Genomic DNA, 72,089 nt, shown 5'->3' with positions numbered 1-72,089 from the left:
AAAGTAATAATAAACACGTTTCATGTAAGTTCTTCTCTTTTATTAGACTCACTCACATTATCGAATTTAATATAATATGGGTCCTAATTATGTTATATTTCCTTTTGCATCAGAAGTTCTAAAGCAATGGAGGGAAATGTCGCTGGAAATTTTATTGATTAGGATTCGATTGATTTGGCTATCAAATGAAAGTTGGTTAGTCGTGTTTTTTTATTTTTTATTTATAGTTTGAGCCAAAGTGGCTAGCAAAAAGTTGGGAGGGAACTCACCGAACATGGATTTGGATCCTCTCCTGATCAAAGGAGATGGCGCCTCCTGACCCAAATACACGGGACATTAGATTTTGATCCAACGACTACAATTATTATAACTTTTAAAAAGGTTCCTTATTTGTAATCGTTGGATCAAAATTCAACGACCTGTGTGTTTGGATCAAGAGGATCCGTCTCTCTTGCTTATGAGAGGATCCAAACCCGCCGAACATGATTAGTAGATTCTTGTTGCCTAATTGTTTTTATCTAATGGGATCCACAACAAAATCAAACAATAATAACACATGCATAATGCATCGTTAAGTCGGATAAATATAAGAATGAGTACTCAAAATATCAAAAGTTTATCGGTGTCAAAAGTACATGTTTTTCTTAGTATATTTAGACTGTTTTCAATATTTGTGGGATCAAACGAGTATGCGTTTGACACACTAGGTAGTCTATGACATTATTTTTAAGAGTAAATTGTAGTAGTGGTCTCTTACTATAACTTAATTGGAACAATGATCTCTCAACTAAAAAATCCATTACCATTGGTCCCTCAACTCATCACAACGTACAACTATGGTCCATCAACTAAAAATTCATTACCATTAGTCCATCAACTTTAATTCAACTGGAGAAATGGTTTATCAACTTTAACACAATTGGAGCAATGGTCCCTCAACTTTAACTCAATTGTAGCAATAGTCCTTCCAACATAACTCGTTTTGACAAAATTTTGACGAAGTTGACGAAAATGACCATAACTACACATTTTGATGAGTTGAGCGACCAATGGTAATGAATTTTTAATTGAATGATCATTGCTCCAATTTGATTAAAATTGAGAGACCATTACTACAATTTACTCTATTTGTAAATGGCATTCTTTTAATGTGTGTGTGTATATATATATATAAATACATAAAGGTCACACACAAAATAAATTATATAAAGTGGGGTGTTATAATTTTATATAGAGTGCCTTTGTTTCTTTTTTTTCTTTTTTTTTGGAGAACATACATAGAGTCTACTTTGAGTGTAAGCAAATTATAAATTTCTGCCAGGAGTAAATTAAAAGTGAGTGCAAACATCGGGTTTTTGAAAAGTGATACCATGTCATCTCTCTCATTTTAACATCATGTCCAATATGTTATAAGGTCATTTAAGATAAAATACGTTATGATGAAACTTGTGACATCAATAGGAATCGATAATGAATTGGGTAAAACCTACTGATACAACAATACTTGTTGAAAGAGTTCTCAAATTCAATTCTAACCATCCCACAACCTAAAATGTAATATATAAGATTATATTTTAATTCAATACAGTGAAGTCCTCAGTGAATGGCTTTATAATGCTAAAGATTGGTTACAATTGTGAAGTTATATCTGCAACATCCCTTTTTCTCATCGAATTATTGAATTTATAACACTTTCTTTCGAACTCTGTGACAATAAGTTGCATCCTTCTTGTCCAAATTCCATCGTTCTGCACAAAACAAAAACTACGACGGGGCCAACTTGAATAATGTCGTCAATCGAACAGAAACATCGGACAAGATTAAAAAGAGTATGGAAGAGGCTAAATGTGTTTTCCCGTTACGATAATGAAATCATATCTGCAGCATCACTTTTTCTCAGCCTTAGAAATTTGTGTGATCTAAGAATTATTGAATTTGTAACTTTTATTCAACCTCTTGGACAATAAGTTGCATCCTCCTCTTGTCCAAATTCAATCGTTCTGCAAAGACAAGAACAAGTAGGTGGCCAACGTGAATAATGTCTTATGGTGAATGGGACCGCCCCACTAATTGCTAGGGGACTCACTCATGGTGACAAGTAGGGACGTACGTAGCATGTCCTTAGGACTATTGGCTGAACACAACAACTACATATTATATCATATGAAGGCGATAAGCTAGATGGAAAGGTCAGAAAAGTCGCATTGGAAAACATTTCTTCTAACATTAAGTACTTTCTTTTGGTTTTTTATTCATTTAATTACAACTACTACCAGAAAATTAGGAAAAAAAAATAAAGCAACAATCATCCCATCTCATGATGAACACTTATGCGACGGGGGCGCTAATTACGTTGAATTTTTGGCATAAAGTTTACATTGTTTTTTAGTTGATTCCGTTTTCTACAAGCTAATAACATGTTAATTATATATTTTGTGAGCCCTTTAATTCTTTGATCATTGGTAGAAGGGTTCGTCGAGCTTGAAATGTTTTTCAAGATTATGAAGAAAAATTTTACAATATCATTTCGATCTTTAAATTAAGAATCAAAATCTACAACTTTCTTTTATAAAATGAGATATAATCACTTTATCGGTGTCAATAATAGTTTTTATCATAATTTTAAAGCATTTTATGTACTATACTGTAGTCTGTATTAAGACTAAACACCTTCACTCTTTAAAGCGGCATGAACACCTGCTTTGGTGGGAATTTGGTGTATATTAATCGGGTAAATAGTTTCAAGTATCATTACACCACTCATCAACAGGATATAAAATTGTGCTTTATGTATTGTTTTTCTTCTTTATTTGTTTCTCTTATGTTGTGTGCATAAACGATGACAAACCACAACCAATAAGGAAGAGAAATAACTCGTCCTTAAATCAAATAAGAATTCTGCAGGCATTAAAGGACTACATACTAAGATTTAAAATACAAGCATACCGTGGTTGGTTTCTTGCTTTGAATGCAAATATTGGTTTAGTTAATTTGATTAGTGCAATATGCTTCTATCCTATGTATTTAAGTTTGAATCTCTCTCTTCTTAATTTAGAATAACTTAATATAATTATCTTCTTGCTTGTAAGAGAAAAAAAAAAAAAGGTTCTCGCTTTCACTGAACTTTGTTGCATAACACTACCCTACTAAATATTTGGGTACATGCTTATTTATTTATTTATTTACAAAAGAAGATTAGCATAAAGTTCAAACACTATAGGTATTTCAACAAAGTGTTTAATCTTTTGATGATTGGTCAAAAATCTAACCATTCATAAAATAAAAGTTTGGACTAAGTAAGTAAATGACATGTACTGTCTTACTCAAATTAATTACATACCTATTTGCAGACTTAAGCATATTGAGTTGGTTAAAGTAATGTGCTATGTCATGTATACTCAAAATAAAATCTTCTTCTATGTTATTTATATTAAATCAGAATATTACTCAAATAAAAATTTCATATTATGTTGTTAACCCTATCTAGATTCCAAAGTATACCACATTTTGGTATCCCATAGGTGAGACCATATGATAGGTGACGTTTTTTTCATTAAGGAATTCCGTAATAAATAAATCAACTGAAATAACATACATAATTAAGTAAAAGCGTGTGAGAGACTAAAAAAAAATGTATGTTTATCATTTTTCAAAATAGAAAGATTAGCATTAGGCTAAGATATCGATAGCACCTATGGATGTAGTAATTGGGTATAGCTCATCCAAAATCAAAAGAGTGATAATGATAACATCATGAGTAGCGCACCCACCAGCCCATGGAAATGCCTTTGGGCATGAAACTTGGATTACATTCCAAATTGCATTTATATTACCATTGCCTTTTGTTTTGGTAAGTAAATGGTACTTAATATTACACTAAAGCAAAAATGCTCCTTATATGAAGGGACTCTTTTGAAACTAATGATTAAAGTAATAAACCTCTTTATTAATAAAGTTTTTTTATTTTTTATTTTTTTGATAAACTGAAAATAGTATTTCATGGCAAAGGTCAACAAAGTACAAAGAGCAAAATATATAATATATCGAGTATAATGTCTTAACCAACTAGTCTCTACACATATTTGATAAACCTTTTGGACCCAGCGTGGTTCACTACCAATATCATCAATATTGTCTTACCTTAATCATATATTGCTAGGGGGGTTAAGTTTATTACAAAAAAAACCTCGGTGATATTAGAACTAAAACTCTCACATAAAATTCATATTATTTTTTGTATTCTTTAGCAATGCTCAGTGTCTTTTATTTGAATGGGTCCTTAAATCGAAGCACAATCAAAACGAAATCGTAGTTGCTTAAAAAAACCCTATTTGTGGTACGATGGATGTTGGGAAACAACTAAAATAGAGGCAAAGAAATGAAGAGTTAGATAGAGGCCGGCCATCCCACCTTGCCCTAATCACCTTTTTTTTTCACTTTCAAAGGAAATGACTCCACTTCCCCACCTTCTTCCAATGGCATGTGCATGAGTGATGGTGTGGGCAAACCACTTTAGTGTGATTGTCATCCGTATGAGTATGACATTTAGAAAGAGAAAAAAAAGACTGAAAAAGCAAATGGTATTTCACTGTAGAATCTCTATTGATCGAGAATTTGAGATTGGGATCTCTCTTTACCAGACATGCATCATGACCCTTGTACCATGGATTGTCTCACCTCTTTTGGGCACAAATGTACTTTTCCTCTCTCTCTCTCTCTCCCCGCCTGTCTTGCATTCATGTATTTTCCAGTCTCTCTCTTGTCACTCATGTTCTTTGTAACCTAGCTAATTTCCAATCCATGCACAAAAGTGTTTTCGACCCAAGAATTTCACCTGTTTATAATCAGATGAATCTCATTGTATGTTTCATGTATATAGGTTGTTTAAAGAAAAATGTTTTCGGCCTAAACTGCAAACTACTATTAATTTTCATTGTGAACTTTTATTTTGCCTACTAGAAATTTAGCCTATTCGGACATTTAAATTTCACTTCATACTACGAGAAAGAAAATTATCTCACCCTTATATAAATTTATGGCTCTACCCTTGATTATAGTTAATAACACATCGTCTGGACATTGCCATTAGGATAACAAAGTTAGCGTTCTCGTTGTGAACATTTTATTACATTGTCAAAATATGTTATACGGTTGTGATTACATTATAAAAATTTTGTTGAAATTAAAATGCATCGTAAACTAACCTTTTGCAAACCTATTTCGCAAATTTCAGTTTCGAAAGTCGTTCTCGGTTAAACTACCATATGCATTCTTATAATCTTAGAAATGCAATTTTATTTGAAGCTTTCGTTTTTACGTTTTCTAAGGGTTTTGTGAAAGTTACAGTCAGGCCCTTATATAATTCATGAGCGAGTTTCTTATGGGCAGCCTATCTAAGGGTTTTGTGACAGTTCGATTAACTATTTCATGTAGACACAGAACTCAGGATCCTCTCAGTAGTTTAACTATCAATATGATACTAACTAATGTGAATTTAGTTAAATATGGACGACGCATATGAAAACGTAGAACTGAATAACACCGTTCAACACACCGGCGAAGACGTAGGGGTGGATAACAACGATCAACAGACAGACCAAAATGGTGGCGTGGCGGTGAGGAGGATAATAATGGTGTGAGGTGGATAACAACACACAACCACCCCTTCTTGTGATTCCGGTGGTGGATAACAGGTATGTCCCAAAAATTAACATGGAGTTCGACTCCATTGAGAAAGTTGAAGAATTCTACGAAATGTATGGGAAGAAGGCAGGATTTGGCACGAGGAATGCCAGCACAAATTACAACACAGCATGAGAGTTGTCGAGGAAAGTATTTGTATGCTGTAGATGTGTGACATGAACTAATAATAATATAGTTACTATTTTTTTTTTTGGTTGTTATAAACAGTTGTGAAAATTAAATCAAATGGTCAAAACACCTATAGAATTAATTAGCAGCATTGAAGCCACACGATGAACAAATTATATTTCCCGCAAGTGCACGAATCAATATGATAGTATAGCAAGCAAATACGAGTGTCATACCCACAGGAATTTGTAAAGTCACCTAACAAAATCCAATTTTGTAGTGCCCACTAGAATTAAAATAAGGAAAACAACTAAACTATGAAATTCAAATAATTAACTAAAGAGAAGTTGATCAAGTAATCTTAAGTGCAGTAAATTAAAGAGAGTTTAAGTAAATAATTTCTGAAAACAATGGTTGAAACACTAGGTATCCGACTTCACCATATCAATCCAATTCTATGTCATTAGATAACTTAGTAAGAACAATTCAATTCAGGATCTAGGGTTCATTCTCTCTTTATTATGATTATCTGTTAAGCGTCCAGGTGTAACCAAGAATTCATAATCATCAACTTAACCATGGCATCTAGTCTAAGTCAATAATCAAAAATCCATTAAGTGCAAGAAGAACAAAGAAAACCAAAAAGTGTCTTAGCATGGCGTCTGCATCAACAACAATTCATTCATCCAAGAGAGCTATCTCAAGGCTAAGCATATGGCGTCTACTATAACCTTGTCTCATATATCTAAAAATTCATATTAAAGGTAGCTAATCAATAACATGAACATAAAGAATGACTTAAGCATAATGAATGAAACTGGAAACCCTTGAATTGATAAAAGAGTAAAGTCAACTAAGACATAGAATTATCATGAAGGCTACATCGGATCCCTAGTAAATAATTTAGTTACTCATAGCCATCAAATTACAGGAAATCATAATTATGAAAGTCATAAGTACAAAGTCTAAGAAAGATATTGAAAAACCCTTAGAGAACCCCTTGGCGCCAGACTTCCTCCTTAGGTCAATCCTCTGTGCAATCTGATGAAGTGAGAGTCTCCTTCCACGTTGCTGCTCTCTTGCCTTTAAATAAACATCTAAGGAATATATAGGTAGGTTTAGGTTAGGCTTTGATTTGCCGCGATTATTGAATCCCAACCCAAACAGGAATCCCAACGTTATCAGACTTCGGTTTCCTGATCCAAACTGGACTCCACTTCCACGTAGAATTCCTGAACTGACCTTCTCGCACTAACACAGGTATAACTTCTTCTAGAAGCATCCGAATCATGATTTGTAAAATTCTGCCGAAACTAGACGTCCAGAGCTTTCCATGCATATGTGAACAATACCCAATTCGTCCTGATGAAGTTTTGACGTCCCAACGAAAATGGCAGTTCTGCGCAACATCTTCCAGCTCCAGTTAAACTTTTCACACAGAAGGCATTAAATTGTGGATTGAACAATTTAACATTTGATGATTGTTGGAATACTTCTTGACTTCAATTCTTCTCAGTTTTGATCCTTTTTGGTCTTGAAATCACCAAAAAACTCCAAAGTCTTTGCTACGGTCCATTATCTACAAAATATGCACTAAACACATCAAACAACAAATTTCACAAGAAAACATAGCATAAAACTTAGGAAATATGGGCAATATAAATGTGACAAAAACAAAGCATGATACAATCCAAACTAGGAAAACAAGGAAAATATAAGATCAGACAACACTGATAGAAAAGTCACCAACCAGAGAGGATGAAATCATCCGAGCATTTCTCCCATTTGAGAAATGAAGTCATACAAACAAGTCCACCGGATTTGGACCAAAGAAGAGCTCAATCAATGGAAAAAGAAAAAGAAACATGTGGAACATGAGAAATCTTTTCCCAATCTTCACCAATGTCACGCTGGCATCTCCTCTCTAGGCGAGGACAATCTGCAATCTGAACTTCTCTCAAGGCAGTAAGATGATGCATTCCCTCTGGCAGGGATAACAATTTCGGACAACTTTTGAGCACAAGTTTTCTAAGCGATGTGAAACTTGTCAACTACCAAGGTAATGTATCCAAGTTCTCACAATACCAAATACACAAGACTTGAAGGGTGTTAGCAGCTCCTCGAAACCATTCAGGCAATGCCACCATTCCTGGTACAAGTACAATAAACAGTTTTTGGAGCCTCAGTGGAATTACTTGATAGTTTCCATTCGCCAAATCAAGTTGCTTACAATTATTGATTACCAGAGTGCGTAATGCAACAAGATAACTCATCTCCCGCGGCAACGAAGTTAGATTACTACACTCAACAATAAAAAGATACCGAAGTGATTTCAAGCATCCCAATCCGTTCTCCTGAAAACTTGTTTGCTTTGTGGTTAATAAAAGTGATCTGAGGCTGATCAAGTTGTTTGTTTCTCTAGGCAACTCTTCGAGATTCTTGCATTGGCCAAGAAACAGAGTTTGCAAGCTTTGTAGTTTGCAAATTTCATTGGGGAGTTTGTTTATTGCTTCATTACAAGTTAAACCCAGATACCTCAAATGCTTCAACCTGCCAATGGACCTTGGCAACACTTCTAACGCTATTTTGTATAACTTAAGCACCCTCAAATATTTGAATCTCGAAAAGCAGGAGTGAAGCAAGGATGCTTCAATAACTATTTTGTCTCCTGATATGGTCCGCACTTTGTTAAACTTCCGCAAGGTTGTTGAGACATTCTGGCCAAATTCCGAAAATGATAAGTGTCTAACATTTTCAGAAATGGCTTTGGTGCCTGCAGAGTCTACTGTAGAGCTTTCTTCTTGTGCATCAGATTGTACAAGGTCATGGATAAGATCATGCATATCAAACTTACAGGAAATATCAAAGTAACATTTCACATTTTCAAAGAAAGATCTCATCCATAACTCTCGAAAATATAGCTCACCTACATCTTCCAACTCCATACTTCCATGATCATGAGATTCAAGGATTCCATGAGCCATCCAATAATTAATCAACCCCCTGCTATCAAATTGAACATATTTCTTCTGAAGGACTGAACAGTACGCAAGGCATTGTTTCAAATGAGAGGGCAATTGCGTATAACTCAACCTCAAAGCAGGCAAAATGTGCCCACCACCCTCTCGCTCTAGTTCTCATATCTCAGAATCTCTTACCAATTTTCATTGTTGCTCATCAGTTTTTTAGTGTAGTTGACTCGCTAAAGTTCTCACTGCTAATGGAACCCCTCCACATTTCTTGACGATATCTTTTCCAATTTCGAAGAGGTTCGGATGTTGTTCCTCTTGTCCTTCTTCAAATGCACATTTCACAAACAAAGACATGCAATCCTCATTAGAGAGACCTCTTAAATTAATGTGCATTGGAACTGTGCCCATAATTGAAGCAATTGAGATATTTCTTGTCGTCACTAAGATCTTACTTCCTGATTTAACCCCTTCTATCGACAAGTCTCTAAACTCAATCCATTTTATTCGATCATCGTTCCAAACATCATCCAGAACTAGCAAAAATCTCTTATCATTTAAAGCATCTCGTAGTTTTCTTTGTAATTGATCCAGTGACAAGTTATCGCTGACCTCTATACAATAGGAAGAACTAAGAATTTCTTTTGTCATGCGAATGGCATCAAAGTTTACAGAAACATACACCCACATCCTTAATTGGAAATGGCTTACGACCCTTTCATCATTGTACAACAACTTCGCAAGTGCAGTCTTCCCTAAACCTCCAATTCCCACTATAGGGATAACAGAGACATTCCTACTCCCACTTCGATCATCACCTGATTGCATAAGAAGATCTGCAATTGCTTTTTTTCTTAGACTCTCTACCGATAATCTTTGAAGCAGTAACAAAGGGCCGGGGTGGGTCATATTATCCCTTCTATGATCACCTTGATGATGATGATGATGATCAGTGCAAAGATCAAAGAAAGCCTTATTAGCTTTAAGCTCATTTAACCTCTCTCATATCTCCTGAATTTCAAGACCTACTCTAAAGTGAAATGCAATTGGATTAGAACATCAAAAGAAACGGCGTACCTTTCTGCTTGTTCCGTGAGATGTTTCCATGACTTTACGTCTCAAAGCTTCGCAGTCGAACTCATCCAACAAATCCTCAGCATCAAGAAACACATCTTTAAGTTGTCTTACCCAATTGCATATCTTCTTGTTATGTGCTTGTTTCTCTTCAGCATCCAAGAGCACATCTTTGATGGTGAACATGGTGTGCTCAAGCTTTTGTAGGTCCGATTTGACGCCCCATGCCAAGGAAATCTCATTGTAAACAATAGAGCCTAGCTGATTTATCAGTTTAGAAACCAATTCAAAGCCTAGTTCAGCCATTCTCTTGTTGAGGAAGTGAACTGGTTTATTGGTTGCTTGCTGTCCAAAGGTATGGACGAACTGATTGTGAATATGCCTTCACCTGTCCACTGTTTTTTTTTTCCAAAGGAAATACTCAACTGCGTGAAAGTTTCGAATATAATTTTTTCCGCCCATGTCATGAAGCAAACGTGATCCCCAAAGTTAGAGAAGGTCTTATTATATGCACTGTACCATCGGTAATAACAGAATGGCTGGCAGAAAATAACGGTAGCTGACGAATGAAGTGGAGAATGGTGTTGTACAAGATAAACAATGGTGGAAAAATTAGTTCAAAACAATGTCACCTTTTGGAAATGTACGATAATGGTGATGTTTCAATATACAAAATGCTTCTATGGTGATTATTGGCGAGAAAAAGAAAACAACTAGCATTCTAGCACCCGCTAAAACAAAAGTACAATTGAAGGTGAGAAAATAATTAGTTATCAGCTTTGTATTTGGCTGGTGAGAACATGTAGATGAAGAGAGAGCAATGGATGTTTTGTAAAATTAATGGGATTGGAGGCCGGGAACTGGTTTATCTTGGTTCCATATTTCTTGGCTGGATTCTATTTTACTCAGTTAACGGGGTTCGTACTTCGTGTTTGTTCAATTTTTGCTGTAACAATTCATCTTTTTTCCTTTAGCAATTGCCTAATTTTCAATTAGTGATTGGAGGGAGTAATATTATGAAGCAACAGATTAAAGGTAGTATTCCAAGAAAGAGAGAAATGTAACTTGTGTTAAAATTTGAAATGCAGATTAATGGTAGTTCCAAACTCAACCATGCTAAATTTACTTTCGCAGATCTGCATGGGGATGTTCGAGAATCAACTCAAATTATAATTAAAGACACTTCAAATTAAAGTATCAAATAATTAAGAATTTCTTACCAAAGAAAGTATTAAAGAAAAATAATTCCGAGCAAATCTATCCACCAGTACCACATGATCTTGAGAATATAAACAAAATCGTAACAACAACAACAATTAATTAGAGAAAAGCAGGCAATCTAATGATTATCAGTTGGAGTGGTACTACTTTTCTCATCAGCTTTTGTGCTCTGCGACACAGGGTTAATGTGAGGCATCCAGCTGAGTGGCAGTACTTCTGGCATGCCAAAAGGAACTCCTTCACCGATAGCATCGAATGAGAAATCAAAGTCTGTAAGTGGCTCATTGATAGCATCGAATGAGAAATCAAAGTCTGTAAGTGGCTCATTGAACCAATACTGATCCATTGTATCAACTGAAATTATGCTAGATGGATAGCCGTTATTGTTGAGTTGTGACGCATTGTTGTACATTGGCACAGATTGATCTCCAAAACCATATTGAGTGGACTGATTGTAGTACGTTGCGATTCCATTGAATGCATGACCATCTTGATTGTTGACATTCGTGCTATGAACCAACGGAATTGGCTGCATTACTTGTTGATCAGGCAAGTGTAACATTGGAGCTAAATGTCTCACCTGATCTTGATGAGCTCCATAGCCATTAATTGACCCCAATGGTGACATTAATCCGTTGTTCAATGCATAAGCACTGTGATTATTATTGATCATGTTGTATTGTCCCGCTTGATAAGAAGTCGAAGGCCCATCATGGTTCATGTTATTCCTAGGTGGCGATAGCGGTTTATGAAGCAATGGATGGTCTTGACTTTCTTGACCTTGCAATACCAGAGCTGCTGATGAATTTATCTCGTCTTCATCATCGTCAGAAACCCTTCCATTTTTTCTGTTCTTCTTGCTTTTCTTGTGCTCATATATCTTGCATAGAACCCACTTATCCAACTGCAAGCACACAATTAAAAAAAAAACCATGTTAGAAACACACAAGTTCAATAATCTCACAGGTCTCACAGTAAAGGTGATTAGTCGCGAAAAATAAAATATGAGGAATGGTACTTATCTAATAGCTTCGAATCTAATATGTTGATTAAGAAATATGAATAAAAAAATCTCAATTTTCATCAAAGTAACATGTAGATGTTTGTGTGGCGGATCAAAATTTCTTACCCCAACGATGGTACATTTAACTGAAGTCAAGTTCTACTTCGAATATGAAGGATTATACTTTTTTTTTTTTTAATCAAAAACTGTTTTTATATTTTACCAACCCATCAATTTGGTCATTCATGTTTCAAAGTTCAAACGCATTAATTTAGTCATTCATCTATTGACTTAGTCATCAATTTCGTCATTGTTGTTAGATTCAGTTAAAAATGACATGAAATTGGCTCCTGTGGGATTTGTTTCCTCCTACTAATAAATTCACCATTATAATAAACATCCATTTGAACTGAACTGAGATGAAAAAGCATGAAATTGTTTTCTCAATTAAGAGTGGATGAAATTTTTTCTTTTCTTTTAAGTTCACACATTTTTAGGGGAATCTAACGGCAAGGATGAAATTGATAACCAAGCCAATAGATGAAGGACTAAATCGATGAATTTAAAAGGCCAAACTTATGAGTTGATAAAACACAAACGACCATTGGGATAACACCCCAAGGATTATATGAGAGGAAATGAAAATATGGGAGTACATACCTTGGTGTCACGATCACCTGGAGCTGGTCCATCTGATGGCTGGTATTTTCTAATCGTGTATTCTTGCATAATCCAATCAGTCTTTGTTCCCTTCTTTTGTGTTCCTAAAAAAAAGACCAATGTGTTCTTGTACCCAATAGTTTTGCCCCTTTCTCTGATATTTTTATTCCCACCAGTTGCTTTCCAAAACCCATCAGCAGCTGTACGGCTGGGACGACAACCATTTGGGTACTTTTTGTCCCTTGGGGTAAAGAAGTACATTTCAGGGTCTTCCGGTAATTGATACTTTTCTGAATGGCAACAACAAAACAAGAAGTGCATGAATTAGTATAAACTATATACACTGTAATTACCATTAAAACAAAATTGGAGAAATTATGAATTACTAGTAATTCTAAAAACTAAATAATGAAAAAAAAAAAATCTCAAAACCAGATGTATATTTTCGTCTGCATGAAAATTTTGCACACTTAAAAACATATTAAGGTTTAGGGTTTATTAATCTCAACAACATTTATACCCTAATGAATCTCATAAAAACCCTGCTAAATGATTTATATCAATTAATTTTACATTAACCTTAGAATTTGCTTCTCACATGAGACTTGCATGACATGGTATATACTACCATTGTGCCTTGCTGACGATACATTGTCATGCAGTGAGACACATACATGTCGTTGTACCATTGACACGACACGTCATGGTGGTGGTGCACCCGTGCCGTGTGCGTGTGCGTGTGTGTGTGAGAGAGAGAGAGAGAGATAAACCTGCAAGTTTCTTGGGGTTGAAGTCATAGATATGAAGGTCAGTGATTCTGCTGTTGACGGGTTGGGGGTGGTAAATGTTATTCATGAGTTTCCTGGTCAAATAAAAAGAAATCAACTCTTGATCAGTAGGACAAAACCTCCATCCTGGTGGAATCCCCAACACAAGACGCTCATTCCTCATCATCTGCTTCGGGTCCTCCTTATCATGTCGACCATGATGATGTTCATGTTGATGACCGTGATATTGTTGTCCTCCCTCTTGGCCATCTAAGGCTGCTGCTGCAGGAGGAGCACTGTGACTGTAAGTAGGGTTAGTACTAGTACTAGCCATAATTCACAAGTCGCTTTTAGTGTTCGATTGTTGTTATTATTCTTATTATATTAATTTTTTGGAAGAGAGGCCGCTGATCTTATATATAGAATATTTATTGGAGGAGGGACAACTCCTAATCACCTTGGGTCTAGGAAATCCATTTGAGAAATTAATATCATTATAGGGTTCGTATTACCAGGAAAATTTTAAACATATTCATAGTTCTTGTTGAACACTGTTTTTTGAAATTCTGGGCGAACAGGATTTATACATATTATGTGAGAAATCGGACGGCTATTATTAATTAGATTTATACATGTGTTATATAATAAAGTTTAGAAAAATATATATTTATGGTCGGTTCGGTACTACTGAATATATGGTGAGGAGATCCTGACCCCATATCAAATAATCGGTATATATTCGGTATCGGTTACCGAACAATTCGGAGGTTTTATGGTTTCGCGGTTTTCGATATTTTGTTTGGAACTTTTAAAATAAGATTTTTCTATTTTCTTGCTGATCAAGATACCGTCTCTTGATAATCATAATCCTTTTGGACATGAATTCAGATTTTAAATTCTTTTTTTTTTTTGTTTGGAGACGATAAATAATATGAAAATAAAAACGTGCCCAGATTTTCGGACTACTATTACTATCCTGCTCTTATTCGGTTATTACAACCCCTATTCTTACGGCTCCGCGAGCAGGACGGGACGGAAATGTCATTACCACGTATATTTCATTTGGTGCATCACGAGCCCTTTTACTCGCCATCAAACTGCAAACTTCGATTGCAACACAGTAGAAGTGCTTACATTTGATGCATCACGTGTGAGCCCTTTTGCTCGCCTTTTTTGGCTTGTTTTGGGTTTATTTTAACTCATCTTCTTTTGCTGTTTAGTTTTCTAACTTAGTTATATACACTTCGAAAAATCTACGATGCTCCGAACCATGTCACATGACTGCAAAAGAAAAAGAAGAAGAGATTTTGTGATAGAACGTAAGATTTATCTAAATTACAGAGAGAGAGAGAGAGAGAGAGAGAGAGAGAGAGAGAGAGAGAGAGAGAGAGAGAGAGAGAGAGAGAGAGAGAGAGAGAGAGGAGTTGCAGTGCAAGGAGGAAGAAGAAAGGGACTCGGTACTTACAAAATATCAGAACCAGTTTTGCCTGACAGACTAATCCGTCGGGCAAACTAATTTGGTTCGTTGGACAAAGCTTGCATGGAAATGCCATGCAGTTCAAATTTTGGCAAAAAAATTGGTTGGAATGTAGTAGCTTTGCCCGACAAACCTTTTTGCTAGGCAAACTAAGTTAGTTCGTCAGGCAAAGATTGCATAGAAATAACGTGCAGTTCAAATTTGGCGAAAAAATTTGATGGGAATGTAGTACCTTTGCCCGACAAATCTAATACTTTGTGATGCGATATAAAATAGCACACAAATTAAACCCCTTTTTTTGACAATTGTAGTATGGATAAGTAGGGATCGTTTTAGGCCGGGATTAGGAGGGACTGCTAATCTACTCAAATAGACTCAATTACACTAAACTAGACTCAAAAACAGAAAACTAGACTCTAATGACTCAAAACAAACTAGAATGACTCAAAATAACACAAAACAAGCAAATTGACTCAAAACAGAAACTAAGGTTGATTTTGGACGAATTCTGACTTTACTTTGACTCAAAACACTAAAGGAAACAAATTTAAATAGGTCCTAACTAAGTAAACACAAAATATTAAAGGGGGGGGGGATTGGTTTTGATGAATTTAAAACTTAAACAAATAGATTTAAAGACTCTAAACAACTTTGAACGAAATTGGGTGTTTTAATAGGTGATAGGCTAGCTAGAGGGTTCTTCTCCACACATGACACATATGCATACAAATCGATTTCCAATTATTATTCCAAGAAACCATGAATGACAATGCCCCAAGTTAACCGTGAACAACACAAATTAACCATCAGATTTCTCTCATTTCTTTGAATTGGACTCATCGACGCAATCAAATTATTCTTATCAAGTTCCCTATATAAACAACATGATAAAGATACATATCAAAGATCATTAAGTTCTATGGAAATCGTAAGCATTGACATGACATTCGTAACTATAAAAAGCATGATACTTTTGCCAGGAATTTTACTTAACACGATCGTAACTAGCGACATCCACTACTTGCAAAAATAAGTTCATAACGATTAGGTGAAAATCCCTTATATTTTAACATCAAATTCATGCATGCAAACTAAGCATGCACCCTCAATCAACATACAAGAATAAATTATCAATCAAGCAATTAAGCAAATCACATTCATGTTTTATGAAGCAATAATTGGATGAAATCAATTCATATCACATATGTTCATGGCTTTGAATTCTCCTGTAGCCAAAACGAAATTAGTTCCTCATGTTCGCAATCAAACAAAGATAACTTAAATTCAACATTGAAAACAAAAGATTGAATACACCTAGAAACGCTCCAACAATCCAAACTTGAATGGCAGGCACGGCTCCAAGAGTCTCCTCTCCTTTCTCCTTGTAAGGCTATGGCACAAGGTGTTTGTGTATGAAATTTGGTTATTACGGATGAGTGGTGTGAATTGTGGTGAAGGATGGTTGAATGGATGAATGGTTCGATCTCCTTTGTGCAGCAAAAACATATAATTAAAGGGAGAAAAGGCAAGGCATTAATTAATTAATTTTGGGAAAGATTTGCTCTCCAAATCCTCAAGGAAAAAGGGTAAATAATGTCAAAATCCAAGAGCAAAAGGGAAGGAAATATGTGGCAGGACTTAGAGGGAAAGGGAAGGGTTTTGCGGCAAAGGAAAAGGTGTTCTAGAAGGAAAGGTGCGGCTCCCTTTAGGAATTAGGATTAGGCCTTCTAGAAACATACATTTAAGTGTTCTAATATAATTAGGGATCCTCCTTGCAGCTGGAACTTAGGTAGTGAAGGATTAGGATTGACTAAGTCAAAATATGGTAGTTTGGCTCTTGTTTCCTTCTTTCTTTGCTGAGATCCATATCTTGTTTGTCTTAAATTAATTCTTCCATGCCTTTAGCATATTCTTAGCCATTCTTGAACTTCAATTTCGTCCATCCACCTTGCTCCATGCATGTGCTATCCATTCCAAGCCCAAAACTGCTCTAAAATGCTCCAAATTGCCTTTTCTTGCCATTTTAACCAATTGAACCTACAAACACACGAAAATAGCTTAAATCACTATAATAAATAGAAAATAACTAAGTAAATGCAAGGAAATAAGCTAACAAAGTTGCATAAATATGCTCCTATCAAATTCCCCCACACTTAGCTTTTGCTAGTCCTCGAGCAAAACAAAACAAGCAAAACACAATCTAGACCTTCCAACATTCGCCTCAGGGATTTTCAATGCAACATGACGTATTAAAAATCACCACTCTCATAGATTTTAACTATCCTTACTCTTGAGTAAACACTTAATCGCAGTCACCACTCACTAGCTTGCATTTAATCAATTAAAACAACATTTTGAAAGTAGTAACATGCCTTAGAGAATTCCCTCAATTCCTCACCAGATATACTCTCTATTTTCACAAAGATTTTCTGACTACACTCCCTACACTAGGTATATGTGAGAAGATTGATGTAAACATGGAGACTAACACTCACATATGTTATAACAAAGAAAGCATTTTTTTGGAATTATTAATATAACATGTATATGATCTCCCTAGAAGCAAGAACTAGAGATACCATATGCTCATACCAATTTCAAACTCTACATATTGAAACACATAACAATCAAGATAGAAGTCTAAGGGTTGTAACGGGGCTAAGGTATTGGCTAACAAAGAAAGGTTAAGGATAAACAAAGGTTCTTAAAGCAATACGAAACAAAATAATGAAATAAACACTTAGAATTGACTTTTGAATGCAGAAATCAACTTTAAACACCCATAGGAGATTCACACAACACTTAGGGCCAGATTCAAACTTTTGGACTCTTTCTTCAACAACCAACACTTGTGAATTCATTCTCATTTATTTCTCAACTCTTTTCCTTTCTTTTTTTTTTTTTTTTTTTTTTTTTGAGTTTCCAAAGAAAAACCTTCCCCCACACTTGTTTTTTTGCAAAATGTAAATCAAGAGGAATCCCCTCAAAGTCATGCTCCACTATTCTTTAAGAACAAGGGTATGGATAGTCCTATTCCAGGCTAGGTAAGGATAATGTCGTTAACAAAGAAAATAGGCTAAATAAGGCTCAAAAGGGTTAAACCTACAATACATATGCAAAGGCACAAGGCTTTTTGGCTCTGGTTTAACTAAACAACTTCATCTTATTGTATGTTATGCAATCAATTTTATGCTTTGAATGAGACGGGCATGAGTTTTAGTATTTGGAACTATAATGATGAAAACGCATTCTAAGTAGCAATTAAGCAAAGAAATAATGAGATCATGCAACGACTTTAGAAAACAAGAATATCACATATTAATAACTCTCCAAACAAAGTTTAGGATCAAGTCTCTCAGGGTTGTAGCGTTAGTTTGAGTTCCTACCTTCAAGCGTGTTACAAAACTGATTTTTTTCCTTTTGTGATTATATGTGAATTTGTAAATGACAACTACAACTAAGCATAAACCAAAGAGCATTCAAACTTCCATCCATGTTTGTAACTTTCTTTAACAGTCATGCAATTAAAAACCAAATCCTCACCATTATGTTGGAAGGTACCCTAAGACACAAACAAACATAAAAAATGACTTTTTTTTGGGTTTTTTCGAAACTTTTTCGAATTTTTTTTCAAAATTTTCGGATTTTCTGTTATAGGACACATTAAAACACTTCAAAACACAATAAAAACACTTAAAAACAGTGAGTAACAACTTTAGAAGTGATGGGTGATAAAATCTAACGAAATTCATGAAAAACACACTATGTTTACCCCCCCCCAACACTTAAACCAAACATTGCCATCAATGTTTCAAACATAGACTCACACACAAGCTATCAAACCACACAACTAACAAACATGATAATTATGGCAAAGTAAAAACAATAAAGAGTAGGGTTAAGGAACGCAAATCTGGTTGGGAATGCCGGAGATTCCTAGGTCTTCTTTATTTAAATGCATAGGTTGCCTCCCAAGAAGCGCTTGCTTTTACGTCTTCCAACCGGATGATACCTCCTTTTAAGCTCTATTAGTGCCCACGGCATGGAGGGGTACATCCTCCACGACATGCTCCTCAAAATACTTATAGTAAGGCTCTATCAATTGAAGGGGATAATGATCCTTTTTTATTGTGGCGTTGAGCGTTCTAAAGTCAATGTAAACTCTCTCACCACCTTGGATTCGATTGGGTACTTGAACCAAATAACATAACAACCTATTAGTTGAAATGGGAATTGGAATTGGAATAGGTGGCTCACCAATACACTGCAACGAAGGCTCAAAAGTGGCAGCACTGTCAACAACTTCATTAGGGATGCTCTCAGCCAGATTGGGTGTTTTGAGGGTAGTGGCATGTTCCTTGTGCTCCACTCCAATTCCCTCTTTGATGGTGGTTCGAAATACATCCTTCTTGATTGGTGTTGTTGAACGCTCCTGCCCTAAATTTTTAATCACATCTATGGCAAAACAAAAATGAACATCATTAGGATTCTTAACAGATTCAGAAACATTGAATTTAATCATATCACCACCAAACTCCATTGTTAATGCTCCCTTGGCCACATCAATCTTGGTTTGGGCTGTTTTCATGAATAATCTTCCAAGTAGGATCGGCAAAGGAGGAGAATGGGTCGAATCCTCCATTTCAAGCACATAGAAATCAGCCGAAAAGATTAAATAATTAACCTGCACCAAAACATCTTCCAAAACTCCTTTCGGATATGCATTATATCGATCGACTAATTGAATAATAACTCCATCATTTTTCAGCTCTTCTAAATTCATAGATGCATAAATAGAGTAAGGCATGACATTAATGGATGCACCTAGGTCTAACATGGCATGCTCAAACCTTGTATTACCAATAACACAAGGGATAGTGAAACTACTAGGATTTTTGCATTTAGGTGGCAGATTCCTTTGCAACATTGCAGAGACATTTTCACGTACATGTACCAACTCTTTCTCCCAAATTCGTTTCTTTGTTGTATGAAGCTTCTTCAAAAACTTAGCATACTTTGGAATTTGCTTTATTGCCTCAAGAAGCGGGATATTGACTTGCACTTTCCTAAATGTCTCTAGAATGTCTTTTTCATTCTCTTCGTGCCTAGATTGTGTAAACCGGCTAGAAAAGGCACATTTAGTGGATTAGGGTTAGAATGAACCAAATTTGGACCTAACTTACCTAAATTGGATGGTCTAGGATCCCTTGAAAGCTGCGGCAAAGGTTGCTCTACCCTTGCTCTACCCTAACAAACAATTTCGTTGCCTAATGTTTAGTTTTTTTAATTTAATTGTATAAATTTAGTTTTTTTTTAATTTAATAGTTTTTTTATTTTATTTTTTGGTAAAAAATAGTTTTTTAATTTAACTGTAAAAGAATTCATTTTTAATTTAATTGCTCAACGAACAAATTTATCGGGTAATGTTTTTTTTTTTTTAACTGTATTATTTTTATTTTTTTAATTAAATATTTTTGCTCGATTTGCCTAATTTTGCCGATAAAATTTTCGGTTTCCGTTGAACAAAATTTTGTCAGCCAAACTGTAATTTCTTGTAATGTTTGTTAGGTGAGTTGGCAGCTAATAGTTCACCATGATGAGAAAGTGTTTGGGCCCAAAATGTTATTTTTGGGCCAAGCGTAGGTTCGATCCAAAGCTTTTCCAAGTTGGGCCAAGCGTAGGTTCGGCCCAAAGCTTTTCCAAATATACTATGTGGTGGTCCCTGGCCATTCAGTAAAGATGGTTGAGTCCTATTGCAAGAAGGAGTAGTTTGGATAAGCAGATGGGTCGAATAAGTCCCAATACGATGAGGAAGCCTAGTGCAATACGGATTCTCGACCGGCAATGAATACGGCTTCAAAAGAGGGGTAAGTTCAAAGTCCTAATAGGAGTAGGATTGGTCAAGAAAAAGTTGGAACAAAATAAGAAGTCCTAATCCGAATACGGTTTTAACTTGATCTTAAGGAGGATTTATTGCTATAAATAGAGAGCAGAGTGCATCATTCAAGGTCTCTCCAATTCAACACACAACTACCCTGTGCAAACCTCTCAAACACTTTGAGATTTTTTTATTCTCTTTTTCCGCCAACGCATCTTCAGTTTGGATAAACATCACTGTGAAGGCAACCGGTGAACATCTTCAGTTTGGATAAATAGCATTGTTGCCGTAGAATCAGCTGACCGATGAGCATCTTCAGTTTGGATAAACAGTACTGCATTGAGGCCGACTGGTTACCTATCCAAGTCTCGGTCGAGAAGGGTTTCCGAATCCTTATTAGCAGAGGTCATCTTATTAACCTTCTCGGTGAAGTAAGGTGTTACGAGTTATGACATCCGGCGCATTAAACGCCGAGTGATTTTATGATTGGATACTCATAAGTGAGTTTCAGAGTTCGGCATTCTGATAGCCGAACCACACTTACCATCAAGACATACATCTCCTTTGAGTACTTGTGTCCATATAGTTTGGTGTCGATTTGATATGCTTATACTCTTACGAGTATAATCACTGTGACCGAATCCGACGTCGACGATTCGTGAACTTCGCAAAACTAGCAGCCTTGTCTTCAGGCTCGAGACTCCAAATACCGAGATTTGTTCCTTCCCCGGCTGCAATCGTAAGATTAAGAAGTCAGCATCACACTCAACGCAACATTAACAAATTTTACTCCTTGGCCGAGCTCAGCTGATGAGTTGGCACGCACCGTATTCAACCGAAGGACGTAGTTAGCTTATTAGTTACTTGGCCTACGCGTCACGTAGGCTTTGTAATTTATAGAGTCAACAAAAAGCCATTCATCTATTAAGTTTTTCCAGCTCATGATAATTTATCCTAAGTCTATAAGGAATTATAATCATAGAGGATTAAATTGTTTTCCCAATTGGAGTTGTTTTCCTAATAGGAGTAGGATTCATAACTAGATTTCAATTAGGATTAATAATCCTTATTAAAGAAGACCCTTATTATGTCTATATAAAGGGGCTATTGTACTAGTTTTGAATTGAAGGGAGCAAAACAATAAATTGTATACCACTCAAAAGATTAGAGTGAGAGAATATTGTAAAGTGTGTGCGAGACAAAAGAAAAGAGATAGTGTATTTCTTGTTTTTGTTCTTTCGGGTTTTTCGTCAATTCCTAGTTCTAGAGATTTGGCAAGATTACTGGTTGTACTAGTTATTGATATAGTGAAAGATTGTTGTTGTTGTCCCATGGACGTAGGCACATATTGCTGAATCACGTAAATTCTTGGTGTTATTTATCTTGGTTATTTGTTTTCGATTTCCAGAGTTTGTTCTATTTTTCCCATTCTTAACTCAACAAGTGGTATCAAAGCCAAGTTTGGCTGATATCTATTTAGAATGGAGAGTGCAACCCGCTTAAATTAGGTTACGTGGAAATCAAGTGGAGGACATGCTTTATAAAAGGTGTTAAGAGCAAGCCACCAAGTATGTCTAATGTTGATTGGACCAATGAAGATAAGAGATGTTTTCTGGCAAAGAAGTCTATAATTGCCTTTGCCAATGACGATGGTAGTTTTTATCAGAGAGAGGCTGGTCAAGAGAAGTTCGATCAATGGGAGTTTGGTCAAGAAGAGCAATCCTATTTTTTTTTGGTATACATTCCTCATGGTCTGGAGGGGGAGATTGTTAGGTTTTTCCAGCCTATGATAAGTTGTCCTAACTCCTAAGTCTATAAGGAATTATAGTCTTAGAGGATTAAATTGTTTTCCCAATTGGAGTTAATTTCTCAATTGGAGTAGGATTCATAACTAGATTCCAAATAGGATTAATAATCCTTATTGAAAAAGACCTTTATTATATCTATATAAAGGGGCTATTGTACTAGTTTTGAATTGAAGGGAGCAAAACAATGAATTGTGTCACATCCCGGCTCGGGGTCCACCACATATAGGGCCCACTCCACCACCGTAGCATGATATTATCCACTTTGGGCCTCGACCATGTCCTAATGGTTTTGTTTCTGGGAACTCACACGAGAACTTCCTAGTGGGTCACCCATCATGGGAGTGCTCTCGTGCGTTACTCGCTCAACTTCGAAGTTTTCATAGAACTCGAAGCCAGTGAGCTCCCAAAAAGCCTCGTACTAGGTAAGGATGTGAATATACATATAAGGATCACTCCCCTGGGCGATGTGAGATCTTACAATCCACTCCCTTTAGGGGCCCGACGTCCTCATCGACACACCACGGCCAAGGTTAGGGTTTGATACCAAATTGTCATATCGCGGCCCGGGGTCCACTACATCCAGGGCCCGTTCCACCACCGTAGCACGATATTGTCCGCTTTGGGCCCGACCACGCCCTCACAATTTTGTTTCTGGGAACTTACATGAGAACTTACCAGTAGGTCACCTATCATGAGAGTGCTCTTGCGTGCTACTTGCTTAACTTTAAAGTTCCCATGGAACCTGAAGCCAGTAAGCTCCCAAAAGGCCTCGTGCTAGGTAGGGATGGGAATATACATATAAGGATCACTCCCCTGGACGATGTGAGATCTTACAATAAGTTCAAGGATTCTGTTTATCCAAACAAGACTGGATCTTCATCATCCAAATCCAACTACAACAACAACAAGAATCGTAACTCTCATTGGAAAGTTAATGAGAATATCGTCTACTACTGAGGAGTTTGCAAGAAAAGTATTTAATGTAAACGAAGTCAACGCTTGAAGGATTTGGTGTAAAGCTGATGGTCAAAGGTTAAGGAACTTGACTTCGTCGTTGGAGTAATCAAGAAGGTTATCGACAGAATAATCGTCGAGAATTGTTCTAGCACCCAGGAAAGTGATCTTTATATGTATATTCCCATCCCTACCTAACACGAGGCCTTTTGGGAGCTCACTGGTTTCGGAGTTCATCAGAACTCCGAAGTTAAGCGAGTAGCATGCGAGAGCATTCCCATGATGGGTGACCCACTGGGAAGTTCTCGTGTAAGTTCCCAGAAACAAAACCATGAGGGCGTGGTCGGGGCCCAAAGCAGACAATATCGTGCTACGGTGGTGGAGAGGGCCTGGGATGTGATGGACCCCGGGCCGGGATGTGACAAATTGTATACCACTCAAGGGATTAGAGTGAGAGAAAAATTTAATGTGTGTATGAGAGAAGTCAAAATGATGGTTGTGTTGCAACAGAAAATTATTTGATTCTAAAGGAAAAAATTAACCCAATGAAAATTTTTGATCTCTAACCAATTTGTGTGGTTGACTAGGTTACCTGATGTTGGTCCTCTTTGCTAAACCCACCCAATGTAAATTTCGATCTCCAACCAATTTGTGTGGTTGACTGGGTTACTTGATGTTGGTCCTCTTTGCTAAACCCCCAAAAAAATCAAGTGAAGGTAAACAATTAAAAAAGATAGTATAAAGGGGGAAGAGAACGAAAATTGAAAGAGAATGAAAATTGAAACCATGAATTACTAACCTATTGAAATTTTTTATTGCACATAACAAACTAATTGTAATCATAAAGAAAAAGTAAAGAAAGGGGAATCAAAACCCTAAAACTTCACACATTACACCTAAATTGTTCAGTCTAGTACACATTCGATTTTAAAGTTTAGTTCTATTGGCATGAGTCAATATTTAAAGAAAAGGAATTTAAATATTGTGTAAATATTAGAGTTATGCTTTAGGAAGGATATATTTGTGTCCTTTATTGCTTCCTTATTTAACAAGGATTGTATATACTTATATAGAGAATTATGGAATACATGAAAATTAAGCCGTAAAATTTTACTTGGTATCAGAGTCAGAGAGCGGGCCCGTACTATTCAGCCACGTGATGGGTGGGTCCCCTTGGCCCCGCACGATGATGGTAGGTCCCTTGGCCCTGCGTGTAAGGTGAGTCCCCTTAACTCCACTTGGTTGTCGATGTGTGGATGTTTTGAAATGTCACACATCGACCGTATCAATGAGAAAATAAGAGTTTAAATATCTTAACCCCACTCTAACTAACAGCAATGCCTTTTGTGATAAAACCTCATACCTGACGGATTGTGCAACTGATAATTATCAGGTTGAGGATAGTATCGGTGTTGTTGAAAGTAGGTCGTATGGCCCGTCTCTTTGATAATTCTACTTGGCATCAGAGCCTGGTGTATCCAAACCCTAACATATTCTGCTACTTTTAAGGAAAAGAAGGGGGAAAAAAAAGGAAAAATCTGCAAGGGTTGTATTTCATGCTCTTGCTATACCAATGCTGGTGTGTTTTTTCCTGCACTTGTTGTGTGTCTGTATTGTAGCAATTATGTTTGTTGTTTTGTGATGTGCAATTAGCATGGAACGCCATGTGTTATGCAATTGTTGTGCACAATTGCAAGTGTGTTTTTCTTGCTGCTTCCTAAATTGCTGCATAAAAGGAATAGGGTGTCATTTGGTTTTCAAGTGTTGCTCTCTGTGTTTCTTGCAGCGTGTGGTTCTGTAATTTGTTTGGTACTATAATTGCCATGTATTATTATTGCGTGTGTGATTATAATGGGCAACACAGGTTGGATTTTGGACTCTGGTGCAACAGATCATATGACCTTTGATAAAAATTTGTTTACTTGTGTGGCAACTACTCCTTAGAAGTGTATAGCAACGGCGAATGGCACCACTGCACCGGTTATTAGGGTCGGTACTGTAGACCTTACACCGGTCCTCTCTCTTCATAATTGCTTTGCTTGTTTCATCGTTGTCTCATAATTTGTTATCTATTCCCCAAGTTACTGAGCAATTAGATTGTGTTGTACTTATGTATCCATTCTTTTGTTTACTCCAGGATATTCAGACTAAGGAGATAATTGAGATAGGGGTTGTATTATGCGGATGACGTTGTTCATGGCAGAGCTAATGCAATTCGAGCATCTCGTACCAATAATTTGCAAGAAGTTTGGTTATTGCATCGTCGATTAAGACATGCCTCGTTTGGTTATTTAAGGCGTATGTTGCCTAGTTTATTTCATGAAATAAAAGAATCAGACTTATATTATGAAGTATGTATTCTCGCGAAGAGTCATTGCGCTTCGTTTCCTCCTGGTATGAATAAAAGATTATTTCCGTTTGATCTTATGCACTTTGATGTTTAGGGTCCCTCTCCTGTTAGTACTGTTTTGGAAAGTAAATGGTTTGTTACCTTTGTTGATGATTATGCCTGTATGACTTGGATATATGTGATGAAAAATAAAAGTGATGTTAGTATGGTGTTTCGATCTTTCTCTCTGATGGTTACAACATAATATTCCTTCGTTATTAAAGTTCTCCACTCTGATAATGGAGGTGAATATATGAGTTTTGAATTGTCAGGTTTTCTTCAGGATCAAGTAATTCTCCATGAAACTACTTGTCCCCATACTCCGCAACAAAATGGGGTTGCTGAGAGAAAGAATCGTCATATCTTGGAAATTGCACATGCCTTGCCTATTGGTGTGTTCGTGCCAAAACGGTTTTCGCCTGAAGTTGTTACCTATGCCGTGTATGTGGTTATATCTCGGGTTGTAGAATTCCGTACACCTCTTCAAGCATTAATGGAACATGTTCATGTAGTATCCATCAATACTCTTACTCCTCGTGTGTTTGGATATGTAGCATATGTTCATATTCACAAGAGTCATCGTAGCAAGTTGGACCTATGTTCCCTTCGGTGCATTGTTGTTGGGTTTGCCCCCCAAAAGAAAGGATATAAGTGCTATCACCCTGAAACTTGACATATGTATGTATGTGACTATGGATGTTACTTTTTCTGAATCAGAGTATTTTCATTCTTTTATCCCATTATCTTCAGAGCACTTCCACCCCTAACACAAATGTGCCAACACCTAGCGCATTTATCCACTCAATGAACAGTGATAGACCCCCAATGAACAATAATAGACCAAATGCATCTCCACCCCTAACAAAAAATAGCCTAGTCAATTTTATTAAAATATTATTATTTTTTATTATAAAATAATAAAAATAATAATTTTATTAAAAAAAAAAAAAAAAAAAAAGATAAGTCAGGAATCTCCACGGTTCCACCAAAACCCTCTATACTCTCCCTCTACATCCCCAACTGGTTCTCTCTCCCTCTTTTCTCTCCCTCTTTCTCTCTTTTCCAACTCACTCCCCATGAGTTCTCCTTCTCCTTCCTCTTCAAAACCTTCAACAAATCAAACACAAAATATTATTTTTGTAATCCCTGGAGCTCAAGGAACCCAACCATGGCTTTGCATGCGGCATCAGTGCATGGTGCGAGGCCCTACCATTGAAGTCGAGAGCTTGAGCTCTCAATCTCTAACCTAGGTGATCTTTCTATCACTGTATTGTGTTCTTGAGCTTTAAATCCTGTTGTGTTGCAATTTTTGTGGTTAATTCGAGGGCTTAATTCCCTGCATGTGATTCCGACAAAGGATAATTGACAACTTCGACGAGTTCAAGGTCCAATCTCGGTCAAATCTCTTGCATTTCACCTAGGTAAGTTCTCAATCCTATTCTTATGGTTTTTAACATAAAAATTGTGTTGGAAACCTTTGTGTTGATGCAAATATGTTGTCGGTGCATTTTTTTCTTCAGTTTTTCTAACAAACTCGAGCCATCACTTTCAGGTCATTTTCTTTTTCCCTCCGTGGCTCCTTCCATCCCTAACGTCAGCATGATGTCATATGGGCCGATCCCAAGGTCTGTCAATTTTAGGTTGGCCTATAGACCAGCTTGGGCTGGGTGTCAGGCAATCCCGTGGGCTGGAGAGACTTCCTTATGTGCCGGGCCATTTTTTTTGTTGTGTGTCGGCCTATCCCACCTATGGTGGAAGTGCTTTCAGATCACCAGGGGGAGAACACTAGTGGTTATCAAAGTGATCTTGGGTGGTTAGAAGTACCAGAGGATGTGATATGTAGGTCAGGGGGAGTATGTGTTAATGACAAGGATGAAAATGGGACACCAATATCTCGGTAAGAAATCGTAGAGAGTGACACGGGCCTTCAGCTGCTGCTTGCCGTGATAGGTGTTGGCCATCGACAAGGTCTTGCCGAGGAAGCTACAATAGTTTAGTAGCTAGTTGCTGCCAAACCAAGTACATCAAGGGAGGAAGTGCTACCTGTCGAACCAAGTACATTAGGGGAAGAAGTGCTACATGTCGAACCCACATCACCCTCTCTCTCTAGCTCAATAATGCCATCCAATGTGTCTTCTCTGATCCATGAGGTAAGTACTACAGACGCTCATGTAACTAATTCAAATAATGTTGCAAGTACATATAAGTTGCCACTAAGGTAAAATCGTGATGTTCCTCCTGACAGGTTTTCTCCCGAAGGAAAAGTAAAGTATCCAATAGCGAATTATGTGTCATGCAAGAACCTTGCGCCTAAATGCCAAGCATGGGTGAATAATGTGGAAGCAATCCAAGTACCAACCTGAGTTAAGGAAGCCTTGAAGGATCCTGAATGGGATGATGCAATGGATGAAGAGATGATGGCACCACATAAGAATGATACATGGGAAGTGATGGAACTACCAAAAGGAAAAAAACTAGTTGGGTGTAGATGGGTCTTTACAGTTTAAGATAAGGCGGACAGATCAATAGACATATATAAAGCAAGGTTAATAGCAAAAGGTTATACTCAAATGTAAGGTGTTGATTACCAGGAAAACTTTTCCCCAGTAGCCAAGATAAATACGGTACGTGTTCTTATCTCATTATCTGCAAATTTGAATTGGTCATTGAAATAGTTTGATGTAAAAAATGTTTTCCTTCATGGGCATTTGGAAGAAGAAGTATATATGGATTTTCCTCCGGGATATAACGCCGGGGGGAAAACCGGACTGTGTAGGTTGTGAAAGTTGCTTTATGGGCTTAAACAATCACCTCGTGCATGGTTTGGTAGATTTACTCAAGTCATGAGAAGAAATGGATATTACCAGAGTCACTTCGACCACAGGTTGTTTGTAAAATGGAGAAGTGGCAAAGTGACAGCTTTAATTATCTATGTGGATGACATGATAATAACATATGATGATTCGGAAGAGATGGTAAAATTGAAAGAGAGTCTTGCCACTAAATTTGAGATGAAAAATTTGGGAGATTTAAAATATTTCCTTGGAGTAGAAGTGGCTCATTCGTCTAAAAGTATTTTCTTGTCTCAATGTAAATATGTTTTGACTTATTGAAGGAGACATGTATGCTTGGATGTAAACCCATGGACACTCCTATTGTTGAGAAACATTATTTAGGGATTTATCCATATCAAAAACCAGTTGACAAAGGCAGATATCAGAGATTGGTAGGGAGACTAATTTATTTGTCCCACACTCGTCCGGATATTGCCAATGCAGTGAGTGTGGTGAGTCAATTTATGCACTCACCAAGTGTGGATCACATGACTGCATTTATGCGAATTTTGGCATATTTGAAGTCTGCTCCGGGGAAAGGAATTTTGTATGAACATCATGGCCATATGAGGATTGAGGGATTTACTGATGCAGATTGGGCAAGAGATGTGATTGATAGGCATTCTACGTCCGGGTATTTTACATTTGTTGGAGGTAATTTAGTAACTTGGCAAAGTAAGAAACAAAAAGTGGTGTCACGGTCTTCCATAGAAATCGAATTTAGAGGCATGGCGCATGTAGTGTGTGAGATCCTTTGGCTACGAAAGTTGCTTTGGGGTCTCGGCTTTAAGCAAAAAGAGGCGATGAATTTGTATTGTGACAATAAGTCGGCGAGAGAAATAGCAGATAATCTAGTACAATATGATATGACTAAGCATGTTGATGTTGATTGACATTTTATTAAAGAGAAGCTTGAGAAGGTGGTGTCAATACTGTTCATGAGCTCGGAAGAACAGCTTGCAGATATTCTTACTCATGCCGTGTGTAGTAGGAGCTTCAATGACTCACTTATCAAGTTGGGCATGTGTGACATTTATGCACCAACTTGAGAGGGAGTATTGGCGTGAGTCAATATTTAAGGAAAATGAATGTAAATATTGTGTAAATATTAGAATCATGTTTTAGGAATGATATATTTGTGTTATTTATTGTTTCCTTATGTAACAAGGATTGTATGTACTTATATTGAGAATTATGGAATACATAAAAATTAAGCCGTAAAATTATACTAGCTCATCATTAACTAATTCACTAACTTAATTTCCTTTTTCTTAAATTGTTCAGGTACATTTTACAATGTTCTGGGTTTAGAGGCAGCTTACCTACGGATCAAAAGAGAGTTTTAATAAATCAATAAAAGCAATAGCATCAAAGCATTTTATCAAAGAGAGTTACATTTGGTTCTTTGTACCTTGAAGGAAGATCATCCAGGCAAAACAATTTTGTTCCTATACATTTTGCAAGTTTGCATAAGTGTCATTAGCCGGCCTACGAAAAATGAAGACAACATCATGAAAGAGAAAAATGACATACATCGGGCAGAGCATGTAGCCTCTAATATTATTATAAATTTACAAAATATTATCCGTAAATATAAAATAGGTGTAAACACGAAAAGTTCCTGAAACAAGAAACAAGAATACGCGTACAAAATATATTTTTGTGTTTAATGATTTTTTTGGGGTTACAATCTCTTTGTAATTTGATCCTCTGATTCTATCTTCGTAGGGTGTAGGTTTGTGGATGAGCTGTTGATCCAAAGGGCCGTCGGGGCTTGATCTAGGGATGAACAGTTGATAAACGGATCTTCGAGGGCTTTTGGGCTTGATCTTGAAGACTGGGTGTATGGATTTCTTCGAGGGGCCGTCGGGGCTTGATCTTGAGGGTTGATGAATGAGCGGATCTTCAAGGGCTTTTGGGCCTAATCTTGAAGACTGGGTGTATGGATTTCTTCAAGGGGCCGTCGGGGCTTGATCTTGAGGGTTGATGGATGAGCGGATCTTCAAGGGCTTTTGGGGCTTGATCTTGAGGGTTGATGCATGAGCGGATCTTCAAGGGCTTTTGGGCCTAATCTTGAAGACTGGGTGTATGGATTTCTTCAAGGGGCCGTCGGGGCTTGATCTTGAGGGTTGATGGATGAGCGGATCTTCAAGGGCTTTTGGGCCTAATCTTGAAGACTGGGTGTATGGCTTTCTTCAAGGGGCCGTCGGGACTTGATCTTGAGGGTTGATGGATGAGCGGATCTTCAAGGGCTTTTGGGCCTAATCTTGAAGACTGATTGGATGTGTGGATTTGTTGAGGTTGTTGATCCAAAGGGCCGTTGGGGCTTGATCTTAGGACGAACGGATGATGAACACTTTCTTCAAGGGGCCGTCGGGGCTTGATCTTGAGTCGGCGGAAGTTCTTCAAGGGCCGTTGGGGCTTGACCTTGAAGGAGGGTTTGACGAAGAACGAAGAGTGTTTTCTTGATCCTTCGGGATTTTGCTTGAGAGCTTTAGAGTTTCAAGGCTTCAAGGTTGTGGTGTGATGTAAATTCCCTTCTTTCTTTCTCTCTTCCTTTCTTTCTCCCTCCTCCCCAAATGAATGCCTTGGCTTCCTATTTATAGAATTCCAAAACTTGATTTTTGGATTTAAATAATCAGATGAAATAAATCATTTCTGCCAGGTAATGACACGTGTCCTATTTGATGACTTTTCCAATTTATTTCAATTTTTCGTTGAATCACACGCTACATGTAAAATTTATGTGACACGTGAGCGTTGAAATTTTAATTATTGGTCAACATTCACTTCACCGAAATTTCGATGTCCACAATAGGATGTAATTATGATTTTTTTTTTCATCTCACATTAGCATTTTTCTGTTGAAGATGCCCTCATAGTACTAACAGTAAACAGTCCTGCATAATTCATCTAAATTAACTTTATCTAATATTTATTCTAATAATTGTAAAATGAATATCATAATATTCTACCCAACTTGAATAAACTTATGAACACAATATCCTAAATTAATTAAATAAAGCTGTGATATGTTATGATACAAACGATAATTCTATTTGAGAGTTCTTATAAACTAATCGCGTCGAATCTCAATTTCTTGTTTTTCCCACTTTTATCCAATCCGAAGTTCCTTCAATTTTTCTTGTCCAAAAAAAAAAAAAAAAATTCCTTCATTTTCAATTGGGGACAGAAAAGTTAAGCACATGATGCGTGCATTAAGGTCAAGTACGAACATGTACATTTTCCGTGCATGGTACTTCTAGATTCAAATTTAAAGGACAGTGTGATTTGGTGCGAGCAGAATCACTCCTTGATGGCCGGCTTATCACTATCAGAGAGAAAATAGACAGTGATGTTAATTTCTTCAATTCCTTCGCAAAGTCTTCAATAAGGCTAGGCTTATTTATGGCTTTATAACTCGTTTATACAGATTACTTAGTACTATAATGTATTAGTATTTATTTTTACCTGTAAGTAAGAGATTTTATATTTAAATTCCGTTAAAAGTAAAGTTAAACTATATTATTATAACAAACTCATTATAAAATTTAATCGTTGTCTCATTATTTAAGATAAATATTATCATTTGTTAAAAATAAAAATAAAAATTAAGGACATGAATAATTACATGCACACATCCACATTTATTCTTTGTTTTCAATTCACTTACTTTTATTCTAGGGTCAAAAGTTGCTACTTCACTTTAGTTTAGGGTCAAAAGGTGTACTTTTATCCATCACAACATGTGGCATACAACCGGGATCCCTCTTTTGCATAAGCAATAATCTCGTTCTATCATCCTTTTCCATGCTTGCATTTTTCATTCGTTAATGAGCTTATTTCCACACTTATTTATAATATATTTTATTATAAAATTTACATAATCAAAATTGTCCAATCTTTTAATTTTCATTTGAAGATCAACAATATAAAAATAATTGGAATCAGATATTATTTAGTAATTTGAAAGTATGAAATAACGGTTCATCATGAATATTTTATTTGGTATCTGCATCATTCATGCATTTGATACATTTAGATAGCTAAACGATATCCGATTATAATTTATTGTAATGATGATCTTCAAATAAAAATTATGAGATTTTGATTATGAAATTTATGAAATGAAGATATGTCTTTTGCATGTGAATAAATGAGCTAATCCCCATAAAAATGAATGCAAGTATTATTCTTTTCCATATTATTTTTTTGGATCGGTGTTAATTTTTCATATTCTAAAGGAGCAAATCACAGCAACCAACAAAAGTCATGTGGAATTGACGAAAAAATAGAAAATTAGAGTTCCTGTGTTGGATCCAGTCCAACACATACACAATAAGAACGCTTTGAAAAATAAGATCCGAACCTAGAAAATCAGCGATAAATAGGCACATTCCGCGGCTAATTTGGCGCCCCTTGTAACATGGGAAGTGATGCTTGCTTCTATGTTTTCCAACCCTATTAATTATATATATATATATATATGTATATAATATATATATATATGTATGTATATAATATATATATATATGTATGTATATAATATATATATGTATATATATATATATATATATATATAAATATAGAAGGTTGAAATTTTATATTTACATAGTCGAAGGCACTTGCATTTTCAATTTCCCACTTGTAGCTTTTTTCTCTTTGTTTTATATATAAAGGTCACTCCAGCTCCTTGTTCCACTGCAAAACAATGTCGCCTTTGTCTCTTTTGCTTTGCTTTCTGACCTATTTTTCTCTCTGCAATGGTTATGCTTCTGCTGTACCTCCTGATGGTAAACATTTCTGTTTTTGGTTCCTTTTATACAATTTATATGTCTGTTTTTTTTTTTCCTAATCTTTGGTAATGTATGTGTTCTTACCAGTTCAATAATTTTCTGGATTTTAATCTCCTTAATGCTAAGCTCAAAGCTGCCCTTGGCAGAGTGTGTTTTCAGTTTCTAGACTAACTTCACCAATCAAAATGTATAGTTTACTTGGATTTTTTACTTTCGTTAATGCACATAAATGGTTACATTATAAATAGCTTTCACTTTTACAATCTGAGATTGACATAACAATTTCATCTTTGATTTCAGGAGAACTCCCAAACGGACACTTCGAAGAATCACCACATCCTTCAAATTTGAAGAAAACGGTGATCATCGGCAAGTACTCACTCCCAAAGTGGGAAATCAGCGGCTTGGTGGAGTACGTCAAAGGTGGACCCCAACCAGGCGGTTTCTTCTTCAATGTGCCACGTGGAGTCCACGCAGTGAGACTTGGCAACGAGGCCTCCATTTCTCAGAACGTGATTGTTAGCCCGAGTTCAGTCTACTCGCTCACTTTTGGGGCTACAAGAACTTGTGCCCAGGATGAGGTTTTAACAGTCTCAGTACCTGGTCAGTCTGCTGACCTCTCGCTTCAAACTGTCTTCAGCAGCAATGGTGGTGATACTTATGCTTGGGCTTTCAAGGCTATGTCCAACGTCGTTAAGATTACATTACACAACCCTGGGGTTCAGGAAGACCCCGCTTGTGGGCCGCTACTGGATGCTATTGCAATCAAGCAGATGCTTCCTTTCAACTATACAAGGGGTACGATTTCTTAACCCTCGGTTTTAATTTCTGTTTATATTTATATTTATTTTGTAAATAATCTTACTTGGTTTCAGTTTCATTAGCTTGAAGTTGTATTTTTTTTTTCTCTATCATTTTTTTTAAACATAAAAAAATGGAAGAAAAAAGTATTACTACTCACCACCTAAAGCGGCATGCACATAACACCACTTAGACTACAAGCTCGTGAAGGAAAAAATATATAGTACTGCCACTGCAATTAAGTTTTATTTTATTAAAAAGCGTAAAGCTAAGATACCAACTTTTTAAACTAAAATTTATAAATTATGTAATATGATTATTGATGATTGAATTATTATTAAGTATTGATTAACGTGCTTATCATCTTTATCTAATATTGCTATATACCAATCTCTCTGTGCAGGTAACCTAGTGAAAAATGGAGGGTTTGAAAAAGGCCCTCATGTGTTTAAGAACTTCTCAACCGGAATCCTCATCCCTCCCAAGGTGAATGACCCGTACTCACCACTGCCTGGATGGATCATTGAATCCCTGAAGCCTGTGAAGTACATAGACAGGAAGCATTTTGCAGTTCCTCGCGGACTTGCAGCCATTGAGTTGGTTGCAGGGAGAGAAAGTGCAATTGCTCAAATTATTAGAACCGTCCCAAACAAATCCTACAACCTTATCTTCACCATCGGAGACGCAAAGAACGGTTGCCACGGATCGATGATGGTCGAAGCCTTTGCTGGCAAGGAAACCCTAAAAGTTCCTTTTGTGTCTGCAGGAAAAGGTGGCTTCAAAACTGCAATTCTCAAGTTCCAAGCAAATTCAATCAGAACAAGATTAACATTTTACAGTGCCTACTATCACACAAAGCTTGATGACTATGGCCATATGTGTGGCCCCGTCTTGGATAATGTCATTGTTTTTCCAGTCGCTTGACATTAATTACGTAACACGGAGATCTTTTGTTAGCTCTATATTATTGTTAGAGAAGATCTTGAAAGGTGAGAGTGTGCGTTGTTTATTTCAGTATACATTTGGTTCTTCAGTTTTATGTTTTGAGCCATTGATGGGTATGTACTAATCCATATGAATAAGTTTACAAATGCTCATATTGGGTCTTAAACTTTCTTTAAGATCCGAAACGCGAGTAGTAATGTTAGATAGACTAACATTTTAGATTATATTTGCAAGTCATGTAATGTGTCATCAATAAAAAATAAGGAAGTTAATCAACAATTAAGTAAAATCTAATCATCAACAATTACGTCATATGATTTACAAAATATAATTTAAATATATAATTTCTTTAGCATCACTTTTTAAATATATCTCGATTGTGCAATTGAAAACATTGAATATAATATTGACATTATCCACCAAGTGTACTCTCTAGTAATTTAAGTAGTCATCTAGATTTGAGGGTGTAAAGTATTCTTTATGTTCATCTTCTTTTCTTGCTGCCTTCCCTTGTGACTCAAAAGAACAAAAGTTCAAATTAAAAACATAATAATTGCATAAAAACATTTACTTTAAATTTTGGGTCGAAAGTTGCTAAATCAACGTCACTTTACCCTAGGGTCAAGAGACAAGAGGTGCTTCTTTTTATGAATTGAAGTCTCAGATATTAAATATGTATTATGGGTCGAATATTATATTAGTAGTGCGATTACAAATATATATTCTTAATATGCAACTTGTTAGAGGATGAGTTGTAAACAAAAACAATGTCTACCGTCTGTAAACGAATTTAAAAGCTAAAAATGTGTTTACACAATATGTTCCAGAACATTATAGATGGGTTCATATTGGTTTTTTGTTTTATTTTGGTCAAAATGGTTCATATTGTTGAGTGGGTTAAGAGATGTGTCTAAAGTTATTGGCCCTATATATAGTCTCGCTTATTGAAAGTGAGAAGTTTTACGTAGGTTAGTGTTATCCGCATACTTATTTTTATTTCACATACTCTTTTAATTTTTTACGGTTGAATTAAATGAGTTGAAGAAGGTCAATAACCAAAAAGTAACAAAGATATATACGAAGTAAAGATGGATATGTGAATAACATTTTTTATATAGACGGCGCATGTAAAAAGCTCTTAAGAGAATGAAAGATACCAAATTTAAAAACTGTTTATAACTAATTTATTAATTGATACGGGACGAGCCAAGGGTCTCAAGAAGATGGGGAATAGATAACATAAGATTCATTCAATTAGGGACAACGAAAGTGGTGTAGACCCCATAACTAATCTCTATTTTCATAAAGGAAAGAGAGTTTTAATGAAACACTTTCAGTACTATTCACTTTTAATGAAAAACTATATTTACCCTTCCCTAGTACTATTCACTACACCTTTATTTGTCATTTTTTTATTAAAACTAAATTTTTTTTTTTTTGTTTTTTGTTTTTTTTTTTTTAATTTCTTTTAATTAGTTTTTCTTAAAAGAACTGATGATTCCTTCTCTTAAAAACTTCCCCAAGATCAATTATTATCCACATATATACATATATCGACTCTTATAGCACACATGAACGCTAAAATCAATATTTCTGTTCATAGCGTTCTCTTGGGTGCTCAAAAGTTTCTCCGGAATCTGATCCGAACAATACAAAACAGAAACAAATGAGACATGGATGCCTGTTACTATTCATCATCACTTATCTAATGCAGGAAACAACTGTAAACAATAACTATTTTTCCAATTTCTATCACTGTTCCCACCAATTCCTTCCAAATTCCATGAATATAGAGGGCTTTTAAACCTTGTTATGTACACTTTCTAACCATATAAACAGGTTCCCAAATGGTCTTTTAGATTAAAAGAAATCAATAGCCAAAGTGAGGAATCCGAACATGATTCTTTCTAAAATTTTACAGTTTAACAACTCAAATCACAAAACTAAAATCAAACAAAAATTAAAAATGAATTTGGAGATACAATGTATAATTTATTTATTTTATTTCTTTTTCTGGATCGTCACATATAGTTCCTTCATATAAGCGAATTAAGAAAAAAATTTAGCCATCTCACTCTACATAACTGGCCTTCTAAGGTTATTGAATTTTTGGACCGTAATTTATCATGCAACTTAACTTAATGAGTTTGAATCTGATGGATCAAAATTCAATAGGCCACAAAGCTCAAAAGTTTACTTAAAAGCTGAAAATAAATTTACTCATTTGATTACTGAGAATCAACTTCTTAACTGGCCGTCTGCAATATAGTTATACTAAGAATATTGTTAGATCGTTGTACTTCATACTTACTGAGTTACCGTAAACATTTACAGTAAAATTCAAGATTACCATTTGAAAAAATAAAAATAAAAATAAAAATAAAAATAAAATGTGAGTCTATTGTAACAATCAGAGACTCCACCGCAGAGGATGTCCAAACAAGTTGGTCGTTCAACCCAACATAATGTGAAGACCGATAAACCGAAGACCAAAATCTCAAGTCTTTTCTCGCGCGGTGGTGTACTTTTGTTTCTTGTTCAGTTGGAGAGAACGAGGAGGAGAATTCAAGAATGGCGGTCGGCGAGGAAGTGGTGCAGGAAATAGTGAAAGCCCGTACGGACAAGAGGCAGTACAGGAGGATCGTCCTCCCGAACTCTCTCGAAGCACTTCTCATCAGCGATCCCGACACTGACAAGGCAAAACTTGTTTTCCTTTCTCTTTTAATTTACAATATTTGTTTTTGTGTGTGTGTGTGTTTGTAAAATTTATTTGTTTGTTCAATTTGTGTTTTCTCAGTGTGCTGCTTCCATGGATGTCAACGTTGGTTCTTTCAGCGATCCTGATGGCCTGGAGGGCCTTGCTCATTTCCTTGGTAACTTTAATTCTCTTTTAATTCTTTTGACATGACGATATTCTAAACTATTCCAATCTACGGGACGAGGATTTGAACTTGGGTGAATATACCTGCGTCCGCTTTTTGTTTAATACTATCTTGGTTTGTTCTTGCATCTTTATACCAAATTCTGTATGCTTTTATTTGTATACAAAGTTCCAATACTAAAAAGGCACCTGTAGTTTATTCTGATGCCATTTTGGCGTAGCAATGGATAATCTTATCATGGTACACAGTAGTCTCTTTAACACCGCCACATGGAGGTTAACATTTCTTCTTGTCAAAAAGAAATCGGCTTGGCCACTTAGTGCTACGGTCTAATGGTATTCCTCTCTGGATTGAGCTGAAGATTATTCCCCCACTCCTTTGTCTAAAATTATATCATTGTGTATCCAATAAAAACAAATGCGGTTGGTTATATTATAGATCAGTACAGGAGTTTTATATGTGTGTGTGTGTGTGTGTGTATATATTTATGACTGCATTAGAAGATTGAGTTGGTTATATATTTGCGTGACTTATTTTTCATGAGTTTTCATGGCATTGATGTTGAAAAGAATATGATGTTTGTTGACATTCCTTTCTGAATATTGTACTTTTTTGTGCAGAGCATATGCTGTTTTATGCGAGTGAAAAGTACCCTTTGGAGGATAGTTACTCCAAGTACATCACTGAGGTACTTTCTGCCAAAATTCACAGCTACCCATGGACCTTTTGAACTTCTTTCTGCAGCAGAACTTAATCAAACATAGGGAATGGATTTTTATGTTTCTAGTCTCCTCCACCTTCTGCGTCTGATTGTCAAACTTTGTGGAAAGCGGTGGAATTTAAAATGATACAAAAGCAAATATCAAAGTCTAGACTAAGAAATTATTACTAGCATACAGGAAAGAACTTGGGAGTAGAAACGTGTCATTTTGTAAGGAAAAGCCTTATATAATAGTTCAAAATTATTTCTAGCTTGAAGATAATTCCTAACTTGTATCTTCTTTGGGAATTCTAACAAGTGTTCTTATCACTTTTATGTTTTTTGATTTCACAATCGCCATTGCTATTCAGGGTGCTATTGGTTTATATATAGAACTGTGATTGTGTTGTGCACCGTCATTTATGGGTCGTGTTCCTCATATTGTACCATTGGCTACTGTTGTTTGATGAATCCGATTGGAGATTTTGATTAACTAGCTAGCTCTTCCCCTATTCTTTTTGTCCATCCATCCCAATTCTGTAATGTTTTGTTCCGGTGCATTGTTTGCCAATCCATCCTCGGGGACTGTCCAATACGAGAGAGGCCCTATGTTGGAGAAATTTGTACTATTTTATGTTTTGGTGGTACTATTATGGAAGTACATTATCATGAAATTAATGTTTAATATATTTTATTGAAGTGTACGCTAGATAAATTTTTTATTAGGGATCCTAAGATTGCTTATCGACCTCCATGTGTTTTATTTTTCTGATGCACAGCATGGAGGAAAAACAAATGCTTATACAAGTTCTGAGCACACCAACTATTTTTTTGACGTTAATTCTGATGGTTTTGAAGAGGCTTTGGACAGGTTGATGCTTTTGTTTCTGTTAGCTGCTATTGTCATCATTACAATTCTAAATGTTGAATTTCGTGTTGATGTGTGGTTTCTTGTTCAGATTTGCTCAGTTCTTTATTAACCCATTGATGTCAGCTGATGCTACAATGAGGGAAATCAAAGCTGTTGATTCTGGTTAGCGGCTCTGTTTTTATAATTCTTTTATACTTGATTTTTTCACTGTAATGACCATTAATGACAAATTTGAGGCTGGTGTACAGAGAATCAGAAAAACCTGTTGTCTGATGGATGGAGAATGAACCAGGTACGCCTTTGGATTATAGTCTTTATACGACTGCAAGACCTTGAATATTTACTAATATTGGAAGGCTATTACTGACACTCAGGCTGTGTTTATTTTCATTTAAGAAAAGTATATATTTGAAATAGTTCTTGAACAGTTGAACTATTATAGTATTACGGTCCTGCTTATTGTATGAATGATGCATACTTTTATTCCAGTGTAGCTGGGCACATTGTTTTTGTGTTTCATTTATGTCCCCATGTAGTTTCTAACCTTATTCTGCATGATTTGTCTTTGTACAGCTCCAGAAACATCTAAGTGCGGCTGACCATCCGTACCATAAATTTAGTACAGGTCAGCATTTAACTTTTGATTATAACCAAATGTGCCTTGAGGTTCATAAGAAACAGGAAGCAGGCCATTTTTATGTGCATGCTTTCTGTAGCTAATAGGATTTTTAGTGTCTGGTTATTGTAAACCCTGTGTAAATCATCTTGCTGCTTCTTGCTTCACTCTTTTTATGGTTTTGGATATTATTCAAAATTATTGTCATCACAGTTCTATTATTTTACGGTTTTACTTTCCTGGGTATCTTTGTCATTTGCATAAATGTTTCTTAAGATAAACATATTTGGTGGCTGTCACATAGAGAAAAAAAACAATTACATAATATTACCTATTAGGGTTAAACTGAAATTAATTTAGTTTGTTGGACATTGCGGGCCAGTTATTTTTCCTTTAAATTCATTTTTGATAGGAGGTAAGGTAAGGTAAGGTAAGGTAATTGTATGCTTGAATTTTTTGGGGAATTGTTATTGGCACTCCAAAAATCTCATTTTGCACTCCAAACTTTCTATAATTAGGAAAAGAAATACACCTGTAAGGAGTGTAGAATGAGATTTTTGGAGTGCTAATAACAGTTCCCTTTTTTTATTGGATTAAAACTTTAATGGGGTGGATGGTTGGAGTTAAAGTCTCATGATAAGCAAATGCTGAGATGTTTGAGCTGATGTCTCTAAAAGGACTTTTTTACGTCTCTAGTTGTAGTTTGCACTGTTGAGAAGACAATTTATGAAGAAGGGGTGGTCTATCTGTTGTGTGAAGGGAGGGTGGAGCTTGACTAACATTTTAAATGCTTAATTGGTTGGTGTGTTGAGTCACTTGAGAGGATTAGAAGATGTCTCAAAGAATATGTGATTTGAGTTTGATTTTGTGTCTAGGTTTGTATACTTTATTTATTTGAAAAGACATGGAGTACTTGGAGCTAACAGAAGACTTGGCCCAAAACCGAGCGGTTTGAGCGCAATGGCTTTCTAGGATTCATACAGCGGACCCCAGTCAGTGGCATAAGGCTTTGTTGTTGGTTCTGGGTGCTAGTAGTTGTCTAGAAGGATTTGTTCCTCAACGAGGGAGGGGGTGGATTATTTCAGTGCTTTGTATTATGTATAATTGGAAACTAAGCCTATTTTCTATTTGAAAATGGTAGCTAGAAGGCGTTTTCGGTCATATAAACATTATTCTATCATTTATGGTACGTTGGGCATATGGTTTCTAGTTCAGACGGGGAATAGTCCCTTGTTTGAAGTGGAGTAGTCTGAGGAAGAGTGAAGAAAGTTGAGGTTCCACCGTAAAACCAATTGGCAATAGGGGAGTAGCCCAACTTACTTTATAAACCCATGCAAGATCCCTTCTCACATCAAAGTGGGACTCATTCTCAACATGCCCCCTCACGTGTGGCTAATTTGTGGACAACACAACGGGGTCATGTGGAGTGCATGTGGCCGTTTGGCTTCACACGTGGGACAACCTGCTGTGATACCATGAAGAAAGTTGAGGTTCCACCATAAAACAAATTGGCACTAGGGGAGTAGCCCAACTTATTTATAAACCCATGCAAGATCCCTTCTCTCATCAATGTGTGACTCATTCTCAACACTCATTCTCAACAGAGAGGAATAGTGAAGCAATTCGATGCCTCCTGTGTACTCAGCTGCTTCTTGTTTCTTCTGGTTTTCTATCTAAATGATGAATCAATCAGCAACTTAAGAGTGGCCGAAGGAACTATCTTTTAACTTTCTTCTTTTGCATAATTTACTGAGGTCAGAATCAAATGATAGGGTAGTTATGCATCGGTGAAGTCTCTTCGTATGCTCCTGTAATTTTACCCCTCACGACCCCTAATTTGTATGTTTAGTTTTTTCCATCTGTTTTTGTGGGTTTGCTTCAAGTTTTTCACAGCTATGCAATAGTCCTACAAATTTGACGTGGGCACAACCTTTCCTTAGAATTGCCCTTGCTGTTTCGTGATGCTCGGATACATATAGCAATGGCTTTCAAGTATCTATGACATATTTCATATTATTTCAGTCATACTGTCATGTGTGTTGATTTTGAGTTCAATGCCACTGTCTATGCTTGTTTGGGGTTCAGAATGTCTACCATGTCTCTTATGATGCCTACTTTTCTTACTTTTTCAGGGAATTGGGAAACTTTGGAGGTCCGTCCAAAAGCAAAAGGATTGGATACCAGAGCTGAGCTTATTAAGTTCTATGAACAGTATTATTCCGCTAACGTCATGCATCTTGTCATTTATGGAAAAGGTTTATAGCTACATTTACATATAAAAGTCCGATTCAATTGCCCTGTGGTCAAGTTAATAATTATCATTATTCGTATTTCAGAAAGCCTAGATAAAATTCAAGCCACTGTAGAGGACAAATTTAAGGGTATTCGAAACATTGACCGCAGCTGCCTTTGTTTCGGTGGTGAGCCTTGCACATCAGAACATTTACAGGTACACATGGTTGTGCTAAACTTTTTATGCTGGGTTGAACTTGCTTTCAGGGCTTACAGAATTGCTGATAAGGCAACAACTTTCTATGGTCCTATATTCAGATGGATAATTCTTTCCACCTTTCTCTTTTGTGTTAATTTCAGATTCTTGTCAAAACTGTCCCAATCAAAGAGGGACATAAGCTGAGACTTGTGTGGCCAATAGCTCCAGAAATTCACCATTACAAGGAAGGGCCATGTAGGTATCTTAGTCATCTCATTGGCCACGAAGCAGAGGGGTCTTTGTATGCCGTCTTGAAAACTTTGGGTGAGTTTTTTAGCAGATGTATTTGAACTTGGAACACTTGAGAGTTGAGGCCAACTTTTTATCATAATTTTCATTACAATGCCTTTCCTAGGCTTCCTCTTTGTGTTTGATGATTCATTATTTATCAGGGTGTTCACAGTTCCCGTTTGTCATCGTACACTTCATACTCGATGCTTTATCATTTTAAATCACTCATAGAGAAAGTGCCAGATGGCAGACTGGGAGTGAGATTAGCATTACGTCATAATTGTTTTTTATCTGAGTTATGAAGGTTGGAATTGGATTCGAGCCTTATTTATAATGCATCATTATCATGGAACTTATTTAGATGACTAATCTAAGAACGTGGATAAACTCTGATCGTGTTGTATAGTTTATAGAGATTTTTGGTTCTGCTAACTTTTCTTTTTCTGTTTTGCTTCTGGTTGTTTGGGTTGTTCTGCTAGTTCAGACCTTGTGTGTTTTCCGTTTTCTTTTTCGTTGATGTAATTGTCTCTGTATCAAAAAATGTTTAAATTCTCAACTTAGTGATTAACACCTAAAGATGAAAATACTTTGATGTGGTCAAATTCTGTTCCATTTTGGATGGATGGAATTTATATGCTTGGGTTAATTTAACCACAGTTTTTCTTTTTGTTCTAAATATTGCAGGATGGGCAACAGGCTTGGGTGCTGGAGAATCAGATTCGACTTTGGAATTTTCTTTCTTTATAGTAGATATGGATCTCACTGACGCGGGTCATGGTTAGTTTACTTTTTAGTTTTTCCATTTTGGGGTATTCTTAGTTCTCCCAACCCCCATCTCCATTTAGGCTTCATTTCATTTTGGATGAGCATCTTTCACTTAAGATAGCTTGAAATTCTTAAATAACATTTTCTTTTGTCAGGAGGCTTATTTTAACTTGTATTGTCTTCTTCTAGAATGTGATAAGCCTTTTGACTATTTTGCAGAGCATATGCAAGACATAGTAGGCTTGCTTTTCAAATACCTTTCCCTCTTACACCAGTCGGGTATCTGCAAATGGATTTTTGATGAGGTATGCTATGCATTCTAGTGTATGAATTACTGGTGCATGATACCTTTCTCTGAATTTTGTCTACGATCATCTGTAGTACATTTCACAGTATGAATTACTGGTGCATAGTGTTAGCAAGAACATGGTTAATATGTCTTTGCATCATATTAATTCTTTGATTCTGAGTTATGCAACCCTTCATATTTGTTTTCCATTGTTAAAGAAGACAGAAGTCTAAGGATGATTTCTTCTGGTTGGAGGTGTCATGTCAAGGCCTCAAGGGGTCAAACCGGGTGCACTTATATGATTCATCACAATGTTACTTTCCATATTTCTAAACAGTATTAACCCTACTGTGGTTTTATCTGACGTGTGAATCATAGATTTTTTGTTAATTTTCATGCACAAAATTCAGTGTGGAAATTGTCTTTCTGATTCTTTCTCATGGACTCTGAAAGGACTTGTGTTTATTGTAGCTTTCTGCAGTTTGCGAGACAAAGTTTCATTATCAGGACAAAAATCAGCCTATTAATTATGTCGTCAGCATTTCGCCAAATATGCAGGTATTAAGCTCTTGGTTTAATCTTGCTTTGTTTAAGGACACTGAAATGGCTTGTGTTTAATGTAGTTTCCTCTATAATTTTGGTTGGAGCATTTGGAAATTAATTTCTGGTCTCTTCATTCTTCTATCAGATTGGTTGATATTATATGTCCCCCATGCTTTTTTATTTAAACGAAAAACACAGTGCTTTTGATAGTGGAGTTGTAGTTTGTTGAAAATTTTCAAGTTTGGTTGGAAAGAAGGGGGAGGAACTTTTTTCAGAAAATTTGGGAAGGTGGTTCTCTTTTGGGATAGAGCAAGACTTTGGGAAGCTTTGTGTACATCGGTATCAATTGAATATAAAAATTTTCAGTTTTTTTTTTTCTGTCTACATGTGGATTATGGAGCTGCTAGTTTTAAGTTTGTTAATTCTTAATGGCCCTGTGCTATAATTGTGTCGTGTGTTTGTATAAGTTAATGATTGTACCTTCCGAGGACTGCTTGTTTCCTGCTATTGTATTGTTTGACATTGTTAAGAGTTCTTTTGTTTCTGAAGAAGTTCTGGGCAGGAGGAACTTTTCTAGTTCGGTAATTAATTTTCACTTGCTTCTTGCTCACATGACAATTTGATATCCATATACAGAAATATCCTCCAAGAGACTGGCTAGTAAAATCATCCTTGCCTTCTAACTTCAGTCCAGACACTATCCAAATGGTGCTTAACAAGCTTTCTCCAGAAAATGTCAGGTAAGTGTATTGCTAAGTTGAATTCTATAGAATTTCGTAACTATTTTCCAAGCAGATCCTTCTTGTCTATTGTTATAAGTTTTCTCATAAACTTATGGACTAATGCTGTTTTCGTTGTACAGAATTTTCTGGGAATCAAAAAAATTTGAAGGTCATACTAACATGACTGAGCCATGGTATGGGACTGCTTATTCCGTCGAGAAAATTAGTGGCTCCATGATTCAGGTTGGTTATGAATTCTATATGTAAATCAATATATATATGTATATATGTATATGTGTGTGTGTGTGTGTGTGTGTGTATGTATAATGCGTTAGGTATGGTGTTTTTTTGTTTGTTAATTTCATCAGTTTAGAGATGTAATGAATCCTTTTAATGGAGTAAGAGGAAACCACTTTGATCCCAAAACCTTTTCATTTGATTGCAGGAATGGATAGTATCTTCCTCAAATGAGAATCTGCACCTACCAGCCCATAATGTGTTCATCCCCACGGACTTGTCTCTTAAGAATGATCATGAGAAGGTGTGATGAATGGTAAATTCTATCTGTAAGTTAGCACAACTTTAAATTCTTCTGATGTGATTGACTTTTTTTCAGGCCAACTGTCCAGTTCTGTTAAGAAAGTCGCCGTGTTCAACACTCTGGTACAAGCCGGATACAATGTTCTTTATTCCTAAGGCTTACGTTAGGATTCATTTCACTTGTCCCCACACAAGTGAATCCCCTGAAACAGAAGTCTTAACTAAAATGTTTACTCGGCTGTTGATGGATTACTTGAATGAATATGGTAAAATTCTGTATTTACGGCTAATTACTTGCTTCCATTGATGGTGACCTATTTTTTTTTTTCGCTTACACCAAAGGTGTTATTTTCCTGAACCAGAGCTTATTTAAGTCTTTTTTTTCAGCTTACTATGCTGAGGTTGCTGGACTGTTTTACGCAATAACCCAAACAGATAGCGGGTTTCTGGTATCGTGTTCAACCATGTGAAACTTGCTAGCCAGTTCTTTAGATTGTTGTTTCTGTAAATTGACCTTTTATTTTCTTATGTAGGTGACTCTGGTTGGCTATAACCACAAATTAAGAACTTTACTAGAAACTGTAGTTGAGAAGATTGCAAGCTTTAAAGTGAAAGCTGATAGGTTCGCTGTCATTAAGGTAACCTTAGAGCTCCTTGTACCCAAAAATGTTATATTTTAAATGTTTCTATACATTGTTCTAGATGAGCATTTTGATAAGCTATTAGTGGCGGCACAGTAACTGGATAAATAATTTTTGCATATCTTAATTTTGGCAGAGGCCAACATTCCTGAAAAGAGACGGATCATATCTACCTATTTCTGAAATAATTTTGGAACAGTCTCTTTATTTAGCTATTTCAAGATTCTCTTAAACCCGTAGTAGAATTTGTCATGATCATGGAGATTTTCTAATTTGGCATAGAGAATCTTTGCCGAGTATATCTTGTATCGAGAATGTATAGTATTGCCTTTAAGAAATATAATGTCTTGGGCCTCTCCACCCATGTCCGGTTTGTATTGGTGGGATGCTTTAATTCTATCGTGTCATCAAAACAGGAAACCAACGTGTCAGGCGCAACGGCCACACCTGCTTTGAGGTTCCCCAATATAAATTATCCACATTTTTGGGCCCCAGTCATACTACACGTGAGGGGATGTGTTGTGTGTATATCCCGCATGGGAACGCAAAGCCTTGATTTATATAATGTGGAATGTTCTATGCCTATGCATCTGTGGCCAATTGGTTTTGGGTTGCATGATCAATCAGTCTTGTTTTCACATTGTGGGCCAAATAGGAATACACTTACTATGAACATTCTTACTTGTAGCTACAGACCTAGATTTCATCATCATCGTTATCATAATTATATTAATCTTCATGACCGAACATATACCTAACTTGTGATTTTACCAATTAGTCTGTCTTCCGCAAGAGCATTTGCTTCTTGTGTTTTTCTGTTTCTCTGAGACTTGATATTGTAGCTTTTTTATTTTTGTCTTGCCTTTGCCGAACTTCTTTTCTTTTGAATTTGTTTATCTGCATTGGCTTTATCCATTTGGTAATGTCTTCAAGTATATTAGTTTAATGAAAGAAATAAATTCAATTTGATGAAGCAATTGGAATCTGATATCTAAAGTGATGTATATATTTAACCATTTCTTACTTGTTATTTTCCTTTTTGTCCATATCAGGAAATGCTCATGAAGGAGTACCAAAACTTGAAATTCAAACAGCCTTATGAGCAGGCTATGAATTACACGGCATTAATTCTACGTGATCATACTTCGTCATGGATGGAAGAACTTGAAGCTCTTCCTCACCTTCAAGTTGAAGATCTTTCTAAGTTTGTTCCTTTGATGCTCTCGAGGGCCTTCTTAGAGTGTTATACAGCAGGTTACCATTTTTTTTCCTTTAAACAATTTAGGTTATATCCATTGTTATATTGATTTTAGTCTTCTCTTTTTTTTTTTTTGGTTTTTTGTTGTTATTCATTGTTAGTTATATGCTTTTGCAGGAAACCTTGAAAGGAATGAAGCTGAGTCAATGATCCAACATATTGAACATGTTTTCTTTAAGGGCTCAAACCCGATTTCCCAACCTTTGTTCCCATCACAGCATCTGACGAATAGAGTCGTGAAGCTTGAAAAGGGCAAGAACTACTTCTACCCTGTGGAAGGCCTTAATCCGAGTGATGAGAATTCTGCCCTTGTCCTCTATATCCAGGTTCTTAAATTTGTTTACAGAAGGAATAAACTAGATTTTGTTGGATGGAAGTTTTCATTTTCTACGGTCTCGTTCAAAATTCACAAAACCTTGTAAGAGTTCCTACAGAAAATTTTTAAACCAGTATCTTCTCTGGTTTTTCTTCAATATATTACAGAAAATAATTTTCGGGAAATTTGAGTATTACTAGAGCTGCGACCTCTAAATACAAAAGTTTTTAGTTGGAGCACAGCGTTTTTTTGTTTGTTTTTAAACACAATTGTCTTAATATGTGTAGGTTCATCGGGATGATTTTATGCTGAATGTGAAACTTCAGCTGTTTGTTCTTATTGCAAAGCAGCCTGCCTTCCACCAGCTTAGATCCGTTGAGCAACTTGGTTACATCACGGCCCTCGTGCAGAGGAATGATTTTGGTATTCGTGGGGTGCAGTTTATTATACAATCTACAGTGAAGGTATATAACCATGCTTATATTATTGTTGTCCTGTTGCTTTATCCCTGCCTATACCTAAGTACGTTGTGTTGATCTTAACAGGATCCAGCACATATTGATTTGAGAGTGGAGGAATTCCTCAAGGGGTTCGAGACTAAACTTTACGAGATGCCAAGTGACGAATTCATGGTAAGATCAACTAGACTCCATTCTTAACTCCGGTTCTCTAGTTTTCTAGTTTTACCACATCTTTTATGCAGCTTTAATCTCTTCAGTATGGAACATCTTTAGACTTCCTTAAAACTTCCGGTGAGACCATTTTTACCTTGCATTAGTCTGTCTGCCTTGTTTATTATCCACACCCATATCATCTTCGCCCTTCCATCACTTTTTTGCGATGATTCATGTCCCCATTTACAGATGGTAGAAATCTTTCAATATGAATGTGTAATCACTTCTAGATAAAAATGTGAACCCGAAAAAGAAATTTTTTTGTTGTAGGATGTCATGTATTATTTTTTTCCTTTTCATTGTAGGATGTCATATATGATTTTTCCCCAATAAATAACTGTTGAACTGGTTGTTATGTAGAGCAATGTACATGCTTTGATCGACATGAAGCTTGAGAAGCACAAGAACTTAAGGGAAGAAGCTGGATTTTATTGGACGGAGATTTCTGATGGAACCCTCAAGTTTGATAGGAAAGAGTCTGAGGTATGAATATCTCCCTAACTTGAGTTCAATTTTTTAAGATACTCACAATTCGAGATGACCGATGCCTTGTATTCTTTTCAGTACTCGGATAAATGTGCTTGTGTTAAAGTGATTATAAACTAGTTAGAAAAAAACCGTAAATTACAAGCTGATCAATATAAATTAAAAATGATTAAGAACCGTTGGAACGAAATATAAATAAAGCAGGAAAGAAAATGTGTCCCTCTATTAATGGTAGTGTTGATACTTGAAACAGATTGCAGCACTGAGGCAGCTTACGCAGCAAGAATTGACAGACTTTTTCAATGAGCATATAAAAGTTGGGGCGCCTCAAAAGAGGTCATTAAGTGTACGAGTGTATGGGAACTCACATTCATCCGGGTACACTACGGATAAAAGTTCACCGGTGAAACCTTGCTCTGTCAAAATCGACGATATATTCAGCTTCAGAAGGTCACAGCCTCTTTATGGTTCATTCAAGGGAAACCATGTGAAATTGTAGAGACTCGAGAATTACATATCTGGATTTGCAAATGGAATCGCTTAACTTCAACAAAATTGTCGAAGAATAGCATCGGTTGCAGACAGCAGATTTGGCAGAAAGATCGCCCAAGAAGTTCATCGACAAGGCTATACCGTATATCAAAATAATGTTAGGGAATTTGATATTTTGAATTCCATTTTTTTCGTACATTTGACCTTGTATGAAACAATAAAAATGGATTCCAAGTGGCCAAACTTAGAATATTTCTTTCGTTGTCTGTTTATCCAAATAAGAGATTCAGACTATGCAGTTTGTCATACACAATGCATTTATAATGTATGCAATATTTTTCTTTGAGACGCAGACGCTTAAGGCTATGTTTGGGGGAATAGGACCCTCTCCGGATACTCTTTGTGGAGATCCGGATGATCAATCAAAAGTCTGTTCGATATATTGTTAGAAATTATTTTGAATTTTTATTTAAAATTCAATATAAATAGTACTTAACGAAAACTGACCATACAATATACGATAAACAGATATAATTAATTGATCTTCGGATCCTCGGAACAAAATGTTAAATAGAAGAGATAACCCTCCACGAGCATTATAAAGGAATGTGAGAAATTTTCAAATGGCTCCTTTCAAGTAAAGATTTGTATCGCCTTCAATATTCAAACTTCTCAGTAAACATGAGACGACTACAAGGGACCAAGAACCTTTCATCTCAAACTTGCGGCCCGAAGTACTCTTGCAATGTTTTTCTTTCTTCTGAATCATTCATGTCACTACCATGTCACCAACACGCACAATAAAGGCCCTAAATTTGTTCTTAGTGTGCTTCACAAATAGAGTGCGATCCATGTTGCTATGTCTATATTCAATGCCTTCCTAGACTGTGATCCTCGCAAACCAAGCTCTCGGAGATTGTTTCAAGTCATACAAAGACTTCCTTGGTTTGTACACACCCATGTAGTCTCTCCATTTGCATATTACACCCAGGTTGCAATTTCATGTATACTTCCTTCAAATCTCCATGTAGAAATGCATTCTGCATATCAAATCGATGCAGTCGCCAATCCAGATTTACTGACACAAACTGCAAGACACAAATGGCTTTATGTAGTTAATTCCATAAGTCTGCGTCCTGTCTAGCTTAAATCGTTCAACAGTTCCATCGGCTTCATGCTTGGTGTAAATTCACCGGCATCGGACATGTTTTTTTCCTTGGCTTATTTTTAGCTATGCTTCTTAGAACTTCATTTTAATCTCATTTTGCCCTGTGTAACTTAAAAGTCACCACTTTAATTCCTTGAAACTCAAAATTTGTTTCACTTTGACTTACTCCACTATGCGTCAACATTTAACAATCAGATAATATTAATTTTAAAAGAAATTAAAGAGATGAAAAAAATAAAAAATAAATTGATTAGCCTGATTCAACCACATCAAACTCACATAAGAAATTAACAGACCTAAGGCAACATGGAGCAAATTTTGAGTTTTATAGAGACAACTTTCAAATTTCAGGGGGCAAATTGGATCAAAATTGAGTTCCAAAAATAAAATGAAGCAAATTTTGACTTTCAAAAAATAAAATTGTGACATTTGAATTAGAGAGAATAAAGTAAGATTAAAATCAAATTTCAGAAAGCGTAACTTAAAATAAACATTTTTTCTCATCCACATCTTCCCACGTTGAATTCTATTCGAGTGCCTTCATCTCTTTATTCGCCACTTCTTTCCACGTAGGATTACTCAGGCATCATGCACACAGTACTAGAAAGAAATACGGCTAAAACCCTTTTTGGGTGTTCATAAAATTGAACCCTTAACATAGTTCACCACTTCTTACCACCAAAAGTGTTTTCGTTCATAAAAGTCGATAATAATCGATATTGCTAAAGCTTTTAATATTTTAACTTGGAATTTTCTGTTCTACGTGCTTTCTAATCTTGGATTTTTTCGTATTTTTGTGGGTTGGGTGCATGTTTTATTATAGTCCACTCGTCTTTCTATTTGGTAAATGGCACATCACATGAGTTTTTTTTTTTCTTGTTCTCAAGGTGCATGTTAGGGAGACCCTCTTTCTCCACTACTTTTTTTTTTTTTTTTGTTGTTAGCAGAGGAAGCTATGAGTAGAGGTTTATCTTTGCTTTTCTCTACTGGACAGAGCACTACTATTTCAGCTCCATGGGGTTGTTGCCCTCCAACACTAATGATCTTTTTATTTTTTGTGGTTGGAATATTCGATCTCTTTGTTCTCTTTGAAAGTTTTTAGAAAAGTATGGTTGTGCATCGGGACAACTTGTTAATGCAACTAAGAGTACTTTTTATCTTAACTCCACCTCTGCCCATCGTAGAGTGCATGTCTCGAGACATCTTGGCTTTCCTATGGGTGTTGTTCCTTTCACTTATCTTGGAGTACCCATTTTTCGTGGTAAAACCAAGGAGAATTCACTTTCAAGCTTTGGTGGATAAGGCTAAAGCTCGTCTTTCAGGTTGGAAAGGTAAACTTCTCTCAATGGCTGGACAACTACAATTGGTGCAATCGGTTTATCAAAGCTTGTTTCTCCATAGCTTCTTAGTTTATCAATGTCCTATTTGCATTTAGCTTCTTAGTTTATCAATGTCCTATTTGCCTTTAGCTTCGTAGTTTATCAATGTCCTATTTGACTTTTAAATCATCTTTTTGTTTGTGCACAAAATTTTACTTGATCAGGGGAGTTGGCTTCATGACAGCTAATAACTGTTGATTGGAGTATGGTGTATGGACCTAAGCATGAAGGTGGCTTTGGTCTTCGGGACTTAACTACTTTGAACTTGATGGCTTTGATTAGTTTTGGCTGGGATGCTTTACAACCTCTTCTTTGTGGGGTTCATTCGCTCGTCAACATTTTCCTCTTGCACCTTACAAAAAAAAAAAAAAAAAAAAGATATCTATTTACGGTCTTCTGTGTCGCATGGGTTGAAGCGTGCTTTTCCTATTCTGAATAATAATAGTCGATGGGTTATTGGTGATGGGAAGTCAGTTTCCTTTTGGATCGACAAATCGTTGGAGAGCCCGATTATTGGCCCTTCATTATCTTCGATCATTGCACCTATAGTTCTTCCTAGGATTTCAAATGTTATTGAAGCTCAAAGTTTGTATTTGCCATATTATTTTGTAGATTTATTACCTTCTATAGTGCAGCAAATTCTACATTTACCTTTGTCTTTAAATATGAAGGATGAAAAATTGATTTGGGAGCCTACATCTATTGGGAAATTTTCCTTTTCTTCTAGCTATCATCTTATTCGACGAAAACATAGTGATTGTGCTTGGGTTGAGGTTATTTCACGACATTTTGTTGCACCTCAGCTGTCTATTTTAGCTTGGTGGCTTCTTCATGACAAATTTCCTACTGAAGGTGCACTTCAACGACATGGTATTTCTTTGGCACCATTTGTTGTTATGTCATAATTCTGAGGTATATACTGTTCGCCTTTTCTTCAGCTGTCGGATATCTAAGCAGCTTTGGAGGTGGCTAGCATGTCAATTTGGTACCTCTTTGTCTTTTTCAGATTCTCTGGTTGCTTTTTGGGATGCCTACAAACGTAAGCCCTTTTCCCAATAGTTGCACAATCTCTGGATTTTTGCCGGTCTTTCTACTATTTCGGCTATTTGGAAAGCTCAAAATAAGTTTATTTTTGATGGTCACCCAATCTATTTTTCATCGTCTTTGCATGTCTATCAATTCTGGGATCATTCATGGTGAGAATTTTATTCCTGGTTATTCTCAAGATTTTGATACTTGTATCATTCTTCTTTGGGGATCCAGCCTATCCCTTGCTAAACGCCAACTATTCTTCCTATGCTTTGGTCTTCTCCTTGGATTAAACTTTAACACAGATGAGTTGTCCAAAGGAAATCCTGGTCTTGTAGCTTGTTGACGAGTTTTCAAGGATTGTCATGGTCAATTTCTTGGTGGCTTTTGCCAAGGGATTAGTCATTGCAACTTTTTCTTTACAGAATTATCAGCAATTATTAGTGGTGTAGAGTTTGCATGTAAGCGGGGTTGACATTGTCTTTGCTTGGAAAGTGACTCTTCGGGCCCGTTTGTTTGATAGGATTAAGGAGGACTGGACTGGACTGGACTATAGTCCCTTGTTTGGTCTGCTGCAGGATTTGGTTTAATGAGATTAGGTGGGATTCGCTCGGATTAAACACCTCCTTACGAGGTCTTAACCAGGATCCCCGAAATTGGGCGGACTCGTAAGCCCAGAGAAAATCGCGAGGGTGACTTCCTGCTCGTCTTCCTTTCTCCGCTCTTTGTTTCACTCTCTCCTACTCTCTCCCTCTCTCCTTGCCCAGAACCCAGAATTATGAGACCTCATATCTGCTTTTCCCGTGCACATCTCTAGTTTATCGTCGAGCTCGCTGTCAAAAGGCAGTGCTTCTCCTCTGTTCAGATCCTCAACTTCGTCAACTCCCAATATCGTTCTCGACCATCACCTTCATCTGCCGGGACATCGTCGGTAAACTCCACGATGCCAGCCAAAACCCAGAAGACAAAAAATACCAATCTGCCAAAACCCAAATGAAATTCAAAAGCTTGTGAAAAGTTTAGGGAAAAAAAAAAAACCCATATGACAAATCAGAAGCTTTTGTTGAGAATTAATGGAAAAAAAAATGGAATTTGAAGATGAGGGAGAAAGTGGTGAAAAAGAATGGTGATGAGGGAGAAAGTAAAAAGAGAGACACAGAGGCAGTTGGACGGGAAGGAGGAAAAAATGGAGAGCATTCTAGAGAGAAAGGGTGCTCTAGAAAGGTAAAAGAAAAAAGAAAAAGAAAGAAATGTAAAAGATAGAATTAAATATTATTATTTTTATTATTTTAGTTCTTAATCCGATATTACACCAAACGCTTCACTAAGTTAGTCCAGCTTAGTCTAGTCTAAGCCAGTCCAGCTTAATCCCTAAAGTTAATCCAGTCCGATTTAGTCCGGTGCAACAAACGCACCCTTCTAGTGTTATTTCTGTTCTCCAATTGATTGATTTTGATCCTTCTTGGCCTCTTCATACGCAATAGTCTATTTGTTTGGATTGCATCCGGAATATGACTTTCTATGCCTCTCACATATATCGCAAAGAAAATGTTGTTGCGGACAATTTTACTAACATGGGCTTGTCTTCTCCGACCTTAGTATGGCATGATTCCCCTCCATTGGTGGCTCGTGCTGCTTTGTTTTCAGGCTATGCTGGCTTTCCTGGCTACCGCTTCTCAAATTAATTTACATATCAACATACAAGTTTGACTCACTTTCTCTTTTTTTTTTCCTTAACCTAGTGATGTTGCTTAATCTGTTTTGTAGGTTTAGACTTTTAAGTTTGGTTTTAGAGAGGTTAGGTTTTATGTCTCCCCCTCCCTTTTTTCTTGTATCTTTATTACTGCGTTTGTAGAAAGGTAAAGTTTTTGTCTATCATTCTTTTTCATGTATTATGAGAGGTTAGATTTATGTCTCCCCCTAACTAGATGTATCTGTTTTTCGTTATCAATAACATTCTCCTCATACTGAGGTTTCTAAAAAAAACCGCCACTTAGTTAACTAAATAAATTTTTAAGCACGTAAATATATTGAGTTGACATATGGATTGTGCCGGCCACCAGAAGCTTCAATAACCTGCATCTGGATGAAGAGCAAAATAGTTGACTTAATAGTTGATAACTGTATTTTTCATTACAAGCAGCCGGTTATGGTTTAATCGATGTATTTCAACCTTCACATCGTCTTGCCAAATTACTAAGTTGACTTCCACTGCGTTTCTTGTTTAGTTGGAGAGGAAGACGAGGAGAATTCAGAAAGAATGGCAGTGGGGAACAAGGAAGAGGTGGTGGTGGAGGAAATAGTGAAAGCCCGTACGGATAAGAGGCAGTACAGGAGGATTGTCCTCCCGAACTCCCTCGAAGTTCTCCTCATCAGCGATCATGATACTGACAAGGCAGAACTTCTTCTTCTTTTTCTTTTAATTTACAATATTTTTTTTTCTTTCTGTTTTTATTAGTTTATTTGTTTGTTTAAATTGTGTTTCCTCAGTGTGCTGCTTCCATGGATGTCAAAGTTGGTGCTTTCAGCGACCCTGATGGCCTGGAGGGCCTTGCCCATTTCCTTGGTAACTTTAAGTCTCTTTTAATCTTTTGACAAGATGATATTTTAAACTATTTTAATCTACATGACGAGGATTTAAACTTAGCCGGGAATGTGGGTGGACACACTGTCCTTGCCAACTAGCATAAACCCGTGTCCGTTTTTTGTTTAATACTCTCTTGGTTTGTTCTTGTATATGGATACTAAATTTTGTATGCTATGGTTTGTAAAAAAGTTTCAATACTAAAAAAAGGCACTTGTAGTTTAGTCTGATGCCATTTTGGGGTACCAGTGGATAATCTTATCATGGTACACGGTAGTCTCTTTAATACCGCGGCATAGAGTATTACAGTCTAATGATATTCTTCTTCAAATCGGGTTGGAGATTATTTCCCGACTCCTTAGTCTACAAATATATCGTTGTATATCCAATAAAACAAATCAGGTTTGTTATATTATAGATCAGTGAAGGAGTTTTATATGTATAATTGTTTTTTATGACTGAATTAGAAGAGTTTATAACATATTTGCATGACTTATTGTTAATGAGTTTTCATGGCATTGGTGTTGAAAAGAATAAGATGTTTGTTGACATTCCTTTCTGAATATTGTACTTTTGGGCAGAGCATATGCTGTTTTATGCGAGTGAAAAGTACCCTTCGGAGGATAGTTACTCCAAGTACATCAACGAGGTACTTACTGCAAATTTCACTGAAATACATCACACATTTTGGATTTCTTTCTGTAAAGCACTCGATAAATACTAATATGAATGGATGTTTATGTTTTCCATCGTCCTCCACTTGCTATTTCTGATTATCGAACTTTATGGAAATGTTACAATGCTTGATTGCATGTAGGCAAAGAACTTGGGAATAGAAACGTATTTGAGAGATCAGATTTCTTCTTAGTTTGAAGATAATTCATGGGTTTTTGACAGGTGTTCTTATTACTGTTTTATGTTTTTTAGTTCATGACTGTGCTTTAGGTATGGTATTGGTTTACAGAATTGTGATTACGTTGTGCGCTATCATGTCTTCAATCCACTTTTCATTCATTGGCAATGGTCCTGTTTATTGATGTTGTTTGATGAATCAGATATGAGATTTTGATTGACTAGCTAGATCTTCTCCTATTCTTTTTGCACATCTGTTCAAATTCTGTAAGATAAGTTTTGTTCCGATGCTTTTTTGCTAAATTGTCCCTCAAGGACTCTCCAATATGACAAAAATCCGTTGGAGAAATTTATGTTCTTATATGTTTATGTGGTAATATGGAAGTACAGAAAGACAATGTTTAACAGATTTTATTTCTGTACACGTTACTTATCTTTTTGATAAGGGGTCCAGAGATTGCTTGCTTATGTTGTTTCTTTAACCTGTGTGTTTTATTTCCCTTATGCACAGCATGGAGGACGAAGAAACGCTTATACAGCTTCTGAGAACACGAACTATTATTTTGACATTAATTCCGATGGTTTTGAAGAGGCTTTAGACAGGTTGATGCTGCTCTTTCTTTGTTAGCTGTTATCTTTATCATAACAATTATAAAAGGTGAACACCGTGTTGATGTGTTGTTTTGTTGTTCAGATTTGCTCAGTTCTTTATTAACCCATTGATGTCGGTTGATGCTACAATGAGGGAAATTAAAGCTGTTGATTCTGGTTAGTGGCTCCATTTTCATTTTTTTAATACTCAATTTTTCGTTTAATTTACTGTTAGTGACAAATGTGTATGTGGTGGTACAGAGAATCAAAATAACCTGTTGTCTGATGGACGGAGACTAAAATGGGTACGACTTGCTTTTGGATCATAGCCATTGAATGACCATCACAACACCCTGAATATTACTAATCTCGAAATGCTATTATTGACATTCAGGCTGCATTTAGTTTTGTTGAAGAAAAGCATATGTTTGAAGCAGTTCTTCAACTCTTATGGTTGCAGTGTTTCCATTTATGTCTCCCCGAGAGGTCTCTAACCTTTTTCCGCATGATTTGTCTATGTATAGCTTCAGAAACATCTAAGTTCTGCGGACCATCCATACCATAAATTTAGTACAGGTCAGCATTTAACTCTTGATAATAATTAAACAGTCCTCTTACTGAAAACTGCCTCAAACCACTCATACTTGGGAAGAAATGACCCCTCTCCATAAAAACTGTATCTTTTGGCTGGTTACCGATGATTTTCAGCTTCTTTTCTGATTTGTGGGACTTTGGAAATTATATAGATTATTCTGATGAGAATACCGCTGTCTATTCTTTGTTTGGGGTTTCGAATGTCTACTATGTCTCTTATGGTGCCTACTTTTCTAAACTTGTTCAGGGAATTGGGAAACTTTGGACGTCCGGCCAAAGGCAAAAGGATTGGATACCAGAGAAGAGCTTATTAAGTTCTATAAACAATATTATTCCGCTAACATCATGCATCTTGTCATTTATGGAAAAGGTTTCTAGCTACATTCATATATAAAAATTCAATTCAATTGCCCTGTGGTCAAGTTACAGAATTATCACTATGGGTGTTTCAGAAAACCTTGACAAACTTCAAGCCACTGTAGAGGACAAGTTCAAGGATATTCGAAACATTGACCGCAACTGCCTTCGTTTTGGTGGTGAGCCGTGCACATCAGAACATTTACAGGTACACATGGTTCTGCTAAGCTTTTTATGCTAAGTTGAACTTTCTTTCAGGGCATACAATATTCAGACGGATAATTCTTTCCTCGTTTCTCTTCTGTGTTTATTTCAGATTCTTGTCAAAACTGTCCCAATCAAAGAGGGTCATAAGCTGAGAGTTGTGTGGCCAATAACTCCGGAAATTCACCATTACAAGGAAGGGCCATGTAGGTATCTTAGTCATCTCATTCACCATGAAGCAAAGGGATCTTTGTATGCGGTGTTGAAAACTTTGGGTGAGTTTTGGATTATCTGTTGCATTCAGATAACGAGTTCTCTAGCAGATGGTATTTGTACTTGGAACTCTTGAGGGAAACTTTGGTCATAATTTTCATTTCAATGCCCTTCATAGACTTACTCTTTGTGTTGAGATGATTTATAATTTTGCGGGGTGGCAGCCATTATTCACAGTTCCCGTTTGTCATCCTACACTTCAGTGTTTTATCATTTTAAACCTCTCTCAGAGAAAGTGCAGGATGATATACTGGGAGTAGGATTAGCATTATCCCCCATAATTGGCTTTTAGAGCTTTTTGATAAAACAAAAATGAGGAACAAAACTCTATTTTTTATTTAGACGCAGATATCAAACTAAGAACATGAATTAATTATGATCGTGTTCTGGAGCATTTAGTGCTTTTTGATGCTGCTCGCTTTTCTTTTTCTGTTTTAGTTCTTCATTTGGGGCTGGACAAGCAGCTTGTCTAGATGAAAATTCGTTGATGAGGTATGATTGCCCCACCCTAACTAATATCGAGGCCTTTTGTGATTAAACCCCACACCTGACGAATTGGGCAGGTGGTAAAGTTGGGGACAGTATCGGTGTTGTTAGAGTGGAGCCCCACGGGCCCGGCAATCGAAAAATCCAACAAAATTGTCCCACTAAAAGGATGGATTAAGTTAATAAACTTGGTTAAATCTAACTTCAATTTTTGTTTTGTTCTAAAATAATTGCAGGATGGGCAACAGGTTTGTCTGCTGGGGAATCAGATTCGACTTTGGAATTTTCTTTCTTTAAAGTAGATATTGATCTCACTGATGCGGGTCATGGTTAGTTTATTTTTTAGCTTTTTCATTTTTGGATTCTACTTTGGAGTTTGGAGTTTGGACTTTTCTCTCTTTAGGCTTCATTTCGTTTTGGAAGCGTTTTCCACTTATCCTTAAGACAGCTTGTATTTTTGTTTGTAGGGAGGCTTTCCTTTAACCTGTATTTTCATTTCTAGCCTTTTTTTTTACTTATATTTCAGACCACATGCAAGACATAGTAGGCTTGCTTTTCAAATACATTTCCCTCTTACAGCAGTGTGGTGTCTGCAAATGGATTTTCGATGAGGTATGCATGTGCGTTCAAGTTTATGAATTACTGGTGTATGATACCTTCCTCTAAATTTTGTCTACGATCAAGTGTAGTATTTTTCACAGTATGAATCACTGGTGTATAGTGTTAGCAACAACATGGTTGATAAGTCACGGTTTCATATTAATTCTTGATTAGTCATCGTTAAAGAAGACAGAAGTCTTAAGGATGATTTCTTCTGGTTGGTAGTGTCATATCAAAGACTCCAGGGGTTAAACCGGGTGCACTTATATGATTCATCACCTTGTTCTCTTGATTTCTATAATTCTAAACAGTTTTATGTGGTTTGATTTGACGAATGAATCATAGAGAACTTTTGTTAATTTTCATGTACAAAATTCAGTGTGGAAATTGTCTTTCTGATTCTTTCTCAAGGACTCTGAAAGGACTATTATTTATTGTAGCTTTCTGCTGTTTGCGAGACGAAGTTTCATTATCAGGACAAAATTCAGCCTATTAATTATGTGGTCAGCATTTCGCCAAATATGCAGGTATTAGGCTTTCGTTTAGTCATGCTCGTGCTTCTGTTAAGGACACTGAAATGAATTAAGTTTAAATTGGAGCATTTTTTAAGTAACTTCTGGGCAGCTTTGTGGACATCGGTCTCAAGTGAATTTGGGAGCTGCTGTTTCTTAAGTTCGTTAATTTTAGGTGGCACTGTGATGTTAGTGTATTGCTAGTTATTTGTACCTTCAGGGGGCTGCCTGTTCCCTTTTATTGTACTGTTGATATTGTCAAAAGTTCTTTTGTTTCTGAAGAAATTCTTTACCCTTTATTTCTTTGGGGGAAATTGTGGGCAAGAGGAATTATTTAGCACGGTAATTAATATTCACTTGCTTATTAGTCAAATGATAAGTTCATATACAGAAATATCCCCCAAAAGATTGGCTAGTAAGATCATCCTTGCCTTCTAACTTCAGTCCGGACATTATTCAAATGGTGCTGAACAAGCTTTCTTCAGACAACGTCAGGTAAGTCTATGACTAAGATGGATTCTTTAGAGCTTGTTGAGGTGAAAGTCTATTTTCCAAGTAGAATAATTCTAGTAAGTTTCCTCCTGAATTTCTGGAGTAATGTTCATTTCGTTGTACAGAATTTTCTGGGAGTCAAAGAAATTTGAAGGTCATACTAACATGTCTGAGCCATGGTATGGAACTGCTTATTCCGTCGAGAGAATTACTGGCTCCATGATTCAGGTTGGTTATGGGTTCTTTATGTCAATCAAGCAGTTTTGTTTTCTTTTTCAGGGCAATAAGAATGCATATGTTGCTTTTTGTAAATTTCATCAGTTTAGACTTCTGAGATGTTGTGAGTCTTTTCAAGGGAATAAGAGGAAGCCTCTTGAAATTTTATTATTTGATTGCAGGAATGGATATTATCTTCCCCAAATGAGAATCTGCACTTACCAGCCCGTAATGTGTTCATTCCCACTGACTTTTCGCTTAAGAATGATCTTGAGAAGGTGCGATGAATGGTACAATCTATCTCTATGTTAGCAGTAGCACAACACTTAAATGCTTCTGGTGCGAATGGTTTTTTATTTTTATTTTTTTTCAGGCCAAATGTCCAGTTCTGTTGAGAAAGTCCCCGTATTCAACACTCTGGTACAAGCCTGATACAATGTTCTTTACTCCGAAGGCTTACGTTAAAATTGCTTTCACTTGTCCCCACGCAAGTGCCTCCCCTGAAACAGAAGTCCTAACTAGTATTTTTACTTGGTTGTGGATGGATTACTTGAATGAATATGGTAAGATTCTGTATATATAGTTAATTACTTGCTTCCCATTGATGGTGACTTATAATGTTTGTTGTTTACACGGTTACACCAAAAGTGTTATTTTCCTGAACAAGAGTTTACTTCATTCTTTCTTTGTCAGCTTACTATGCTCGTGTTGCTGGACTGTCTTATGGAATAAACCACACGGTTAGTGGGTTTCAGGTACGGTGACCAACTATGTGAAACTTGCTAGCCGGTTCTTTAGATAGTTGTTTTGTTTCTGTAAGTTTTCTTGTGAACTTATATTTTCTTGTGCAGGTGACTCTCGTTGGCTATAATCACAAATTGAGGATTTTACTGGAAACTGTAGTTGAGAAGATCGCAACCTTTAAAGTGAAATCTGATAGGTTCGCCGTTATCAAGGTAAACTTAAGGCTGCTTGTGCCTAACCTGTTATCTTTTGAAGTTTACTATATATTTTACTATATGAGCATTTTGATGGTCTCTGTCATTGGTGGTCCAGTAAGTGGATTAATATCTGCATATCTTAACCTTTTCCGAACACCTTTTCTTCTGAACTGCATTGGTTTTATCCATTTGGTAATTTCTTTAAGCATCATAGTTTCATGAAAGAAAAAGGGTCAATTCATGAAGCGATTGGGAATCTGATATCTACAGTGGTGTCTTCAATCATATCTTACTTTTGTTATCTGTGGTTTTGCCATATCAGGAAATGGTCACAAAGCGGTACCAAAACATGAAATTTCAACAGCCTAATCAGCAGGCTAGGAAATACTGCTCATTAATTCTAAAGGATCATACTTTTCCATGGACAGAAAATCTTGAAGCTCTTCCTCACCTTCAAGTTGAAGATCTTGCCAAGTTTGTTCCTCTGATGCTCTCGAGGGCCTTCGTAGAGTGTTATACAGCAGGTTCCCGTATTTTTTTCCCTTCAAACGACTTAGGTTTTACATTTTTTTCTTCATGTTAGTGTTCCTTAGTTTTATGCTTTTTTCAGGAAACCTTGAAAGGAACGAAGCTGAGTCAATGATCGAACATATTGAAGAAGTCTTCTTTAAGGGCTCAAAACCTATGTGCCAACCTTTATTCCCATCCCAGCATTTAATGAATAGAGTCGTGAAGCTTGAAAGGGGCAAGAGCTATTTTTACCCTGTGGAAGGCCTTAATCCAAGTGACGAGAATTCTGCCCTTCTCCACTATATTCAGGTTCTTAAATTTGTTTACATAAGGAATAAACTAGATTCTGTTGGTGTGGTTTAGAGTCTCTTGATCCTTGCTTCAGTGAAGATATAGACTCTAGTTTTCATTTTGTATCTTCTCATCCGAACTTCACAAAACCTTGTAAGAGTTTCCACTGAAATTTTTTAATCCAGCAATTTCTTCTCTGTTTACTCTTCAAAATATTATAGAAACTATATTTCAGGAAATTTGAATATTATTGGAGGTGCGGTTCTAAACCTTGTAAGAGTTCCTGCTGAGTTTTTTGCAGCACATGTTTTTGTGTTTTTTTTTTAAACACAATTATGTTAATATATGTAGGTTCATCGGGATGATTTTATGCTAAATGTGAAACTTCAGCTGTTCGTTCGTATGGCAAAGCAGGCTGCCTTCCACCAGCTGAGATCTGTTGAGCAACTTGGTTACATCACGTTCCTCCAGCCGAGGCATGAAACAAATTCAAATGCCTTATCCCTAAATTTCACGCCTCATCTAATCATCTTGTGATTTATTTTTTCTCAGTTATGTTCCTTTCTTTTGCCCTAATGCAGGAATGATTCTGGTGTTTGTGGGGTGCAGTTTATTATACAATCGAAAGTGAAGGTTGGTCATGCTTCTATTATTGTTGCCCTGTTGTTTTATCTACCTATTCCAAAGTACGTTATTATGTTGATCTTAACAGGATCCAGCACATATCGATTTGAGAGTGGAGGAATTCCTCAAGGGGTTCGAGACTAAACTTTATGAGATGCCAAATGACGAATTCAAGGTGAGATCAACTAGGCTCTATCCTTAACTCCGGTTCTCTGGTTTCACTGCATCTTTTATGCAGCTTTAATCTCTTTTGTATGGAAAATCATTAGACTTCCTTATAAGTGATACCATTTTTACCTTGCATCGGTCTGTCTGCCTTGTTTATTCTCCTCACTCATATCATCTTCACCCTTCCATCAGTCTTTCTTGCGATGATTCGTATCCCCATTTACCGATAGTCGATATCTTTCAATATCAATGTTCAATCACTTCTAGATAAAATGTGAACCCGAAAAAGAAGATTTTTATTGTTCGATTTCACCCTTTAATCTCTACATAACTGTTGAACTGGTTGTTATGTAGAGCAATGTAAATGCTTTGATCGACATGAAGCTTGAGAAGCACAGGAACTTAAGGGAAGAAGCTGGATTTTATTGGGGGGAGATATCTGTTGGGACCCTCAAGTTTGATAGGAAAGAGTCTGAGGTATGAATATCTCCCTAACTTGAGTTCAATGTTTTAAGATACTTTTACACTTCGAGGTGATCGATGCCTTTCATCCTTTTCATTACAATCATTCATGATATCTTCAAGTAACATTACAAACTAGTTAGCGGAAAACGGTAAATGTTCAAGAACTGTTAGATGAAAAAAGCAGGAAAGAAAATGTGGTGTGGCCCCTATTAATGTGGTTGAAACTTGAAACAGATTGCAGCACTGAGGCAGCTTACACAGCAAGAAATGATGGACTTTTTCATTGAGCATATAAAGGTTGGTGCTCCTCAAAAGAGGTCATTAAGTGTACGTGTGTACGGGAACTCACATTCATCCGAGTACATGACAGATAAAAGTTCACCGCTGCAACCTTGCAGCGTCAAAATAGACGATATTTTAAGCTTCAGAAGCTCACAATCTCTTTACGGTTCATTCAAGGGAAACGACGTGAAATTGTAGAGAATTGGGAATTACATATCTGGATTTGCAAATGGAATTTCTTCACTTCAAGTTGGACAAAGTTGAAGAATACCAAAAGCTTGCAGACACAGATTCGGCCGAAAGAACGTGCAAGAAGTTCATCGACAAAGCAAGTCTATTAGATAAAATGATGTTTCTTACAGGGCATTGATATCTCGAATTCCCTTTTTCACATACATTGTTAATTTGTCATGTGAAGTTTCTCATTCAGAAAGCGTTTGTTATGCAAGTAATATTTTTATAAGTGAAAGATGATAGATTTGTTTAAAAGTTTAAGCAATGTTTTAAACCCACAAAAGTTGCTTGTCCTTCACACGAGATCATTCAAAAGGGTCTATAACCGTCCAACAAGACGCCGGTATTGATCCTTGTTGGTTGGCACACAATCTTCTTTGTCAACTTTTGATTCATCCTAATTAGAGTGTTAGTAGGTTTACACTTATTCGTCACTGTCTCACTGATAATATTAATACTAAGGGGAATAAATTAATATCGAACTCACTATTTACGAAGTTAACTTCAGAGCTTTCACTGACACTGAAAAAGAACAATTCAAATTTGCAGTTGTCGATATGTTAGTAGTAGGCTCACTTTTTGTTATGCCCCAAAACTCGATTTCAACCTCACCTTTCTCCCTGACACTCTAGTTTCGGCACATAAAACCCTTGAACTTATTTTTCGTCCGTCTTCTTTTAGATTCCGCCAAGTTTGTTAAATATCTGTTATATTTATTTATGTCTTCAAGTTATGTGACTTCAAGGTTGTTTCTGTGGTAACACATCATATGAACTACGACGACGACGACGACGACGACAACATCCCACGAAGTCATGTCGGCTATATAAATTTTAGAACGCCATTGCGATTAGTTTTGTGCCATGTTTTCATTAGATCCAAGTAGTCCAAATCTTTTCTTAGAGTATCTGTTCAAGTCTTCCTAGGTCTTACTCTACCAATTTAGCTCTAAGTCTCTATCTCGTAATCGCATCTTCTAACCGGAGATCCGGAACGTTCGTAGGTGTTCGTTTATATGTCATATGAACTAAACATATTAAATTAAATTTTAAAATTAAAGCGACCAAATAGAAAATATAAAAGAATAAAGAAAGGAAAAAACTGAAAGCCGAGATCTTGGTGTTGGGCGGAGGAACTTGAGGGTGTTGAGTGCAAAAAGTCGATTAATTTGAAAACCTGCTATCCTATCCAGGTTGTTAGCAGTGAACCAATTGTAAGATTGAAACGAAAAGTGATTTTACTAAGGCGAATGAAGGTGGCGTTCGGCGAAGTAAGATCGTAGCGGCAGGGGATTCGAAGTCTAGGGAGTTGGGAGGGTGAGATACGTGGAGAGGAAGTTGGAGTCCTAAAGGACCTTGACAACATTTGTCGGAGGAGACTCGTAGTCATGGCTTTTTGAGATCATCATATGTAGTGTAGTTTTTTTCTCGTTACTTTTATTTTTGACAGATAATATTTAGTCCTCGTTAGTGTTATATTTTTTATGTTGGTTGGATATGAGTCATCTGTAGCTCAGAAATTATATTACATTTCTGATGAGTTTATAATTGTATAATTGTGGCGATTCTTTGGGCATGTCTGCCATTTTGTTCTTGACCTAGGAATTTCCTATGTGTTTTTTTCTAATTAGGTATTGAGTTGAACACATACTAAAGCTTCATTGTGATTTGCTAACAAAATTTTCTATTTTTTTTACTAAAGTAATACTACACTAATCAGTTATCACATTTATACCACCTAACAAAAATAGGGCTCATGAGCACACGTGGATCCTATATCTATTAAAAAAATGGTGCAAATACGGGATGAAAAATAGCCTAATCAGATCTCTTAAAATTTCTAGTAAGCTATAAAAGTAGCATTTTTGTTATTCCTAGATATGTGGTGATAGTTGCCCAAGATTGGTTATCCTTTGGAAAATTCATTCCTAACCCAATCCACAAGCGTGAAAATCCTCTTGGCATTAAAGAAAGCCGGCACGAAAACCCTAATCGGGGTCGAAAACCTATTGGAAAACGCATCCGTCCACAAAAGCTTGACTAGCAAGTTAAAACACGTGCGGGGGCAGCCGCGCTTTGATGCCATCTTGATCTCCTTTTGAAAACCGTCAAATATATTGAAGTTTGGTTGGTGTGTCTATTGAAGTTTGGTTGGTTGATTTGTATATTAAAGTTTGATTGGTGTGTGTATAAAACTTTGTTTGGTTGATTGCTTTGTATATTGAAGTTTGGTTGGTGTATGTATTAAAGTTTGGTTGGTTGATATGATTTGTTCGGTTTTGAAATTTTTTTTGGAATTTAAATTTCTTTAGGTTAAAACATTCATAAAATTAAATTAAGATAACATAATTCAAAATTACAACAAAAATTCTTACCCAAAAAAATTAGGGTTAAAATCATTCCACCATAATTAATATATTTTAGGCCCTGAAATTTATGTTTTGACAATTGGGTGACATTTAGTCTTCATATACCCAAATTTTGGCTTTTAGTAGCCCTAAATATATGAGTTTATATTCGGGTGGTGCTATCCACACACCATTGTCGGATTGAATAAATTGAAGAAGATCACATAATAAAAATTAACAAAAAGTGTGTGAGAAGTAAAAATAGATATTTGGATAATATCTCTGATACACCTATTACTAATGGGTCCCAAAACCTTCTTACTTTTCTATGGGTGGATCGAACTACCAACTCCGAGAGCTCGTTCTCCTTTCTTTATTAAGCTATCCACGTAAGTCTCAACATTCACTTGGTTTTCCTTACGCACGGGAGACCCTTTGTATGAAAAGGGATCGTCTTCAGATCCCTTCCACCTGAGCAAACTGAGCACGAAATCTGAGCCTTTGAAATTTGATTCAATGGCTAAAAATAGGAGGTCCCATTAAAAGTTATAATAACTTTAGCCTTTGGATCAAATTTCAAGAGTCCAAATTTTTTGCTCAGTTAACTCAAGTGGAAGGGATTCGGAGAGGATCCCTTTCCCCATTGGATCAATGCTAATCCTTTTTTTTAATCTGGAGCAGAAATTGATGACCATTTTTAAATTCAAGAACTGAAATTGGTCTAAAAGAAGTACTTGCACTCCAACCAATCAGGTGCTTCAAACTCAAAACAACAAGAGTAGTAGTCTTCAACTACCAAGTGCCAACCTCATAAAACACAACAAAAACCCATAAAAGTTAAAAACACTATTACAAAAAAACCTCCGCAAATCATCATTCCCATAGCCGTCGCCGGAAATGCAGCAGTCCGTGGAGCAAATCGTGGGCTACGATTTCAGGAACAAAGGAGCACTGACCCACTCCTCCTACTCTGAATCGCCGTCGTACCAGCGCCTCAAATTCATCGGCAACGCCGCTCTCTGCTGCGCTCCGCCAATGTCAGGCTAGCACATTTGGCTGGCTGGCACGGCCTTTAGCGCCACCTCCGCCACAATGCACCTGCGCTCCGCGACAAGGTTGTTGATATTATTTAATTAACTCTCGTTGTCCTCAATCAATTTCATTTTTTAAAACGCTTGGAAACTTAGGAGAAGCTAATCAAATACATCCCATCCATAATTTTTCCAGATCAAAAGTCAAGTCAACATACACAGCTACTGCCAGAGACTCCACTACATCTGCAAGAACCTTAGGAGCTCTCACAGAACCACGATATACAAGTGGCGTTTCGTCCTTGGCGTCCTCATCGGCCTTGTCCTCCCCATAGCCTACATCTTCGAGGGGGTTCTCAAGAACGACCCAGCTAGGGATCAAAGCAGCTACATGGCCACATGTTTTTCTCTTGCATGTCAAGTTTTCATGGGCGAGGTGGTTTTTAGTGACAGATGGACCAAGGGAAGTGATTTTGGTAAAACTTTAATCAGAAAAAAACACATAGGAAATTCCTGGATTAGAAACAAAATGTCATACATGCCCAAAGAATCACCACAATTATAGAATTAGAAACTCATCATGAATATAATACAATTCCTCAGCTACAGATGAACCATATCATGGGGCGAATTTGGGATAGGAGGAAAGCAATAGAGGGTTGGCCATGCTCATAAGGGCGTTTGGAGGAGCAAAGATGGTGGCGGTGCGTGATTTGAAGTCTAGGGAGTTGGAGGGTGAGGTACTGATACGTGAATTATACGCGCACAAATTAAACCCTCTTTTTGTCGATTTGTAGTATAAGTATAAGTAGGGATCGTTCTGGACCGGGGATTAGGAGGGATTGCAAATCTCTTGGAAACTGACTCAAAAACGTAAAATAAGGTTTAAAACACTAAACTAGACTCAAAGAATGTAAAACTAAACTTTAAAACATTAAAACAAATCAAAAGACTCAAAATGCTTTTAAAAACACAAACTAAAATGCTATACTAAACTCGAAGAATTCAAAACTAAAAATAAGAAAGATTAAGACTAAGACTTAAACGAAATATGGGGGGATTGATTTTGGACGAATTTAAACTAAAATGGATAGATTGTAAAGAAAACAAATTGTAAATATGAAATTGACGGAAATGAATGGATGGTATGGCTAGCTAAGGGGTTCATCTCCATACATGTTACACTTGCATAATAAAATGATTTCCAATTACATTTCAATAAACCATGAATTCTCAACACCCCGGGTTAATTAGGTCCGCTTAAATTAACCGTCAAGTTTTCCTTAAGTTAATGAATTGGATGATTGCATACGACAACCCAAAGCATTCCTCACAAGTTCCCTTCATGAATTGCATAATAGAGAAACAAGCAAGAATCATTAAGCATCATGAAAACTATAAGTGTTGACGAGGCATTCGTTACTATGATTGCATGAAACTTATGCCAAGAATTCGTTTAACGCGATTGTTTATAAGCAACCTCCACTACTTGTGAATATAAGTTCATAACGATTAGGTGAAACTCACTTATATTCTAGCATCATATTCATGCATGAAAATTAAGCGTTCATTCTCAATAAACATACATAAATAGGATATCAATCAAATAGTTAAACAAATTGAATTCACAACTTATGAAACGTAATTAAAAGTAATCAAATCAAAATGCAAGCATAAACATATATTTCGAATCCCCCCCTAGCTAAAGGGGGGTTTAGTTCCTCATACAAAACAAAGAGAATTGAAATTAAACATTGAAATCAAAGAAACGCCTAAACATTCCAACAACTCAAACTTGAATTGTATGAACGTTTAGGCCCTCTTCTCTTCCTCTTTATTGTAGCATAAGGTCTAGGGATAATTGGTTTGGGGGATGGAAGTGTGGAATGGAGTGGGGAATTATGGAAATAGGTGAGGAGTGGTGGAGAAAATGGTGCAGAAAATGGAGAGAAACTCACGGCTAGAGAAGGAATGGGAGTGTTTGTGTTGTGGTATCTACAATGGAATGAGATGATTTGAATGATGGGAATGCAAGGGTATTTATAGGAGGAGTGGAGATGTATATGGCTATTTGTTTAAGGTGTTTGTGTGGAGGAATGATGGAGAATTGCATGTGGAATGGCTGCAATGATGAAGAATGAAAGCTGGAAAATAAAAGGGAAAGCTGGAAATCTGAAAATGCAAATGGGAATCCTGAAATGCAAAGGTGGCCACGGTTTTGAGTGTGTTTTGTGTTGGAAATGCATGTGAATGCATGTGAATGTTGTTTGTGTGAAGTGTGTGTGGGTTAAAGAGTGAATGGTGGTGTAATGATGAAGTGTGATGGCTGAAAATGTCAAGGGAAATGCATGTGATGCATGCCAATGTTGTCTTTTGGTGCATGTGTGTGTTGAATGGTGTCCTTTAATTATGCACGGTTTAGGGCTGTTAAGGGGAGAGAAATGGGAGTGAATGTGGCTTAATGATGAAGTAGGAAGGTGGAAATGCATGTGAGATGTTTGGAAAGGAAATGGGAATGAAGGTCACGGCAAAGGTTGGAGAATTGATTATGGATGCATGTGTTGAATGATTTCTTGGTGAGGGATGTGGAGTGGTTGAATGTGGTGCAATGATAATGTTTTGTGGCTGAATTGGTGGTGGAATTATGATGGGAGTGCATATGATTAAAGAGTGGGAGTGCATGTGGGTGAATGTGAAGGGAATGCATGTGTTGATGACTAGGTTAGTGGGTGGAAATCTGAAAATGGCATAAGGGAATGGGAGCTCACGGTTTTGAGTTGTTTGTTTGTGTGAAGTGTGTGTGAATGCATGTGAAGATGCTAATAAATAATGCATGTAGGGTTAGGAAATAAAATCATAACTTAAAGGGAGATGATTAAAGGGTGTTGAAAGGTTTGAAATGCATGTGTTGAATTGGTGGTTGAATGATGAAAGAATAAGTGAATGATTATGATAAGTGATAAGTGAATGATTATGATAAGTGTATGATATGTTAAGTGATAAATGAATGATATGTTAAGTGATAAATGAATGATATGTGGTGATAAATGAATGATAAGTGGTGAGTGATAAGTGAATGGAAGTGATAAGTGATAAGTGAATGGAAGTGATAAGTGATAAGTGAATGGAAGTGATAAGTGAATGATATGATAAATGAATGCTTTAAGTGTTTAAAATAGGGAACAAAGCCCTTCCTTGCATGGCAAGGAAGGGAGACACAAGGAAACACACGACAATGTCCTAAGGTTGCAAGGAATGTTGTTTTTGTGTTCTAAAATGCGTAGGAGTCTTCAATGATGCTTAAACATGAGGTCTTTTAGGATTTAACTTTCCTACTTCAAGTCTTTAATTTTGTCCATCCTCTTGGCTCCAAGCATATGATATCCATTCCAATCTCTAATTTGCTCCAAAAGGCATCCTTTTGCATACCCTGCCCTTAGAACCTGAAAACACACAAAAGAAGCATAAAGGACTAAAATAACTAGAGAAACATAACGTAAATGCACGAGAACAAGCCATTTAAGTCGCATGAATATGCTCCTATCAAATACCCCCACACTTATCTTTTGCTAGTCCTCGAGCAAAACAGAAAGAAAAACAAAACAAAACCAAACGAAACAAAACAAGTAAAACACAACCTAAACCTTCCAACAACCGTCTTAGGGATTTCCAAAGCACATGACAAGTTAAAAATCATCATTCCCACAGATTTTTGCCATCATTACACTTAAGTACATTCTTAATCATAGTCACCACATACTAGTTCACAATTAAGCATTTAAAACACATTTCGAATGTAGTAACATGCCTTAGAGAAATTGCTCAAATCCTTACAAGATATGCACTCGTTTTTCACACAGATTTTCTGACTACACACCCTACACTAGTTATATGTGAGAAGATTGATGTAAACATGTAGACGAACACTCACATATGTTATAACAAGGAAAGCATT

The 72,089-nt window shown here is 36.5% G+C and overlaps 3 protein-coding genes and 1 pseudogene across 3 annotated transcripts; 3 read left to right on the top strand and 1 right to left on the bottom strand.

The window, feature by feature from the left end:
- Positions 1-7,649: 7,649 nt before the first annotated feature.
- Positions 7,650-10,160, bottom strand: LOC137712142 (putative disease resistance protein RGA1; annotated as a pseudogene).
- A 23,280-nt stretch (positions 10,161-33,440) lies between these two features.
- Positions 33,441-35,553, top strand: LOC137711959 (protein TEEBE). The gene is made up of 3 exons (XM_068451109.2): positions 33,441-33,638; positions 33,942-34,439; positions 34,846-35,553. Exons 1-3 carry the CDS (start codon positions 33,557-33,559, stop codon positions 35,364-35,366), a joined length of 1,101 nt encoding a protein of 366 aa, XP_068307210.1. The 5' UTR covers positions 33,441-33,556; the 3' UTR covers positions 35,367-35,553.
- A 2,246-nt stretch (positions 35,554-37,799) lies between these two features.
- Positions 37,800-50,256, top strand: LOC137712582 (insulin-degrading enzyme-like 1, peroxisomal). Its single transcript, XM_068451678.2, has 25 exons — positions 37,800-38,084; positions 38,185-38,260; positions 38,890-38,957; positions 39,749-39,840; positions 39,929-40,002; positions 40,089-40,132; positions 40,414-40,465; positions 42,589-42,711; positions 42,793-42,905; positions 43,049-43,211; positions 43,863-43,955; positions 44,163-44,248; positions 44,704-44,790; positions 45,412-45,515; positions 45,638-45,740; positions 45,943-46,038; positions 46,114-46,303; positions 46,425-46,486; positions 46,571-46,675; positions 47,731-47,932; positions 48,054-48,262; positions 48,540-48,716; positions 48,798-48,884; positions 49,287-49,409; positions 49,666-50,256. Exons 1-25 carry the CDS (start codon positions 37,959-37,961, stop codon positions 49,909-49,911), a joined length of 2,901 nt encoding a protein of 966 aa, XP_068307779.1. The 5' UTR covers positions 37,800-37,958; the 3' UTR covers positions 49,912-50,256.
- A 5,282-nt stretch (positions 50,257-55,538) lies between these two features.
- LOC137713057 (insulin-degrading enzyme-like 1, peroxisomal) lies at positions 55,539-65,039 on the top strand. Its single transcript, XM_068452295.2, has 26 exons — positions 55,539-55,875; positions 55,971-56,046; positions 56,646-56,713; positions 57,428-57,519; positions 57,611-57,684; positions 57,769-57,812; positions 58,032-58,083; positions 58,349-58,471; positions 58,554-58,666; positions 58,775-58,937; positions 59,658-59,750; positions 59,948-60,033; positions 60,462-60,548; positions 60,925-61,028; positions 61,151-61,253; positions 61,424-61,519; positions 61,615-61,804; positions 61,935-61,996; positions 62,093-62,197; positions 62,505-62,706; positions 62,793-63,001; positions 63,335-63,459; positions 63,565-63,616; positions 63,696-63,782; positions 64,130-64,252; positions 64,475-65,039. The coding sequence occupies exons 1-26, from the start codon at positions 55,741-55,743 to the stop codon at positions 64,718-64,720; spliced, it is 2,910 nt and encodes a 969-aa protein (XP_068308396.2). The 5' UTR covers positions 55,539-55,740; the 3' UTR covers positions 64,721-65,039.
- The last annotated feature ends 7,050 nt before the right edge of the window (positions 65,040-72,089 follow it).

The sequence above is a fragment of the Pyrus communis genome, chromosome 14 (genome assembly GCF_041283825.1).
Source record: "Pyrus communis isolate YQ-2024b chromosome 14, ASM4128382v1, whole genome shotgun sequence".
Lineage (NCBI taxonomy): Eukaryota > Viridiplantae > Streptophyta > Magnoliopsida > Rosales > Rosaceae > Pyrus > Pyrus communis.
Note: the sequence above shows the minus strand (reverse complement) of the source record. Positions and strands in the feature narration are given on the sequence as shown.

Excerpts from the sequence above, each read along its gene's own strand:
- LOC137713057 (XM_068452295.2), top strand. The coding sequence starts at position 55,741 with ATGGCAGTGGGGAACAAGGAAGAGGTGGTGGTGGAGGAAATAGTGAAA. Across the intron at positions 56,047-56,645 it reads GGGCCTTGCCCATTTCCTTG|AGCATATGCTGTTTTATGCG; the intron begins GTAACTTTAAGT and ends ACTTTTGGGCAG. Across the intron at positions 58,084-58,348 it reads ATACCATAAATTTAGTACAG|GGAATTGGGAAACTTTGGAC; the intron begins GTCAGCATTTAA and ends AAACTTGTTCAG.
- LOC137712582 (XM_068451678.2), top strand. The coding sequence starts at position 37,959 with ATGGCGGTCGGCGAGGAAGTGGTGCAGGAAATAGTGAAAGCCCGTACG. Across the intron at positions 38,958-39,748 it reads ACTCCAAGTACATCACTGAG|CATGGAGGAAAAACAAATGC; the intron begins GTACTTTCTGCC and ends TCTGATGCACAG. Across the intron at positions 40,133-40,413 it reads ATGGATGGAGAATGAACCAG|CTCCAGAAACATCTAAGTGC; the intron begins GTACGCCTTTGG and ends GTCTTTGTACAG.
- LOC137711959 (XM_068451109.2), top strand. The coding sequence starts at position 33,557 with ATGTCGCCTTTGTCTCTTTTGCTTTGCTTTCTGACCTATTTTTCTCTC. Across the intron at positions 33,639-33,941 it reads TTCTGCTGTACCTCCTGATG|GAGAACTCCCAAACGGACAC; the intron begins GTAAACATTTCT and ends CTTTGATTTCAG. Across the intron at positions 34,440-34,845 it reads TCCTTTCAACTATACAAGGG|GTAACCTAGTGAAAAATGGA; the intron begins GTACGATTTCTT and ends CTCTCTGTGCAG.